This window comes from Lactuca virosa, chromosome 9 (genome assembly GCF_052849685.1).
Source record: "Lactuca virosa cultivar CGN04683 chromosome 9, Lactuca_virosa_CGN04683_v6, whole genome shotgun sequence".
Lineage (NCBI taxonomy): Eukaryota > Viridiplantae > Streptophyta > Magnoliopsida > Asterales > Asteraceae > Lactuca > Lactuca virosa.
In genome coordinates, this window is record NC_136434.1 from 82,745,739 (window position 1) to 82,817,827 (window position 72,089).

Here is a 72,089-nt window from a genome sequence, read left to right on the forward strand (position 1 = left end):
CTAATAACCAAGCCCAAGCCCAAAACCCAAACAAAACAATATAGAGCCTAATTGAAATCACATGTGATTTCGGTCCAAACAACACCAAAACATGGTGTTTTCAGTCCTAGACCGAGAACTCTAAAAGCTTATGAAAAGAAAAGTATAAACCGCAATTTATGACCTAACAATAATTATTGGAAAGGTATAAACAGGTATGGTATAAGGGCCCATATTACCGAAAGTACAGGGTTCATACTTGAATCAAGAAGAGTCACAAGGTTACTAAGAAGCTGGAGAGGATCGATAGTTACCCCGAAATAGTTTTTAGATTCGTATTAGTCTAGCCCCGACTATATCTCCTGAATAGTAATGATCACGAGGGGAAGCGGTTCGGGTTCTGGATCTGAAGGGTCAAGACGAAGCGAGACTGACATCCGCGACTGGATATAAGCAACAATAACAACCGCCATAAGAGAAATGGTTCCAGAGATGTTCGGATCTATCAAGACCAAACTAATCGCCATGTTTAACGAACGGTATGCCATCGTAGCTAGCACCATCGTCGCAATAGCCATTACTGTCGTTGCTACTGCAGCCTCACCAAGGGAGAAGGAGATGCCCTTTAGAGAGTTCAATAACACAAAACCTACAGAGTTTGAAGGTGTCATAGATCCAATTGCTGCAATGAGATGGATCTCTGATGTAGAAGGATGCTTCTAAACTTGTGTCTGTCCAAAAAACTTGAAGTTTAGGTTGCACAAAATCTCCTACGTCATAGGGCAAAAGATTGTTGGAACTTTGTCACAAAGGATTATTCATCGGTGGAGAAGAGCGCAGTGACATGGGAGCATTTTTTTGAGAAGTTCAGAGAGTAGTATGTTTCATTGGTAGAAAGGGAGCGACTAGCCTATGAATACTTGTCGCTTAAGAAAACAATGGAGTCAATGATCAAGATCACCAAGATGTTCACGGAAAGGGCCATTTTCTGCCCAGAATATTTATAATCAGAACAGGTACATATGTCTCGGTATATGAGCATACTCAAGACCAATATCAGAGATTTTGTATCGAGCAATCGATACAAGACCCTAGCAGGGATGCAAGACCATGCCAGGAGGAGGGAGATCGAGTTGGAAACTCAAGCGAAGGAAAAAAGGCAGACTCCAGCTCCATCCCAGACCGCAACCAAAAGATCCAAGCACACAGATTCAAGCTCTGGAGGACAGAAAGGTCTAAGATGTGATAGGTGTGGAAAATCACACGAAGGGATTTTTTGTAACACCCGATTCAAAGTATTTTTCAGTTTAGACCCTTGTTGTGTTAAATTTTTTTTGGCTCTTTGGTCCAAATATCAGGCGTTTGGCATAGAATGCTAGGCGTTCAAACACCAGGCGTTCTATGATGGACGCCAGGCGTTTGAACGCGGAGACCAAACCCTAAGTTTTAGGGTTTTCACCCTAATTAAAGAACATTATGGCCACAAAACCCTTCACCACTCCAGCCTCCATCCTCATTTCGAAAACCCTAAGTGTGTATGAGAGTTTAAAGCCTTGTTTCATCTTTTTGGTATCATTTAGTGTTCTTGATAAGAGAAGGAAGATCTTTGGAGTATTGTGGTTGCTCTCTAGCTTGTGGATCTGGACTCTTAACATATTGGAGCATCATTTTGAGGTATAAAGTTCATATCTTGATGTCTCATTTGTTAGATCTTGAATTAGGGCTAGTTTATGTTCTTTTTGGTCCTAAAGACTTGATCTTTGTGAGTTTGGAATGCTCCAAAGGTTTGGATTGTCCTTTCAAGCATATTAGTGAGTCAAGAATCATAAAAATGCAATTTTGGGTCTTCATAATCTTCCATGCAAGAGTTTTTGGAGCCTTAAAGTTGATTATGAGTTAGGATCTTGGTGTTAGGCTCATTGTAGCCATGCATGGCCATAAAGTTTGCAAGTTTATGGATTTAGACGTTCCATTATGATTGGATATGAAGTTTAGACATGAGTTCTTAAGCCATTAAGACATTGGTTTAGAAGTTGGTAATCAGCAAGAAAACGCCAGGCGTTTACATTGGGACGCCCACGGACGCCAGGTGTCATAGGTTGGAACTCCAGGCTTTCTCAGCAAAAGCCCAATGGATCGATTTTGGGCCTTGGACCATTAGGGGTTTTGAGCTTAGGTTAGTTGGGCTTGTGTATAAAGGGCAAAATGGTCTTTTGCCCTCATCATGATGAGGAATGGGATAGACCATGGGTTTGGGTTAAACCCTAATTATTGATTAGGATTGTTTCTGGTTTTGGTTTAGCATGAGGAGCAGTGTTCGCCGTAGATCGAGTGTTGTTTCAGTTATCATCAGTAGAGGTGAGTCTCCTCACTGTATTTGTGGGATTTTAAATGTTGACTTAAAGATAATTAATGTTTTGGTTGAGTTAAAAATGAAATTTTTACCTCATAATTTTGGGACGTTACAAGTTGGTATCAGAGCCTTGGATTGAGGGATTCAGGCACATTCTCGGGTATGTCTGAACTAAAGCTAAGGAATTGATAATATTTTGAAAGAAAATGAGTTTCTAAAAGGATTTTGTAAAAGGTAATAAATTTCTAAAAGGATTTTATAAATATAAAGGGGGTGTGATGCGTGCAATCGGCCGAGCTCAAGTAAGTGATTCCCAGAATACCCATACATGTTGATATGTTATATGATTTGAATGTTTGCATGCTAGGATAAGGCAATGGATACTTTCAGGAATTACATGATAAATTGGCCTGAAATGTGATGCCTTGTAGCCTAGGAAGCATGGGATGCTAGATTGGGAATATGTAATGGTATTAGTATTTGCTAAGTGTGTGATTTAAAAATTATATACGGTTAGGATCGTATAGCCCTAGTTAGAATGATTTGGCCTTATTTCATGTTCCTTGTCTGGTTGTAGTCCTAGGGTAGAGTCTTTTATTCGGCGGTCTATATGATCCTGTATTGTATATAATTTGCATTCATAAGGCAACTGTTAGTAAGAGTTAGAGTTCCTAGCATGAGTTGTGGTATGTGAGCTTGGATGTTCTTTGGTTATTCTATGACTGGGAGTGTTACTGCACGAATTCTGCTTGCCTTGTGCTTTGTGGAACTCTTAAGTGATGTGAGTTAGCTATTAAGTGAATATGTTAAGTCACATGCGGCAAGGGTTGAATAATCTCAGAGTGATGGATTTGACCCTATTGTGCAGCTCTTGTCTGAGTCCAACCGTTTTAGGGATGAGTCTTTTACTCGAAGGATTATCCGAGCCTTGTTGCATGTGATGGTATTCATGAGGTGGTTAACTAACATTATGGGAGTTCTTCAGCATCTGATGGCAAGGTGAGGTCGGAAACCTAGGAAGGCCTAGGAATTGCTTCAATGGGTTTAGTTGTGTTGTTTAGCGTGTACTTAGAGTACCAATTTGAGAAGGTGATTTTGAGGATTCGGGATGATTCTTGAGGAAAGTATGGATAGGTATGGAAGGTAGTATTGGGACCATACTACCGAAGGCACAGGATCCATACTCGAATTGGGGAAAGTCTTGGAGAATCTAGGAAGCCTGTGGGATGAGGATTCTTGGGTATGTTCTGATCATTTGCATGTTTGTTCTCAGAATGGTGATGAGCACTCAGGAAGGAGGTTCAGGTTCTGGTTCCGGCTCAGGTGCAGGTACTGAGCCGATCGATGAGCGGATGCTGGAGTTCATCTCGTCGGAGATTACCCGCGGTATTTTGGAGAAGACTTCGGTAATTTTCGTTACGGTCATGGATGGGATCATGGAGATTTTGGATGAGCATATTGGCACGTTCTGTGCTGAGGTTATGGCTATTGTTGGAGCTCGCACTCTTTCTATCCATGAGTTCTGTGCTTGTGGAGCTCCCGAGTTCTTTGGGGAGACGGACCCCATTGCTACTAGGAAATGGTTAGCGGATATGGGTAACGCTTTCAGGACGAGTTTCTGCCCCCGAGGGGTCAAAGGTCAGATTTTCCTCCTGTCTTTTGAAGGACAGAGCCTGATATTGGTGTGAGGAGGTAGACTTCGCTTTGGGAGGTGAAGCCTTGGAGACGATGACTTGGGATGAGTTTGTGACCCGATTTAGGGCCGAGTCTGCACCAGCTATTGAGGTGCAGCATTTGGCGAGGGATTTTCAGGACCTTCGCCAGACGACTGATACTGTGGCAGAGATCACTTCCAAGTTCCAGGAGAGAGCTTTGTTGGTTCCGCAGTATGCTGCGGACGAGGAGATGAAGAAGGTAAGGTATCATGACATGCTGAGGGAGGACATCCGGGAGTTTGTGAGTTTGTCATGGGGCGAGACCTTGAATGATATGATTGCTAGAGCCTGACAGCATGAGATTGATTTGGAGCACCTCGGGAAGAGGAAGCCAGAGCAGACTCAGATTTCAGTGGGCCAAATGAAGAGGCCCAAGACTTAGGATTCACGTTCGAGAGGCCATCAGGGTCGGGGCCGTTGTGCCAAGTGCGGGAGGACCCATGGGGGAGGATGTCGGGAGACAGGTCGAGGATGTTTCATTTGTGGTCAGATGGGTCATTTTAGTAGGGATTTCCCCATGGGTCGTTTCCGATATGTTTTCACTTCAACCAGGTGGACCACAAGAAGGCCGACTGTCCGATGTTGAGGGGTTGAGTAGTGAGTACACCTACTCCAGTTACTTTGAGGATTACTGGCGGTCATGAGGGTAGGGCAGGAGCCCCATCAGCGAGGAGTCGAGCATTGCAGCGTCAGTCAGGAGAGGCCAGGGTTTCATCGGATGCTATTGAGAGTATGTTATCTTTTGTTTTCTTCTTGATTATTATCAGTATTTATATTGCTTTGGAATCTTGTTTGGGTATGGGTAAGCATTATCCTTGGTTTAGTTCTCTGTTATTGTCTGGTTTATATCATCAAGATTTGTTATATGCCATGAGTTATTAGTGGGTCGTATCTTGCTGAGTGGGATTCAGTTGGTTCGGTTGTTGTTCCGGATCTTTGATGGGGTCAATTTAGGGGTATCGTTTGGAAGGTTGATGGTCGGATTAGCTGGTTAGTTCTCCAATAAAGTCAGAGTTTAGTCATGTTAGCTTTTGTTCCGGTAGGATCAACAGTCGTCTATGGAAGGACCTTTGGGTCCAATCACTACCGTTGCTAGGGAAGGAGCGGTATCAAGAATATAGTGATGGAAGTCGCATGAGTTTGTTGGCCATTGGAAGTTCCAGGGGAATTTTATAAGCGCAAAGGTTGAAGACGGTTAGAATTCAGAGATCCTTCTGAGGATGGGAAGTCGGAGTGAAGATTTGCTAGCTCAGATCAAGGGTTATGGTATTTGTCACTAGAATAAAGGACTTAAGGATTTGGTGTTGTATCATGGGAAGCGATTTTATTCATCTGGATTTCAAGAGTTGTGCGATCATCGAGATTGGCTAGTAATGGAACGCTAGTATTGGTGAGCTCAGATTGTCGACGGTTCGAGTTATAAGAAGGTAAGATGGATTGGGAATTCATCAAATTTTGTGGGTTAGGAGAGCTTCGATGAATCCAAGTGGGGGAGAATTGTTCAGAATTCCGAGAGTTGAACCAGGTGTGAAACCAGGGTGAGTTTCACATCCCAGTCGGGAGGGAAGACGACTCAAGTGGCCGTCTGAATTGAATTTGTGTAATTTGGGAGTTCAGGAAACTTCCAACAGCTGGTTGGCGTCTTCTTTGTGATGTATAGCAGGCATGTACTATTCACTGGATTGGTAAGATAATGGGCGGTGACCATGGCGAAATTGAAGTGTCGTAAGACTGCGGGGTGGCCGTACTATTCACTGGATTGGTAAATAGTGTCGAAGTGTTGTAAGACTATGAGGTAGCCGTAGCATTCATCAGGATTTTAGACAGTCGTGGAAATGTTATAAGTATGCGATGGGATCGTAGTATTCGCCATATTAAGATAGACCATGGTTAAGGTGGACGTTGGTATAAAGGAGGATCAGTTCGTTCCTTGTGTAAGGCGGACAATATTGTCGGAGAGCATTTCTCTGTAATAGGAGGATGACCATTGGGGTATGAGGCGAGGTTAGGCCGTTGTAGCTCTCGATGGGATGAGACCCGTGGGTGTGGCCCATTCGTTAGTATAGACTGGGTGAGACCCGTGGGCGAGGCCCGTATGATTATGGTAGTGCAGGTGAGACCTGGTAGAGACCGGTTGGGTCAAAGTATTGAATCATGGTTTTAGTGGGATGATTATATGGTCAGTGAGTGGCATAGAGTGATGCATAGGCTAGGGTAGCCTTATCAGTTGGACTCTCAGGAACCTGGTGGCTGGACCAGGTGCGAGATTGGCAGTCTCAGCGGTGGTTCGGGGATTTTTATATCCCGGTTTAATGAATGGTTGTCGTGAATCAAAAGATTTCGGTAGAAATGCAAGTGTAATCCTTGGATCTCAGGTTATGAGTTATCTACCGAGTTGGCTTTTGGTTGAGACTCATGTTGGGAATCGTTAGTATAGATGTGCAAGATCATTATTTCAGCAAGATATGAATTAAGGAATCTGTATGTCAAGGACATCAGCTAAAGGGTCCAGGGTAAAAAGGGATGTTTTCAGTTCTGATGGTACAAAAGGCCCCTGTGTTTGTGCTTTGGAATGGTTCTACTTGTGTGTAGGTCTGGCAAGTTATGGGGTTTCAGAATTATAGCAGCAACGTTTTTGGTTCAACAGTTAGGAATCAACGACTTGTTCAGCACTAGAAGGTTTAACTCCTATATTGCCTCTTGATGCTCATTATGTTCATGGATTCTTTACTTTCAGGATGAGTCTTTTACTCAAAGGATTATCTAATCCCTTTTATCAGGTGAAAAGTTTTCGGCATCAACGAATGGTCGGTGACTCTGTTTTCCAATGGAAACAAGAAGGTAATCAGAAGTTGGATAATCAGTTTGGAATACAAAGTGGAGTTGAATTAGTAGTGGTTCAGTATGGGCGGTCCGTCGAGGAGTCAGACAAGTTTCAATATTTCAGATTTCGGGCAGAGTAGAAATGGTTATTCTTCAAGGGTTAATTTAACTTGGGTAAGGATCCGTTCTTTGTCAGGATTTGGGAGACCTGCTAAGGCTGGGTTCAGATTCATTTTTGGAAGACTGTTGTATGTCGGGGTTGCTTACTCGGACCACATCGGGGTTGTGGTTGGTTTGTTCAAGCTGTATGACGTATCTGGGATGGTAAGGAATGATTACGAGGACGAAATCTAATTTAAGTGGGGAGAGCTGTAACACCCGATTCAAAGTACTTTTCAGTTTAGACCCTTGTTATGTTAAAAAAAACTGGTTCTTTGGTCCAAACGCCAGGCATTTGGCATAGAACGCTAGGCATTCAAATGTCAGGCGTTCTACGATGGACGCCAAGCGTTTGAACACAGAGACCAAACCCTAATTTTTAGCGTTTGCACCCTATTTAAAGAATATTATGGCCTCAAAACCCTTCACCACCCCAGCCTCCGTCCTCATTTCGAAAACCCTAAGTGTGTATGAGAGTTTGAAGCCTTGGTTCATCTTTTTGGTATCATTTAGTGTTCTTGATAAGAGAAGGAAAATCTTTGGAGTATTGTGGTTGCTTTCTAGCTTCTGGATCTGGACTCTTGACATCTTAGAGCATCATTTTAAGGTATAAAGTTCAGATCTTGATGTCTCGTTTGTTAGATCTTGAAATAGGGCTAGTTTATGTTCTTTTTGGTCCCAAAGACTTGATCTTTATGAGTTTGGAATGCTCCAGAGGTTTGGACTGTCCTTTCAAGCATACTAGTGAGTCAAGAATCATAAAAATGCAATCTTGGGTCTTCATAATCTTCCATGCAAGAGTTTTTGGAGCCTTAAAGTTGATTTTGAGTTAGGATCTTGGTGTTAGGCTCATCGTAGCCATCCATAGCCATAAAGTTTGAAACTTTATGGATTTAGACGTTCCATTATGATTGGATCTGAAATTTGGACATGAGATCTTAAGCTATTAAGACATTGGTTTGGAAGTTGGTAATCAGCAAGCAAACGCCATGTGTAGCACTTGGTTTTGGATTTGCTTCGTTGCTCGGGGCGGCGGCTTAATCATCAATTGTCATAAGGCTTAGGGCCTTGGGAAGGGAAGGATTTGGCCTATTTCGGACGTGGGTGTCATAGTATAAGTGATCAAAGTGCTCGATTGTGTCTTCGGAGGCCAAGGGTATAATCGTAATGTGATATCTCGATCTTTTATGGGTTTTGGGGTTTGTTCGGGAGGTTTTAAGGCTTGGGTGTGTTGTTAGGAGCGTAGGGTTTCTCTCCACCTTTTCGTGGATATAAGGTTCGTTGGAAATTGACATAGGATTAAGGAGTTATGGTATTTTAAAGATATTGGCAAAATTGGCCTCTAATGGAAATAGTTGGCGAAGCGGTCCCATGCATGCAAGGAGGGCATGCACGTGCTTGGTTGAGTATGCCCAGCGTAAGCTGGGGGTACGCCCAATGTACGTTTGGAATGTACGTGGGTGTTTGAGCGGTACGCCCAACATACAAACACTACGCCCAACGTAGAGTGCAGGATCCCAAAACCCTAAATTTTAGGGTTGGCTCACTATTTAAACACCTTAAGTCCCAGGTGTGAGCCTTTTTTTCATCCTCCATTGTCACAAACCCTAATCTCGAGTTGTAGCCTCATCCAAGGGTGTTGTGAGCCTTTTTATGTGCATCTTTGGTGGGTTTTAGTGTATCTTCAAGAGTGGAAGCTTTGTGCAAAGTGGTGAATCAAGGGGAAGGCTTGTGGATCTCAACTTTTGCTTCATTTTCAGCTAATAAAAGGTAAAAAGTTCTAACCTTGCTCATTAGAAGTTGAGATCTAAGATTATGTGGGTTTTTGGTCCCATTTTGACCTCATGGGTGAGATCTAGTGGTTGGACACAACTCCAGGGGCTTTGAGTTGCTACTCTTAGCATTTCTAAGGTTATAAGTTCATAAAGTTGCCACCCTTAAGGTTAAAAATCATCCATGCATGTTCTAGATGGATTAAGTTGGGTATTAATGGATTAAGATGGTATTTGGGTCCCTTTGAGTCATGCAAATGCATAAAAGTGTCGACTTTATGCATTAAGAGCTTTATTTTGAGGTTCCCTGAAGTTTGGGTGCAAAGTGCTTAAGTGGTTAAGTCATAAAATGAGTTTTAGAGAAACTGCGGTTATGCCTCGCGTAACTAAAGATACGCCCAACGTAGCTCCTTTTGGTCGCGATCCAGATTCCCTCGAGCACGCCCAACATAAGATCAGCGTACGCCCCTCGTTCGTGGATCTGTGCGATTTGGGCTTCTTTCTGTCTTTGGGCTTGAGGGGTTTTGTTCATGGGTTGGGCTTATGTTTATTTTTGGGCTCGTTTATGTCTAAGGACTTTTGAGAATTGGTCTTGTTATTGGGTTTGCCTTGTTGGATTTAGGATTGTGGTTTTGGGCCTTAGTGGGCCCAATAGGCTTGAGCCTCGAGGCGTTTTGGGCTTTGTTCTTTGGGCCTTTTTGGGCCATCTGAGATCAACTGTTGGATTAAGGGAATTATTGGGCATAGGTTAAGGCCCATATGGGGATTGGGCCTAATTTAGAAAATTGGGCCATTAGTGGGCTTTTAGGAATCTGATAGTTTTGGGCCTTTTGGTTGTTGGTTTGGGCCTTTTGGTTGTTGGTTTGGGCCTTGGTTTTGGTTCAAGTTGGACCAGGGGTAAAATGGTCATTTTACGCCAAGTATCGATTATGGATTCTAGTTCGGAACCCAATTGCTAATTGGGTGATATTTTGGTATTGTTAGCTCAGGAAGTTGTCAGGGCAACAACTAAGGATTTCTTGCAGTAAGCTTTAGCATTCGAGGTGAGTCTCCTCACTGTTCTATGGGTCGAAGGCACCAATGCCGGCCCATTTGGTTTATGTATTATAGGAAGACCCGGGGGTGACCCTTGGCATTTTGTATGAAAGACCAGGAGGTCCTGGCAATTTGTATGCAAGACCAGATTCTGAACTCTGGCAATTGTTAGTTAAGTAGCTGTAGATTATATGCTAGTTGTCTTTGTGATACTTGCATGGAAGACCAGGAGGTGGCTCTTGGCACTTGTCTGTAAGACCTAGGGTTATGGCCCCCGTCTTGGCAAGGAAGACCATGAGGCGGCTCGTGGTATATGGGCCTTAACCTAAGCCCATTGTTGGATCACCAATCGGATCGCCCAGATCCTGTCAATCGTCTAAGTAACTGTCCAGATGAGTTCATCTCACTATATTATGTATTCCAGTATATATCCATGTATGTTAGGATATAGGAACTAGCAATGTAGAGCCCATAGTATAGTTTTATATGTGCCTGTAGAGCCGAATATGTAGTATCTATGTGCGTGATTGTTGATATGCTTATAAGTTATTACGAATTAGTTAGGGGATGATTGCGGAACGACAAAGAGCTCGGGAGCCTATAGGCCCACGTGTTAATGAAATGGCATGTAGGTCGTAAGTACACATTGATACGTGTTAGCAAATAGGCATGTAGGCCGTAAGTACATGTAGACTCGTGTTGAAGACAAAATGGCATGTAGGTCGTAAGTCTAAAATACGTATATTATTTGTATGCATGTATGTGTATTGTGGTATACGTTATATTAGGGGAACTCACTAATAGAAGCGCTTACCCAGTTGTTATAAATGTTTTTCAGGCACTTCATTGGTTTGTGAATAGGGTAAGGTTCGACTGTACTCATGCGCATTCACAATCATGTTTTCCGCATTATACTCTGATGTAATTGAATCTTTAATAAATAAAAATGAAAATTTGGTTTGAAAATTTGGGACGTAATACTCCACATGATGAATGTTTGATGACATGCTAAAAACATATTTGTTACATGTTTTTAGCAAGTTTTGACCTTGTTAGAAACATTGGAAATACTTCCTAAGTTATATCATATTTATGTAGTTGAGGATGAAATCAGCCCCTTATGTGTGTATGTTTGTCTCTTGATCTTTCTATACAAGGAAATATGTAACATTTTTATCCTTACTTTATTCCTTAGAGATGGCAGAAAAGAGAGGTGGAGCTAGTGGGTCTTCGGATATTGTGAACAAAAGTTTTCTTGAAGCATGTATACAAAAACTAACAAATAACGGTCAGGAGGGTAGTGACCTTAAATAATGTATGTTTAATTTAGATTTTGTATGATAGATTATTTTTTAAAATTATTTTATCCAGCACAAGAGGCAACATAAGGGTAATATGGTCATTTTTCATCATTGACCACAGTTAGTCAGAGATATAATCAAACAACATGGTTTTAGTCAGATGTGGACTTAGTTAGAAGTTCTAACTCAGTCAACACTAACTCAGTTAACAACTATCAAATGACCCCTTAGTAGCTCTTTCAACTACAAGGCTCTTTCCTCCTTCGTCACTTGACATCCTCACAAGCCATCGACTTTTGCCTGTGATATCTTCCACTAAGGGTGAGAAAAATAACCATTTAATCAAACCGAACCGAACTAGATCTGAATACTTAATCAATTCGGTTCATTCCTTTATATCCATAAATTTGTTTTTGGTTTTTTCGGTTTCGATTCGGTTCTGTCCGGTTCAGGACAACTCGGAGTGATTAAAATACTTGTTAGAACCAAAACGAAATCTAAAGTGATTGGGAATCAGATATGTAGTTCTATTCCGCTTTCGGTTCCTCCATATCCATAAATTTGGTTTTCTGTTTTCGCGGTTCTGGTTCGGAGCGATTTGGTTCTGAAACCAATTAAGCTCACCCCCACCCTCCACATTTTCTGAAGTAGATTTTTATCACAAGTGTTGCACTTTAAGTTCTAGTGATTAATTAACCAAATGTTTCCCATTCTATTGATTCACATCAACTTTTATTTGTTTAAATTGTATTTCTCTTGTGTTAGCTTAATTAGATCCGTGACAATCAAAAATTAAAAAAAGAAAATCCCCATTTTACTTTTTATTGTTTTACAAGTACCTTTGTGGTGAGACCTTAATCCTCGTGGATTTGACCCCTTTACCAATACGCTATCTAATGTGCAAGATTTAAGGTATTTATTTGTTGGCATTGACAACCACCAACATGGTTCCTTAAGCTCTTCGAGGAACTAGTGAAATCTGAACACATCTAATGGGAGGATATATTACTACCATAAACTCTTAGAAACCCATGATATTCAATAAAAAATTTAATGAAGTTGTATTCTTATTATGACCCTCTTTTATTATGTCGATCATAACTCTTCCAATGTAGATCAAATAGAGCTAACTCAAAGTGCTACAAAAATGGGTTTCAGTTACCTATAAATTTAAGTTTTTTCTCATTTTTCTCACTGATTTCTCTCAATGTATAGGACACCAACAACAGGTGACCTAAACAGTCAAGGATGACTATTCCAAAACTCGAATTGGTAGTGGCATCCTTAGGATTTGAGATGCCTCAATATCATCAGGGACATCTCATTGGCCATGAAGGACGACTACCATGATTTATGAGAAACTAATTTCAAGAAAGCTCCTGTTGGAAGTCCTATTCGGTACCACACTTGATATTTGACCAAAAACTGATTTACCAACATATTGTTAACCTAATAATAAAGCACCCACAACTTTATAGAAATTAAATGTAAAATCAAAATATGTGATGATCTCATGATTAATAACATAAATATTGGATCTAAGGCTAAGATAACTTTCAAGGACTTGGAGATTACATTTTACACTAAATCATTTTCTTCTCCTTTCTCGCAATACATGGATCCTTAGCCTACAGGTGATCTTGTTCCCCCTTCGGACCCTAAATTCTTAATCCTCTCCTCTTTCTCTTTAGAATGCGAATTGGCCAAAAAGTAAACCAATTAAAGTTACATCTCCTTTTTTTTAAACAACCAACCACATATAAAAAAAACTAGTAAGGAGCTAGCACAAAACTAATTACAAATAGTTCATGGGAGTTTGAAGCCAATTAAACCAAACTAGTGAGCACTTACGGTTCCTATTAGTAACATAAAAAGAAAGTTCTTTGATGGATTCAATAATCTCACTTTTTCACAACTTCCCCGTACCAAACACGACATCATTTCGAAATCTCCAGATGTAGCAAATAGTAGTACATATAATCGTATCCACCACCTCTTTCTTCTTCAACTTCAAGGAAAATTTATCAAGAACATTAAATAACCCATGAATCGAGTCAAAATCTATTTGATCAATATCCAACCACAAGAATATCCCATTCCAAGTTCTAGCTGCCACTTCACACCTAACAAAAAGATAATCAAGTCTCTCAACCTAGAGCTCACAAATCAGGCATAACACTAAAGGGACATCCATATTCTTGTCCGTCAAATTACTTCAAGTAGGGATTCTTTCCAACAAAACACGCCAAATCATAATATTTACATTTCTCGAAACATATAGATTCCATCTAGTCCCTATACCCAAGGAAAGAAAAATCGCATCATCAATCCATCTCCTGGTATCTCCAACCGTGAATGACCCATCCTCTCTAATTTCCCACCACCATTGGTCCCTCTTGATCAGTAAAAACCACATTCTAAAGACATTCCACCAAAACCAATAGTTGATAAAGCTCTTCACCCTTGTCAACATTACGACGCCAACACAAATACTAATCTACATTCAGTATTCTATATGCAATCGTACATTCTTTATCCAACACTAGCTCAAACAATCTTGGGAATCTATTTGCCAATATATCACTATTCCATCTTTCCTTCAATAACTTCATGGAGACATCATTGCCAACCTTATTCTTGATACCGGAATTCACCACCACCCCTCGGTTTTGAAGTTGATAGTTTGAAGCTAAAAAACAAGCCCATGGCCCAAAACCAAGGCTTTTGGAACGGTCAAAACCAACCATTAGGCCCACACAACTCCTTTGAACCAAAGCAAATTATCATTGTTAAAAAATCGCCACCGCCATTTATAAAGAAGAGCAATATTGAAAGCCACCAAACTACAAACACCAAAATGGTGATTATTTAGCACCAAAATGGTGTTTGAGTTCCAATCAACCTATAAAATAGTGAGTTTTGAGGCCTTCTCATTTGACCTTCATATTTGGTGTTAAAATTGAACCAACACAAAAATGGTGCTAAATTTAAAGGTTGGTTGGAGTATTCTTGCCCTCCAAAACACAAAAATGGTGTAATAGAGTGGATGGTTGAAGTTGGCCTAATATCAAGACCTCCATTTTTATCAACGAGTAATGAATCCCGTTTATGCCCCCGTTTATGCCGTTTTTTTTTATCAAACAAGTACTACATCCCATTTAACCCATAACATTTTGTGATTATCTTGCTTTGCCACTCCAACAAGCATGAGAAACAAAGACATGCAATAAATCCCAAAAAATCCTAAAACCGATTTGAGCAAGATAGATATATCGCCGGGTAGATCCTTTCCATTTAGAAAGTTTTTTTTTTTTTTTCTAAAACATTACTGGTCCAACTAAAAATTAAATTAGAAGTGAAGTTTCGAAATCCACCACTTGATATTTTATGGTCCAACAAAAAATTGAAATTTCTCTATCATAAAAGTACACGAAGAATATTATTACGGTCTAAGTTAAATAACAATAACTTATATGATGTGACCAATTTGGGATAAGAGAAGAGAAGGATAGGAACGTATAAATATCTTAACCATTATAGATATTTTCTATTAAATAATTTGATCTTAATATGAACAAAAGTTATTGAATTTGTATAATATAAACTTGTTACTGTTAAAGTATAATATAAAGTATAATATAGTTTAATCTTTTTACCGGTTTATATAAAAACTTTAACATTTTCATATCTACTATAATAAATGAAAGTTTTTTACCATATGTCATTTTCTCCTTTATTTGGACACATGATATTTTCTAGAATTTTTAAATTTTCTATTTTTCACTTGTCATTTTATTGTATTTTTTTTTATTAAATTAAAATTTCACATTTAATATGTAAGGTAATATATATGTAATACATTTATTAGAAAGGGTTTATATATGTAATGTATTCAATACATTAAAGTCTCATTAATTTTAATAATTCAAAATTTTTTTCATTTTTCTTATAAATTCAAACTTTTCAAATTGTTAAAATTTCATATTTAATTTTTTTTAAATAAACTCATGTAATACATGGGTCTCACACCTAGTATTTATATTAAATGTTTTTATATCTTAACGTTGGAAACTTGGACCTAAGATCTTTTAAAATTTGAACTTTGAGATTCAAGATTTTGATGTATTTGTTGTATAATTAATCCTTAATATATATCATAGCTTGTAAGAAAGAAACTGGTTCATTAACATCCTCGTATTCCTATTATAAGTTCTTGATATTATAAAGAAAATCAATCATAGGTAATATCTCAATTTAAATATATTTTCTTACTATTTCATATAAATTTCATAAAGAATAACAAGTTTCAATCTCTAAATATTATTAAAAGGAAAACCTTATTACATCATTTTAAACAATCTGGACCCTTGATTGTATTTCAATTCTATGTTTTCTACCATTAGATCAAATTGATGACATCATCTTCTCAAAATTGAATGTATTTAATTCCAATAAAAACTTTCCAATTTTCAAACAAAATTAACTTACATCCTTTGAAATTGAATTTATATAATTCTAATAAAATCTTCCGATATTTTAAATCTTGAATTTTCGGTTATAAAGATTTTAATATGGTCACTTTAAAAACACATTAGTAACAAACAATTTCAATTAAGGTATTAATATCAACCATTAATATAAATCTGTTTATATTAGTAAATCATTAATATAAAATATATTTTTATCAGAAAACCATTAATACCAAAAAATCAGATTCAAATTATCAAATACATATACGATTCATCATTGAATTTGCAGCTCATACTTATTTTCAATCGTTGCTTTTCTTCAAACATTCTCCCGCAACATCATTCTTATTGTTTATAGCTTTCATCATCATTCTCTCCTTCAAACATTCGTTGTTGTGTAGTAGAAGGTCAGTACCTTTTTTCGATTTTTATATTTTTTTCGATTATTTTTTTTGTTCCTATATCAAATGTATGTATTCATATATTTCGATTTTTTTTTGTCACAAAGTACATAAAATCAGTTAACTACTTTTCTAAAACTTTTCAAATAAACAGGAAAAGATATTACGTACATTTAACAAAACAGAAATTAACTATCTTTGGAATTGACACTAATTAGGAAAATGTTATTTTATATATTAGTGATGATTATGATTTTTTTTTAATTATTATGTCATAAGAATCCGGTTAATTTTGGTATGATTTTAAAATATTTTTGTATGATCCTATTACACTTTTAGGTTGATTTAATAGAAAAAATAATATATAATTTATTTATGCGTCCTTTGAAATTAAGTATGGAAACAATTTTGTTGACAACTATAATAGTTTTCATACCTCTTTATAAATCATACATTTTTATAGATAAATACATTGTATACATCCCTTTTATTTCATATTAAAGTACTTTTTAATTCTAATTGTTTTCTCTTTCATTTTACACCCATGACACAAAACAATCGCGATGACATCGTCTTTGATAAGGTTGCTGACATCGATGCATCCAAGGAAACCTGAAACATTCATGTTCAAGTACTATTGCTCTGGAAGCAAACTTAAAAAACAACCCAAACATGTTCAGCAGCTTGGACATGATTTTAATTGACGAGTAGGTACAATTTTTACTTTTTATTATTATGTTGCTTTTAATTTATAACATTTTAAACTTAACCAATTTTTTTTCCACTTACATGGCACTAAAATACAAGGAACAATAAAAAAATCTCATTAGTTCGTTTGAAGCCCTCCTTGTTTGAGGATCTGTAAGGGAAATTAGTAGTTTTGGTAGTACCATAAGTGTAGGAGATTACATGGTGGTTGATCATAAGCATAAGAATAATTTCTACAAAACAACCAAAGTTCGTGTATCAAATGATTTTGCTGTTATTGTGGATCCTTATAATTTTGTGACTTTCCAGGATTTGATAGACATGAATCTCGACACTCGTGTTGCATTTGGTAAGATTTTATTTTACATTATACCTTATCTATAATACAACAACCATTTATTTTTTTTTGTTCCAGATTTTCTTGGTCAGGTTGTGTCGACTAATCCCATAAAAGTGATTATTGAAAATTCAAGGGAGAAACGATTGATGAACCTGGTTGATGAGGATCTAAGTTAAGTGTATGTGTTTAAAACATTTTATTTTCTAAAGTATTTTTCTAAATGATACCATAAAACATGTTCTTTGCATGAAAATGACATGTTCATCTACACTTCAATATACATGTTTATTTTAGCATTACTTAAAACATTTCGAATCCACTAATTATAGAATTCACCCTTTTTCATACAGGAAATAATTCGTTGATCATTATCGGAGGGTCCATTTATGATCTTCTCACTAACAAATTGGTCAAAGTTGTTAGAGCTCTTTCACTCATTTTTTTTATCACATGTCTTCATACTTTTAAGTTTTAAATTTTCATCTTCAAATTCCATTTTTTAGTTACATACGTTCATTGAAATTATTATTTTTGTTTAACATACGAACCTACTTTGTTTTATCTTTATATAGTAACAATAAAAATTATAAATTTACACAATAATATACATATTTCGATTTTTGTCATAGCATTATACTTTACAAAATACGATTCCCTCCAAAATAATTTTCGTCATTAATATCATCCATAATTTCACCCAATTTAAATTTGTATTTTCTTTATATAAAATTTTTAAATGATCCGATTTTTTCCCTCCAAAGTATATCAAACATTTATGTCTTAGATAATGTTGTCCCATTATAATTATTACTTACCAAAATATATCCGTTTCATGAGGAATTTAATTTAGTGAAAGAAGTAAATGTTAATTCAAACAAGATATATATTCCATAATTCTTACACGAGTTTATTAAAAAAATATCAAAATGTAAACATTAAGCATTTTTAAAATGAAATTTCAGAATACATACAAACGATGATGTTGTACAATGAAATATAAAATTGAATAGACTGAAAAAAAAATAACTATTAAGACTGTCAATCTTGAAAATAATATAGTTATGAAAAAAATATAAAGTAAGATAAAAATTATAAGATATTAGGAGATTTGTAAGTACAGTTAGTAAAAACGTTATGGTTATTAAAAAAAATAAGATTGTTAAGATTAGTAAAAAATACAATATATTAACTAAATTATCACAACAGTAATGAAATGTCATTATTTGATATTTCATATAATTGAAAGATATATCAAATTACATTGATGATATAAAATTATTCAAAGTTGCGTCAAGACTAATGCAAAGTTCTTGTGAAACACCAAATAAATAAGAACAAACATAAAAGTTAGCACTTATATTCATAATCAATTTAAAATAAACGAATCATGATTTAGAAAAAAAATTCATTGATGATATACTAAAATTAAATTCATATAACATTTGATATTCCATAAATTATACTCTATGACTTTATTTGAATAATTGAAATAGTTGTCAATATTTAATACAGTGAAAAAAATGGTATATTGGTTGTCAATATAAGCTTAAATTAAGTAACCTTCTTATGGAATGAACGTCTAATTAGAATATTTATGCTTATATAACAATATCATAACCATATGTGACAGAGGAAGGTCATTCAACTAATAAAACAAAAGTATACAACGAGCTCCTTCAATGATTATATATATTTATCGATTTCAATGTATCTTCTATACATTTCAATAATACCAATAACCATATTATTTTTTTTATAAATACTCTGCAATATCTATAGACATTTGTATGTTTTTATGCGTTCCCCGCGTTTAATGCGGGTTATAATCTAATATATGTGAAGTTGGAAAAATAAAAACTCTGTAAATCAATAAAACAATAAAAATATCTTATACTTTCACAATTAAGCGATTAACCTTTACATACATCCATATCTAGGTAGATAAACTTTCATTCAAAAGTTATTAAAATAATATATATAAATATAAAAATAAAAACATAAAATAGCAGCTGGGAAAATTACAAAATGCCAAAACCAATCAGCAGAGGCAGAGCAGCAGTTTGAGGGGGACAAAACGGCGCCGGTTGGTGGTAGGTGTCGGCCCACCCTGTAACTCCAGCTAAGACTCCGTTGGCTAATTGGCCACGTGGGACCCACTTCCGCTCCTAGTGGCTACCGCTTATTGCCTGCATGGTTGACACGTGTCTCTTAGACCGCCGTTATTTCTTCTCTACCTTCGGTCTTTTTCTTATTTATTTACTCACCTGCGTCAAATTTACAGTTATATCCTTGATTTTATTCCAACCAAGAATATTCCTACCAACAAGAGAGGATATTTACAGATAATAAGTTTATATATATAAACAAAAAATACAAAAATCACTAATAACAATTAAAATGCTCGATGTACTTTCTTACCAATTTGTTTTTATTCTTCCTAACAATTTTTACTTTCAATTTGTACAGTTCCAATATAGTAATAATTCAAATTAAATATGCTATTTTATGCTGTTGATTAAGAGTATATTAAAAATTTTGATATTAGCTTCAGGTAAATATTGTTTCTTTTTTCATGGATGTGTTAGGTATCTAAAGTACAATTAATAATATCAAAATAAATGAAAAATAATTATAATACACATCAAACAACTAACACATTTATAAGATCAGCACCAATAAACAAATACGCACCTTTACATTTAATATAAAAATTATCCTCAATAATGGGAGCTAGCTAGGTGTAGTAGATGAATATTTGTTGAATTGTTCCCTTTGAATTATCTTTTTACCTTAAACAGTATCCATAAAAAGTTTATGCTGACAACTTTTTCTTCCAAAAATGTTTTTTAAAAATAACTTTGAAAACGAAATAAGTAAAGGAAATAATTGCCTCAAGTTTTCTGCTAAACTTGCACACCCTTTTCCCATCTCTTGTTTTTCTGCTTATTTTCCATCAGTTTTTTTCTTCACACAACCAAAAAAAAATTAAAAAAAAATCATGTCTTCAGGTTTGTATAATCACAACTATTCTCCAGCAAGAGCTGTTTCTCCTCAGATTAGAACTAACGGAGATGCTGATAGGTTCGTGAATTCATATGCTAAATCCTTCGCCATGTTTCATGGGTTTTTGAGTTTCATTTTTTTTTCAAAAGAAAACTTTGTGTGCTGTTTAATCTGTAATTAGGTTTCTTTATTTTGATGTTGTTTTGGTATTACGATTTACGCAGTCAGTACTTGTCTGAATTATTGGCGGAACATCAGAAGCTTCAGCCGTTTACGCAAGTTCTTCCCGTATGCACCAGACTCCTGAATCAAGGTTTGATTCTTTTAGATTTTAATTTCTAGGGTTTATGATCTTTGAGGTTTTTTATCTTTTTAGGAAGATCCACTTGTATTTGCTTTAAACATGAGTTGAAATTGACTATCTGTTTGAAACATCAAACATGAAACAACCCTGTATCAGGTAAAGAACACTAACAGAAAGAGGATTGACCATTTTTCTCGAATTGTATGCCCACCTAAAAACTTAACTTGTTGACCATTTTGCCCCTCTATACGCCTTTTCTAATGCAATCAATTCCCATTCTATCGTTCCATTGTGGACTTTGTAAGCACGATTCTTCTTAGACAATTTCCAAGATACATGAAGAAATGTGCTCTTTATTTAATTTGAGTCTTTGAAATAGGATCACAACAGTATTCAAGTCTCAAATTTTCCTATAATTACGTCTTTAACCATTGACTTGAACATCATTTATTTCAGAATTAATGAGGGTTTCTAGTATGTTACAAAACCAAGGGTATAATGAGCTTGAAAGAATGCGACATAGAAGCCCAAGCCCCATGGCTTCTTCAGATCTCATGTCACAAATTCCAGGTGGTTGGAATGGTTTTCCACAGGAGGTAATTAATTAATTAATTAATAATTTTACTTTTTCAACTCTAAAACTTCTCATTTCTTAAATAAAAATTTCAAATCATATTATATATCATGTGTTTTGTTATGTCAGAGGTTAAGTGGAATGACAATGGATTGGCAAGGAACTCCAGCAAGCCCTAGTTCATACACAGTGAAGCGAATCTTGAGGTTGGATATTCCGGTTGATACCTTCCCAAATGTAAGCTTAATTTCATGATTCAAAAAAAGATCTTGAATATTTAGATCAAAAGATATAAATGGGGAAAGTGAATGACATGTTTTTGTTCTTTGGATTTTAGTTTAACTTTGTTGGCAGACTTTTGGGACCTCGAGGCAATTCACTAAAACGTATAGAGGCTACAACAGGGTGTCGTGTGTATATAAGAGGAAAAGGGTCAATCAAAGATCCTGATAAGGTTCTTTTCTTTCATATGCTTCTTATATACTTTTTTAAAATTCAAGATTCCTTGAATCTAATATTTGTTCACGATTTAAAGGAAGAGAAACTGAGGGGAAGACCTGGGTATGAGCATTTAAATGAGCCACTTCACATCTTGATTGAGGCTGATTTGCCACCGAGTGTTGTTGATTTAAGGCTAAGGCAAGCTCAGGAAATAATCCAGGAGTTGCTAAAACCAGTGGTATCTTTCTTTTCTTCTACTTTGACTTTTAACTTTTAAGTATTGAGTTGATTTGACCTAACAAGTCAAACATTTTTTTTTTCTGATTGCAGGATGAATCAGAAGATTACATCAAAAGACAACAATTAAGAGAGCTAGCGATGCTAAATTCGAGTTTGAGAGAAGAGAGTCCTGGGCCAAGTGGAAGCATGTCACCATTCAATACAAGTGGCATGAAACGTGCAAAAACCGGACGTTAATTGGGCCCCACCTTTCTATTACAATTTACATACACACCTTCATATATTGCATGATTTTTTGAAAAAAAAAATTTGAAATGTATAGGCTGACATGTGAGTTTTGAGTTTGTTATTCGATTTTATATTCATTTTTTGAAAAAAAAGAAAAATAGAACGATAGATATAGAATGGAGTGTAAAGCGTAGTAGAGTAAGGGATGATTTTTTTTCTTGTTTATCGGGTGATTTGATTCTTTGGATTTATTCATGTGTTAGCACAAACATATGAATACTAGATTGTTGTTTCATATATGTTATACTATATGCTATTTGATTCAAATGACAACAAATCAAAAACTTTGCATTCATTTTGAAAAAGGGAAAATACAAAATCACAACGAGAGTATAAAAATCTTCTCTACCATGTTGTAATGTACAACAAACTACATTGCTCTCAACTCTCACATCATAATCATACTTTTTCTATACACATAGATATACAATTCCTATTTTTCACCTTTCTTTGTGCAAAATTTGAATTTGTTTGTACATCAACGAGGATACACTAAGGGGCTACCACCACTAGTAAGATCACTACTTCCATGAACATTTGATGAGCTATACAAAGAAGACATTGATGATGATTCCACAAAGTAGTTTGAATCCGGATCCAACAACTCATCTTTTGGCATCTTTTCAAGTATTTGCTCCAATTCCCTCACCACATCCACCATACTTGGCCTTTTCTCAGGCTTATCCTTGCAACACCAAAGAGCCAAAAGTACAAACTTCTCAATACATTCAGAAGGGTATGAACCCATTCTGCTGTCTACAATTGAGAACATCGTTCCTGTTTCATGAGCTATTTTCACCTGAAAAAAAGAAACCAACATTTTCTTTTTCTTATATCCATTTGAAAATCTTGATATGAGTTTAAAAAAGAAGTTAATCATACCTCACGAACAATGTTTTTGCCATGTGATATTGGCTTCATGCTAGTCAAGATCTCTAAAAGCACAACTCCAAGGCTATAAACATCACTTTTGTCTGTCAACTTATGGGTTAATAAGTATTCAGGATCAAGGTAACCCTGTTATAAAAATGGTGGAAGTTAGATATCATATCATCAAATCTAACAAAGAGAATTTAGAATAACAAATGCTATTAAAGAATCAGACTTACGGGTGTTCCTCTAACAAGTGTGGATACATAATTAGGCCCAACTCCATTGTCATCCAAGATTGGTGCGAGTCTTGAAAGCCCAAAATCAGCAACTTTTGCAGTCATTTTGGAGTCGAGAAGAATATTGCTTGATTTGATATCACGATGGAATATTGGTGGATTGGCTTCTGTGTGAAGATAAAGAATCCCTTTAGCTGAGTTCAATGCCACGTGTAACCTCATACGGAAGCTCAAAGCTTCTCCAGATTTTGCTGTGAATTTTGTAAATTGTTATCAATTTCATCTTTTTTTTTTATATGTTAAAAGATTGGATCTAAAAAAGTTTCATACCATTAAGCCAATCACGCAATGTTCCCTTAGGCATGTACTCATAAACCAGCATCTGCTTAAGTGGGGCCCACAACACTCATTCAGTAAAAAAAAAAAAAAAAAGTCTTTTTCGATAATGATAAACCAAAAGAATACCTGTTCCTTTTCCTCATCACAATATCCAAGAAGTGAAACTAGATTTCGGTGATGTAATCTTGACAAAATCTCTATTTCTGTTAAAAATTCCTTTTCACCTTGTAATGATCCTTCTTCTGCACGCTTTATAGCAACCATGGTGTTATCCCATAATACTCCTTTATAAACTTTCCCATAACCTCCTCTCCCCACAAGACTCGAATCACTAAAGTTTTGAGTTGCAATCGCCATTTCTCTAAAAGTGAAGCTTTTAACCCCATCGATTTTGATGGAAAGTTTCGCGACTACAAACGATTAACATCAAATTAATCGGGTTAATGATAATTTCCAAGTTTTTATATGAATAACTTACGTAAAGATTTTCTTGATGATGTGTGCTTGTATCTCTCGTGTCGTTTCTTGATCACAACAGTAAGTATTGAAGAAATTGCTAAAGCGCAAACGACTCCTATAACTACTGTTGTTACCAAAACGCCCTTGCTTATACCTTTGCTCGGTGTTTCAACATTCACTACAACAATAAAAACACAATGTGAGATTACAAAAACACGAGAAACTAGTTGCAGATATGTAGTTAATCATCCGACATGAATATGAAAAGCTTACAGTGTGAATAAGGTCCAAGAAGAGTGAAATTGAGAAGCTCATAGGGTCCAAATAAGTGGCTTCCAGGAAATACCCATGTTGTAAAAATGCCTTTGATACGCAAAACATCACTTGTACTGAATGTACTTGAATGATCGATGCCAGCTTTAGGGAAAAGTTTAAGATACATCCTTAAACGAGGTCCTTTTTCCCACATAATCGAGTCGATAGATAGTTGATAGAATTCCAAATCAAGAGCACTAGTGACATATGTTTCGAATTGCTCACGATATGGTGGAAAATAAGAAAAGCTTGGACTTTTTAGGCGATACCCGATTCTAAGAGGTGAAGCACAAAAACAAGGAATTGGGGATTCTGGAACATATTCAAAGTAATTGTCTGTGGGACATGATTGAATTGGACAATCGGTTGCGTCTTTTGAAAAGGAACGCATGTATTCTCCATAATCTTTTGGCCCACAGAATTCGTCTTTGTTTTGTATGCTTGAATTTCGACAAATTGGATTTCCATTTAGCCTGATGAATATATAAATCAAATTCAATCGTTCGATTAGCGTATACAGATATACTCATACAATCGTTTGTAGAAGTATATGAAGATGGCATACCTTAGGCTAGCATTAACAGGTGGATTTAAAACCCCAATAACACTTGAAAACGAATTATTACGGAAATCACTGCATGTTGTGAACACATGATCAAGAAATGAGTAACAAAGATAAAAAAAAAAAAAAAAAAAAAAAAAAAAAAAAAAAAAAGGTGTATTTCTTACAGTAAAAGTTTTGAGGTTGCAGTAAATGATTTATTCTGCCATAGCTTAGGGGAGATGGAACCATCAAGAAAGTTGTTCTCCAAGGACCTGAAATCATACAATATGCAAACTGAATTGTTAATTTTTTAATGAGAATGGAAACAGATTAAAGAAAAAAAATCAAAATCCTCACAGTTTTTGAAGAGAAGGAAGATCTGATAAACTTTCAGGAATAGATCCATTTAACTGGTTATCTGATAGATCACTGCACAAAATAGTAATTCAAGAAAAGAAGCCAGAAATAGGATCATGTAACAAAATGGAAACATCTTTGAATTTGAACTTACATAGTTGTGATTCTGTTTGAAAGCTTATTTGATGGAATGGATCCAGTGAGTCTATTCTTGCTTAGATCTCTGTTATATTGACCAAACATCAGCTACTTATTAGGTAAGATAAGAAGAGGGGGGGGGGGGGGGGTGCTTACATATAGCTAAGATTCTGTATTCTGCTAAGATCAGGCACAACTCCTTGCAAGCTACAGTTTCTAAGGCTTCTGCAACACAAGTTCAAAACTTTCATTTATTTGTTTATTATAAAATCATTATCATTATCTTGTATATGAAAAAAAAGCAGAGGATGTTCTGAATAGAACTTACAATTTCACTATTTTTGATAGATTTCCAAATGAAGCAGGAATTTCGGCTCCATCAAAGTGATTGTTATCAAGTTGACTGAAAGATAGGATCAAAAAATAGATGAGCATTTATGATTTAAATAATTCATTATGATCTAAATATTATCTTACACTATCCGCATATTTGGAAAATTTCCAAATTCTGATGGAAGATAACCGGATAAATTGTTGTTGTCCAGAAGCCTATGAATAAATATGGCATAAAAAGTTTAGATATAAAAATATGGAGAGAAATGACAAGACAGGAAACAGATTGTACTGTGTTTGACTTTGACCGGGACCGACACAAATGTCAATTAGATAAAAGCTGCAATTTTTGTCCCACCCAAAAAGGTGGGACTGAGATTTTCTCTTGATCTCTCATCAGTGCAAAAGACGTGAATACCCTTATCATATGAAAGGAAGAGAGAGAGAGAGAGAGAGAAACATGCATATGATATTACTCACAAGTGCATTAGAGTAGATAAGTTGGAAAGTTCCAAAGGAATTTGACCACTTAACGAGTTGTTGTTGAAATGGCTGAAAACATAAACAAAAAATGTTATTTAATCACATAAACAAACACATACTCTAATAAAATATAATCTTGTGAATTGTAATTCACTCACATGTGTTTAATATTGTTCAAGTTTGAAAACGATTTGGGAATTTGTCCAGATATATGGTTTTGATCTATTTGGAATCTATCTAAATTCCTAAGATATCCAAGCTCATTGGGTAAATTGCCACTTAATCTGTTTCCATTCAGAAGCCTGTGAAGATTGTAATAGATACAAATTAGGTCATAAGATTAACAACAAACACAAATTAATAAAATCTCATGATTAAATTTTACTTACAAGAGTACCAAAGATGAAATATTTCCGATCTCCTTGGGTATACTTCCACTCAAGTCATTCCACATGAAATCTCTTCAATTAACAAAACAAACTCATCATTAAGAAACAAAACTACATAAATTTATTATTTTTCATGTTTCGACTTACAATATACTCAGATGAGAAAATTGACCAAGTTCAGGTGCTAAACTTCCTGAAAGATTCATGTTTAGTAGTTGTCTGTAAACAAAAGAAAATGAAAATAGAATCATATAAGCCGATTTGCAACAACAACTAGATAAAGAAATGTGAAAAATAAGACATGAATACATACATTTCTTGAACATGTAAGTATCTATCAACATTGGATTTATGAACACATATAACTCCTGTCCAATTTGATGTGCATGGATCCCCTTTATTCCAGTTTCTAAGACGATTCAGTGGATCAACTAATCTACCTCTCACAGCAAGCAATGCAGAAACTATATATAAAATAAATCAAAAAGAAAAACAAACATCAACAGTTTAGAAACAAGAAAAATGGATAACCTTTTAGTCAATTAATGATGGTAGAAGACATGAATATGAGACAATAAACAATTTGAGCAGACCTTCAGAGGGATCTGTAACTTTTGCAACTGAAATCGCCATCAAGAATGGAATTATCAGAGCAAAAACACAACCGTATGATTTGAACTTGAATCCCATCATCCTGAAATTATTTTCCAAATCCAAAGACAGCCAAAATTGGATAAAGCAACAGAAAACGATTTCAATACGATGCTAAAAAGCTCCAGAAAGAAAATTGTGTTGCTGGATTTCGTACTTCAATCTTCCACATGATCTGAATTTGAACCCCAGCATCTCGAAATTCTATCTCGAATCGATTACTTCCAGTTTGCTTGAGAGAATCGCAACAGAAGCACAAAAGGGTATCAATCAATCCATCAGACAAATTGCGAAGAAATCCAAGGAAGAATCTGTAGATGGATGTAATATAATACTTAATCTTGGAGGTTAATTCACAGATTTGTTGAGTTCATCAAGTTCATACAGAGAATAAAATCGAAAAGATAAAAACAACTCGTAATGTTTACATGTCAACGACTTCAAGCTTTACTACTCTGTGAAAAAAGAATCAGAACCTAATAATAAAAAAGGGTTGGCAATAATTTGTTTATGATAACCAATCTTTGAATAATCTCCATTGTCCAAGTAGTCAGATATCAAATTGTCAGTGTGTTCACACGCCATAGTTATATCTTTTTTTAATTTGACACATGAAATGCATGAAATTTACCTGTATGCATCGCCATTAAAAGAGTGATAGTAGAATAATCAACATTCACTTCGATAAAGAAAGAAGGCAATTGTAGTAATGGTTGGTGGAATTTTGCCGATAAGTGATAATCCTCCATTAATACACACACAAAAGAGGAAAAGAGACATTGTGTATTTGTGTGTGTGTTTTTCTGCTGCTGACGCAGTCAAGATTGTTTTATTTGTTTGTTGCTTCAGTTTGGGTCGTTGATATTGCGATGATGAAGTAAGGGGATTCGTCATGTTTCATGAAGGCAAGAGTGGATTTGTGTTGACTTATCTTCTCTACATTTACTGAGGTTTTGGTTCTTTGGCCTTTGGGTGTTTGCAAGGATAAATACAAGATCCCATTGTTTTTGTTGTTGACCCATTGTGTATTTACATACTTTAATATTTTTCAAAAAGAAAAAAATGGAATATTCGACCTTATATTTGAAGGAAGAAAAAAACAGTTGAGATATGAGATATGGAAACACATGGAGAGATTGTGGATACTTCTTAAAACTTAAAAGTAAAGTATTTTTCATTTTACGAGGACATTATTTATAGTAATTTAGGTATTGTTATCTATTTCTCGTAAAAGGTGTTTAGTGGTTTTTATTAGTCAAACATCATGATTTTTATTCGAATGATTGAACGTGTTTACTCTACTTTAGATAGTGAAGAACTTAAAAGACAAGTTGAATCATGAATGACAATTTATCATTTTTTATCAAATTAATTACATAAAAGATCTAGCATTATTTTATTTTCTTTCTGGTTAAATCTCTTTTTTTAATCGTCATACTTAACCCACTTTGAACGGCATGGACGACTTGATAAGTCGTTCACTGCATCGTTCATTTCCTTAATCCCCAAAATAAAAGATCCACTCAAGCTAAACGATTATCGCCCAATCAGTCTCATCGGGTCCATTTATAAAATTATAGCCAAAATTCTTTCTTTACGTATCAAGAAAGTAATGGGGCATTGTATCAGTGAAGTGCAATCAGCATATGTGGAGGGCAGAAGTGTACCGGATGGACCATTAGTTGTTAATGAGTTGTGCTCTTGGGCAAAAAAAAAGAAAAAAGAAAATTCTACTCTTCAAGGTGGACTTTGACAAGGCATTTGATTCCATTAATTGAGAATTTTTGGACAGCAATCTATCGCAAATGGGCTTTGGTGAAAAATGGCGTTTATGGATGATGGGTTGTCTACAATCGACTCATGCATCAATTCTAATCAACGGGAATCCAACTGATGAATTCAAGACCTCGAAAGGCGTCCGACAGGGGGATCCCCTCTCCCCTTTCCTCTTTATCGTTGCTATGGAAGGACTTAGTGTGGCAATGGAGGCCGCATGTGAAGCGGGGGTCTTTCAAGGCCTGCAATTACCACATGGAGGACCTTTAATTTCACATCTTCTATATGCTGATGACGCTTTGTTTGTGGGGGAATGGTAAAAAAATAACATCAAAAACTTATCACGAATCCTCCGTTGCTTTCAAGCGACTTCGGGACTTAAAGTCAATTTTAACAAATCCAAAGTCTTTGGAGTTGGTTCAGATATACAAGAAGTTACCCGTTGGTCTCGCCTCCTTGGGTGCGAACCCGCCCTGTTACCTTTCACATATCTTGGTGTCCCCGTGGGAGCCAACATGAAGCTCACAAAACATTGGACTCCCATAATTGAAAGATTCAAGAAAAAATTATCAGCTTGGAAATCGAAGACATTGTCGTTTGGTGGATGACTGACACTAGTCAAATCAGTACTAGGTAACTTACCGAACTACTATATGTCTCTATTTGCTGCACCCAATGGCGTTTTGGATAAATTGGAAAAAATCAGAAAGAGATTTCTCTGGGGCGGGTCAGAGGACAAAAAGACAATACATTGGATATCATGGGAGAAGGTTATTGCGGACAAAGATAAGGGAAGACTAGGAGTTGGATCCTTAAAATCCATAAACATCTCACTCCTGGTGAAATGGCTGTGGCGCCTAAGGTCGGAATCATCCACATTATGGGTAAAAGTCATTAAAGGGGTTCACAAACTGCATAATAAAGGGGATGATTATTACTCTATGAAGTCAATGACCGGGGTATGGAACAATATAGCAGGAATCAAACGTGAACTAGAAAAGAGGGGCATTCCACACGACAATATTATCAAAAAGCATCAGGGAGGAAACGACGTTTCATGGAGGTGCGAAATTACTGGGGATGGAAAATACAAGGTTAGTGCTCTTCGCCACATCCTGGAAGATAATGGACAGGTAGTTATTGACAGCTTCATTTGGATCAAAGAGATACCTCTAAAGGTCTCGTGTTTTATCTGGAGGGCGAAACGGGGTCGTATATCCACAGCGACAACACTATCGAGTAGGGGCATAAACTTGCCAATCACCACCTGCTGTCAATGTAACTCAATGGAAGAAACAACTGATCACATCCTAGTGCAATGTGTTTTTGCTAAAACTGTCACAGAATGGATTTTCAATTGGTGTAATGTTTCATTAATAAGCTTCCAAACGGTGCACGACGTTCTCGATTATGCTTCCAATTGGGGAACCTGTCCCAAGAAGAAGAAAAGGTTGCTGAGCATTTGTTACGTGACCTTATGGAGTATCTGGAAAGCAAGAAACGAACGAATATTTGCTAATAAACGGTTATGTGCTACGAAAGTAGCGGACATTGTCAAATCAACGACATTTCTTTGGGTTAAACATAGAGGTGGTAAAAGAGGCCTAAACTGGACGGATTGGAATATCCTCCCGTTCAAATCATTGTAACTTTCATTTAGTTTTTGTGCTCTTGTTTTGTACTTTTACTCCTAGCTCCTTGCTAGGTGTGCTTCGCTTTTTTCTTATATATTTCTCGTTTGCCGGTTCAAAAAAAAACTCACCTTTTCATATTATTAGCTTATTAGGTAATTTATGGTATTTATAAGTTTTTAAAAGAAAAACAAAATCTCTCATATCCGTCAGAGTTTTTTCCGAATGACGATAGGCTTTAAGAAAACGTTTTTTCTAACATAAAATCGTATATTATTAAGGGTGTGTTCGGCTTTTGAGAGCTTTTAAATTTTAGCTTTTAACAAAAAAATCAAAATAAAAAAATAAAAATAAAAGTTATGTTTACAAGTACAAAACATGCAACATACTAACATAGTGTAGCTAGTATACTCAGTCCTAAAAGATAATCATCATATATCGATCTAAGAGCATCCACACTCCATTCAAATCATAGAGTTAAATGGAATATATATTTTTCAAATCGATTCTTAAAAAGTGAATAAAATTACACTAGAAATTCATTAAACCGTTCAGGAAAGATCTCTCTCTCTCTCTCTCACTCTCTCTCTCTCTCATAATCAAATTTAATCTATTCAACCCTTATTGCACTCCCATTGTAGATGTCATAATTTTCCGATGAACATAAACAATATATACAACATAGGCTAACAACATAAGTTATCAATTTCCAATTGGTGATTACGAGATATCACAAATGTCACACTTCATCAAAAAGTCCACCTAATATAAAATGTCATGATAAAAATGTCGTGGACGTGTTCTTACCTGTTGCATTGATGTTTATGGCAAAAATACTTGATTTGAAATGTTTAATAATCTTAAAGGGTTCTAATAAAAATATTATGCAAAACATTTTTTATTTTTTTTAAGTACGTGCTAACCATAATGATAAATTTGCCGTATAAGATTTGGAAAAAATAAAAAAGCGTGTGGAATGTAGGTGATTCTTAAATGTGAGAACATTTTTTTTTTTGAAAACATGGTGATTTTAAGTTTGACATTATAATCGTGGAGAAGAGGGAAAGTAAATTATTTGATTTTGGGTTGCATGTTTATCTCTATAGGATGATAGAATTATGTTTTTCACATTTTCTACAAAAATTATAAGAGCATCCACAATACATAGTTTAATATGAGAGTTGAATGAGATGACATGCTTAGTTGGCATTCAATTGATATGGAGTTCAATGACCATTGAACTCTTCAATGGAAAAAAGAAAACTTTTTTAACTATTAAATATATATTCCATTAAACTCTATTGAGTTCAATGCATTGTAGAAAAATAAACGTAGAGTTGTATAGTAAGTAAAATGATGACGTGTAAATCCATTAAACTCTAATAAGTTTATTATATTGTGGATATCGTAAGTGCTAAAGGAAAAGAAGCTCTAAATTTATCCATATTTGGTAGGTTATAAATGTTTCTTTTAAAGGTAGCAAGGGATAATAATAGAGATGTACATTCATGGTTTTGGATAGGACTTGAGTCGGTCTAGAAAAAATAGTCTTTTTAGGATCGGTCTCAAAATAGTTTTTTTTCTTCGAATCGGTTTTGAACGATTTTGAGCGGATCTTTTTTCGTTCCAATTATTTTTAGGACCGGTTTTTCAATCCGGCATTTTTGGGACCGGTCTCGGTCTTTTTCAGTCTCTCTCACGATCTTTGCTTGAGCCATTTTCAGTCTGGTCTCATGGTGTTTCGTTTCAATTTCAATTTTTTCTGTTAACAAATATATGATTAATACGAAAACGATATACTAAAATTTAATAAAAATAATAAACTAAATTTTAATAAAATAGAGGAAGAACTTGGTAAATATGTGATTAAAATTTAAAAACATGTAATTAAACAAATTTATATGTACATAAACTTTCGCTTTCGGGTTTTTAGACTGGTCTTGTGTCGGTTTCGAAATGGTCTGGTTTTTTTTCAAACCAGTCTCGAAACAGTCTGTTCTTTTTCAGACCGGTCCCGAACAGTCTCAAACCAGTCCGATCTATTTTTGGTCCAATCTCATTTTAGACATATTCATTTGAGTAAATTACACGAATCGTCCCTGGTCGAAGTGCCAAATTGCACGTTCAGTCCCTATTTTTGAAAATTAACTCGGACCGTCCCTCATGTATTTAAATACTACCCGTCCAGTCCCTATTGTCGTTAGACGTTAGTTTTCTCCGTTTGGGTGCCCCACGTGCCTTGCACGCAGGGGTATTTTCGTCATTTCATCTTGTGTGCCCCTATTAGAGTCGTTGCCCCTCCCCTGATTTCATTTATCTTCGCCGGTCTTCTTCCCCATTACTTTTTCCCCCTTTCGTTCTTCGATTACCCTTCTCCAACCAACAAAAATGGCAATTAGATGCAATTTTGGAGCTGAAGCTGTGATTCGTACCTCATGGAGCAAGAACAACCCTGGAAAACGTTAATATGCTTGTTCTAACCCAGTTAATTTCGATTGTTGATAAATCTAACCTAATCTCCTAATTTCTTCTATTTTCTATAAATTTTAGCATTGTTAAATGTTTCTACACTTATTTTGCAGGCTCGTGGTTGCAAGTTCATTGGTTGGGTGGTGGAGGATCTGAAATGTGCTTGTATGAACATTAGGATGAAGCTTGAACAACAAAATCTAAAACTGAAGTTGTATCTAGCTATTAGTTGGTTTCTGTTTGTGTCAATTCTAGTGTACAAAGTGTAGGATTACCTTTTAGTTGTACAAACTCAAGCTGGATGTATCAGTTTGCATGTTAATGAAAATTGGGTGTTTTTTTGGTAATTGCCAAACATGTATTCATACCAAAGTATTCATACCAAAACAACAATTTATATCATACCATTAAGTATTCATACCAAAACAACAATTTATATCATACCATTAAGTCATCAAACCATTAAAAACATGGATTCATACATTAACAACCTAATTAATCATTAAGTCATGCAAAACATTACAAACATTCATCAAGTCAACATAGTTTGAAGTACATCACCATCATAGTTAAAGAAGTAGCAGAACATTAGTTCACAGCACCAAAAGACATGAAAGAACATTGTTTCAAGTACATCAAAAGCATTAGCCAACCAAAAGACAAGAAAGTAATACACAAACACTAAACCATCAGACTTTTTCCCTTGTTCACAGCACCTGAGTTCTGTCCCACACCAGTATTATGTCCCACATCACTACCACTGGCCTGTGATCCTCCCACTGTCTGCCCCTTACAGCTCCTACCATTATGCCCAACATTTCCACACTTTGAACATCTAACTGTTCTGGTCCCTGTAGCATCATCATCTTCAGTAGCAGATCTTCTTCTTTTCTTTTTTGGCCTACCAATAGGCACATGATGTTTTGGTGGTAGTAACTTTGTTGGACAAGGACTTTTTGCCCACATCATCCTCCCATTAATTGGTTCAATTTTAAAGGCATACATCTCTTGCCATGTCTTCAACCAGTATATTGGGTGAACCCATGTTTCAGGTATCCCAACATTCTCATTATTTCTCCTCATATCCCATATAGATGCAATTGTGTGCTTGCATGGTATGCCAGTGACCTCCCACTTGTTACATGAGCATGTATGTTGTGTTATGTCAACTACACATTGGTCCACACCTTCACCACTTGTAACATGATACTTCCCATTTCCACAAAACACAGCCCTATACTCTGCAGCTTCACCTTTGATCTTCTCTAGAGTCTTGGTAGCTGTAGGAGTTAGTAGGCCAGAACATTTGTCAATTGTCTTTTGGATAATAACAAGCTTCTTCATTATGTACTCTCTAATGAATTCCAAGCAACTTATAATTGGTTTGTCACGACCCTTGACAAGTTTGCTATTCAATGTCTCACAAAGGTTGTTTAACAATGCATCACAATGTGCTCTTCCTGTAGAATAAAAATGTTGCATCATACTTTTCAGTAATCTTTTAAGATGCATACTCAACAATGTTTAAGAATTCTAACATGTATAACTGACCTGTGAAGTGATACCTGGACCAATGTTGGGGTGGAATGGCTTTAAGCCATTCATATGCATCATTGTTCAATTTCTTCAGTTCCTCCATTGCATGATTGAATTGTTGTACAATTGATGTTGTTGCACATTTCCAGAGACAATCTTTAAACTCATTGCCCCTCCACTTCCGCTTCATATTCTCATGGATATTTCGAAGGCAAAATCTATTTTCTGCACATGGAAACAATTTTGCAATTGCAGGCAAAACACCCTACAACATAAACACAATCAATTTTATATAATTAGTACAAATAATATAAAGGTTAAGTAGTTAAACTGTGTATACTATTACCTTCTGGCTATCAGTTATAAATGTGAAGTTTGAATTGGTAGTCAAATCCAAATCATCACCAATATTTTTTAGAAACCATGTCCATGAGTTGTAGTTCTCAGACTCTACAACACCATATGCCACTGGGTAAGTGCAGTTATTTCCATCTAATCCCTATAATAGTAAGAACAAATTAGGTTAACATCTATAAGTCATATGTAAGATTAATTAGTTAATCTATGTATAAAATTACTTACCACTGCAGTTAGAATCATACCAGGGTAGGGACCCTTCATGAATGCATCATCCAGTCCAAGAAAGTCCCTTTTCCCTGCTGCAAATCCTTGTTTCAGTGGACCAAGACACACACACATATATATATATATATATATATATATATATATATATATATATATATATATATATATATATATATACGTCTAAAAATCCTAGTATCTGATGCAGGGTTGGAAGAATTATCCACTTGAAGCTTGACTGTTGTGTTTGGGTTTCGACTTTGAACCTCCAGTAGATAGTCCCTCAATATAGAATATTGACCCCCAAAATCACCCCTAATAGTTTCTAGGGCTTTTGCTTTTGCCCTAAACACTTTCATGTCCGACATATGAATTTGGTATTTCCTCTCTAGCTGCTCCTTTAAAGCCCTGATTGGTATTTCTGGGTTAGACTCCAACTGCTCAAGAATTTGTTTGGAAAGAAACTTGTAATTACAAGCTTTGATTTTTCTTGTTTGGAGACATTTATGCTCCTTTTCATACGTTTTCACAGTCCAATCATCATCCTTTTTCCATTTACTTACTAAAAGTTTCCAAGGGCACTTATTGCTTTCATCTACTTTCACTGCACTTTTCTTTTTACTTGGTCCTCATTTTTCACCCGTTTGACTGGGTCCACCATTTATGTTCCTTTGACTTGGCCCGCCTTTCCCACTAGTTTTAATTGGTCCACATTTTCCAGAAGTTTCAAGTATCCCCATATCTGGTATTGTTCCTTTACATACTACCCTGACCTTGTTTTTATCATTCTTGACAATATCCAATTCTCTTCTTGTCTCTATTGCATACAAGTAAATTCTGTCTTTTGCTTCCTAAGAACTTGAGAATGTTTGAAGTATGTAGAAAGGGTCACTCACTTGAGCTGCATCATTTATCTGTGCCCTTTCAGCAGCCCGAATTTTATTTCTTCTTTTACTCATTTGCCCTTCATCAGATGATGACTCAGATTGCAGAACATCAGTGTTGATCACCTCCATCTCCTCATCAGACATTGCTACATTCTCTGTTGTAATAGGGGCATCACCAACCCACTCCAAATTATCATCAATGTTGAGGTAGAAATCATGCATGTCCACCTCATGATCATCCAACAAGTTATCCTCATCCATAATGAAATCACTATCATCACTATCACTTGAATCTCCACTACCCTCACTATCACTAGATCCACCTAGGGCTTCACTAAAGGGTTCCATAATAGGGGGTTCCATGTTTGGTTCTTTTAAAGATTCAACTTCAATAGGGGATTCTATTCTAGGGGGTGAAACATGTACAACATCAATATGACTAGGGGATTCCATGTTAGGTTCCATTGTAGGGATTTGCATACTTGGTTCTAAAACAGGGGGTTCAACTGTGGTTGTGTCAATCCATTCGAGACACAGCCTTCTAGAACAAGAAGGGGGTTCAACAATCTCTTCAATCCTGAGTTTTGAAGGGTTAGGTGACATAGCATATGTATGTAAGTTGGTACGCCAAAATTCTGTATACACTTCTATAAGCTTGTGTGCAGCAACGTAGGACCTTAAGTGGTTGACATCTTGATCACTACCCAATGCAAACAACCCAAAATCTAAATCCTCTAACGGTCGTTTAAAGTGATAATACATAACCTTACCTTCTTCAACGCAACCCAACTCCTCCATCATATCATCAATTTCGTGAACAGAGAACAAGTCACTGTCGATCAAGTCCACAAATTTGTGTTGTCCCTTGATGTATTTTCTCCTAGGAAATTTGGTAAACTCTCCTCCATAGTGCAAGCGTATACTAAAAACAGTTGGATTCCCACCTTCACAAGAAAAAAACAACAATATTTTCAAAATCGGAGACAAAATGATCAAGAACAGAACATAAAATGGTTGGCTTTCCTTACCGTAACTTGCTTCCAAATCGATTTCATCCATCTGTGGTCGTATTCGCCACCCACTCATCTTCACTCTTAACGGAAAACTAGGGTTTTTGTGAGAGGAGAAAGGTTTTGATCGGGGACTGGGTATGCAACGTTTGGGTGAACTGGATATGGCGCCATACGCAGTTGATAATATACACGCGACATGAAATGACGAAAATACCCCTGCGTGCAAGGCACGTGGGGCACCCAAAACGGAGAAAACTAACGTCTAACGACAATAGGGACTGGGCGGGTAGTATTTAAATACATGAGGGACGGTCCGAGTTAATTTTCAAAAATAGGGACTGAACGTGCAATTTGGCACTTCGACCAGGGACGATTCGAGTAATTTACTCTATTCATTTTTCGGACCGGTCCGAAAGTGTTCGTTCCTAGATGATAGAGTAATTTAAGTAGAAATGCTTTTTTGGGCTCTTAGCTCTTTTCCTATGTTCTAGAAAGAAAAAAAAAACAACCACAAGTCCAATGGGCTAATTAATGACAAGTGTAATTTCCTAGTTTGTGCCTTTGTGTGTCGCTCTAAATTTTAGCGGTGTCCTTATATTCTCAACAAATGTATTTTAAGAATGGTCTCTAATAAATGAAAATAATTTTGACACATGTCTCCCTCTCATTAACTTTGACACATGTCATTTTTTGGTATTTTTGATTAAATGTTTTTTTCATTTGTCATTTCCTTATTTTTTTTATCTTTTCTTAATTAACACATCATATTTACACATTAATTAATAACTGCCTTAATTGAAAATAATCAATAAATTACAATATTAATACTCATATATTATTTAATATGTTTCTTTTTAAATTCAAATTTTAAATTTGAAATTTCAAATTTAAATAAAATTTTGTTTAAACTTTCATATTTAATTTTTTGTTTTATCAAACCCGTATAACATACGGGTCTCACACCTAGTTTTTAATATGAAAAATGGGGTGGCGACGAGCCGAGGAATCTCAGTGGTGTCATCGGACCCTCATGTTTTAGAATTTACATACAAAAAGAAAATTGAGTTATTAATTAGCAGAAATCCTCCATTATTGCTTTAACATAACTCATGTAGTTGAAACCAATAGACAATTGTCATGGATCTTGGAATCGAATTCATTGATTAAAGTAAATAAATAAAGAATAATATATCAACGAGTCTGCTCTCTTATGAAACTCACTAAGTTGCTTATTTATCACTTTCCCGCTCATGCATTGAATGTTATTTGCACCTCAAATATGACCAAATATTCAAGCCCTGCGCGCGCTTATTCCTTAAAAAGGGTCTTGCGAATCTGCATCAAAACAAAAATATAAACATACATCTTGTCAAACAAGCTGTACGTCTCCTTAATTTCCACAACAAAATAGTAAGATTTTCATAAATTAGTAATGAGAATCGATCTATCTATCAAAATACCTCAGGAAGCTTCTTCCTGAAAGTAAGATCTAGTCGCGCATCAAGGGTGTTCTCGAAAACAATCTTCCCATCTATTGAAGCTAACACAACGCCTCCACAGCTTTTAAAACAATAACAAAACTTGTATAAGTTATAGTGCCCATAACATAACATAACTCACATGCATGTTTATATTAATATGTATAGTTGAGGGACTAATATGTTATACTTGGAGGTGAGTGATAATTATTACCAGGAAGGACGATGAGGGTCTGAACTATTTGGAGGTGGTGGGAGATATACAGTTTTGTCGAGGTCAATTCTTGGAGCCTGAACTTTTACTTTGGAGGCATACTCTTTTTTGGCATCCTCTAAAGTCGACTCAACAAGCGAAAGATCCACTTCCCTACACCTCAACAACACTGCTGGCTCACTCAGCCTTAGTAGACTCTGCATATATGCATCCTCAAATTAATTACGTTATGTATATTGAGAAGTATTTTAATGATTAATTAAACTAGTAAAAGATTCTTGAATTAAGGTACCTGAACAATCAAGCTTTGGATAAGCTTTTTGTATGTTTTTTTGTTATGAGAAACATTAAGAAGCTCCTTGGCAGCAGCATTTTTCATCCCAGTTACCAAATCATCTTGTGCTTGAAGAACTTTGATACGGGATGCATTCAACTGCATTGAGTATTCACTGCAATAACCATTAATTAATTACTCACACTCACTTCTCATGTACATACCAATTTATACTTTGTAGTTATATTAAATGAGATCTATATATATTTAAAAGGAGGCAAACGTACTCACATTTTCTTTTTAACCTCCACTTGTTTTGTCTTGCGTTCGTAGTCCTGTCTGATTTTCTTCTTCTCGGTGTCAACTATTTGCATTTTCTCAATGTTGAATTCCTATAAAGTATACCATAGGCATGCATAATGATAAAAATATTACTATATATCAAAAAAGCATGTTTATGGAAATTATGATGAACTATGCTCCAAAAAGAAAGTAATTAACTTGCATGCACGTCAAGCATCGTTGACACTTAAGTGTTGAAAGGGAAAATAACACATTTATGTCAACCTGTGATGTAAGATTTTCATGAACAACGAAATAAAAAATCACACAAGATTTGTCCAGAATTGCAAGATTAACCAGAAAAAGTGTTGCGTTATTTGTCCAATACCCGTCATGATATCGTCAAACATTAAAAATATTGATATATGGATTTAGATCGAATGATCTCCTTGATAACAGGAGACTATAAATAGATACAATAAATACAACAAAGGAATGAAGAAATAGAAAATTACAGGAACAGCCCCTACACATATTAACTATGACAAGTTGTATAGCTGTTATACAAATTAAGGATTAACCATATATCATCGATATGTAGGGTTCCATGGGGAATATTCAAACATTCTCTTGAAAATTGAAAAAGAACCCACGTATTAAAACCATCATTTCTATGTATCAATTTAAGAAAGGATAAAGAAACGATCGAACCTCCTCAGAGGAAACAGAGATCTCGTTGGCTTTCTCTTCGGCTTCTTGCCGAATGAATGCAACCATCTGTTGTATCTGTTTGGATACATCTGCGTCATTCATCTTTAATTCTCTTTCGAAATCGAAAACAAAACAAAACAATCAATCCCGCTTGTTAATATGAACAAATCTCTCTGGCGATTGGAATCTATGAGATGCAAGGGAAGTTGGAGAGGAAGATCATCATCAATCAACATAGGCTTTTATTTTTATCAAAAGTGTTACATGAATAGTCCTTACACTTGTAGTTAGGTTTCATATACTCCCCTATTGAATATAAATGTCTATTCGAGTCCCCATTCTCATTATTTTTTATCAATTTAGTGTCAGCAAACGTAAGATAACTTGTCTGTTTCTCACATGGCACAAGAACAAAAGAAAATATGCCATTTAAACCTCCGCTCATATATATATTTTATTTAAAAATTATATATTTCTCAAAAACTCCAAATGTTTTGGTTATTTTATCTTTGTTTCAATTCACGTGTATATATATTTCTTACTTAATAATAAAAATTAGTTGTTCAGTTGCAAGTTCTTTATTAGAAGCTCCGAAAAGCTTATCATAATTTATATTGGTAATTTTTATTTCCATGGAATGATATATATAATTTGATGGTAAGTTAAGGGACGATTTTGTATTTAGTTTATAGTAGGAATGATATATGTAATTTGATGGTAAGTTTAGGGACGATTTTGTATTTAGTTTTCGTTTGTTTCCTAAAATTATGGGCTATATAATAGTGGTAAGAGTTGGACTTGGTATTGGTATGGGATTCCCTAAGCATGTTTTTATATTATTCATCCATTTGTTTTGACTTTGGCTTTATGTATGAGAGTTTTATGTTACACGTTTTCTTCGAATTAATTTGGGTACATGTATGAGGTTTTTTTAAGTATTAGTAACGATGGTGGTTATATATCTGCCGTTAAAAAAAAGTAAAGATGGTAGTTATCCAAAAAAAAAAAAAAAAAATTTAACGGCAGTTGGCATTAAAAGAAAACAAAACTATACAGGGGCTAGAGGTACATGGCAAAAAAGAGATAACAAAACGAGGAAAACAAACACAAAAATAAAGAAAACCAAAGACAAGACAAGTAAAGTCTACTATAACATTCTAGAACTGGATCACAACACCATTCAATCCATCTCAAATTTTCCCTTTTCGTTTCTTAGCGTTGATCCAAATGATTGAGAGAGATTGTACCTCGACAGCCGGTGCATAATGAGATTTGGAGTTTGGATTTGAAGCATGGGCCTTGAAGTTTCTATATATCCAAATCACCCAGATAAAAACTAACATAATAGCTTCATGGATAATTGAAAGCCTTTGATGGACCCTAATTTTTTTATTGCACTATAACAAATCCCTAATTGAATTGAGCGGATAATCCAATAGCCGCCACCATTTGCACACCTGCTGCCAAACTTCATGTGACACCGGGCAATCCACAAAGATATGACCCTCTGTTTCTGGGGCCCCATTACAGATCCTGCATAAATTAGAAGAACTGATTCCGAATTTGGAAAGGTTTACCATGGAGGGAAGTTTCCCATGACAGATTCGCCAAGCTAGGATATTCAGCTTTCCTAGGATAAGCGGATTCCGGAACCATCTGCCATCACTTAAAGGGAGAGATGAGTTATCTGTAACGCCCCGATTATCAAAGTATTAATTTATGGTTTTAATTTTCATGATTTCAAGGTCTACTCGACGAGTTGGTTGCCCTGACTCGTCGAGTAGCAGTGGGTTGGTCCACGTGTTTAAGTGACCTACTCGCCGAGTCCAAGAAGGGACTCGACGAGTAGGAGCTAGAGGATGAAACCCTAATATTCGGGGTTTTGCACCCTATTTAAAGGATCATAAGCCTCCTTCAGCCCCCTTACAGCCTCTTGAGAGTTCAGCAAACCCTAATCTGTGTGTGTGCTTCATCCTTGTGTGTTTCAAGCTTTTGGAGGTAGATCTTTGTAAGAAGAACTTGGAGAGCAAGTGGCTAGGAGCAAAGAACGTGTGGGGATCTGATATCTACCTCAGTTGGCATCTCTTGGAAGGTATCAAGTCGTTACCTTGATCTCATTTCCTTTTAGATCTCATTTGATTAAAGATTAAGGCTTTTCTAGCATAATAAGAAGCTATTCTTGGGTATGAGCTAAGATCTGAGGTTGTAACTTCAGATCTGAACTATCTTTGGGCTCTAAGTACGTAAAGCTATCAGCTTTGGCAAGTATGAACCCCTCCTTAAGTGTAAAACTCTATTTCAAGCTTGGATTTGTCATTTAGAGTCTTTAGAGCCTTGCATGCACGTAAAGTTTGCAACTTTACGTGATGAACATGCCTTGGAGAATTGGATCTGCAATATGGAACCTTATCATGGCTTAAAAATCATATGGATGGATGAAGGACTGAAGGGACTCGACGAGTTGTATGGTCAACTCGGCGAGTCCGATGAAGATTGTCGTGAACTCGGCGAGTCAGTTAGGGTTTTCCCGGCTTTTGGCACGCATGAACTCGGCGAGTCGCAGGGAAACTCGACGGGTTGGCTAAGGAGTTTACGGCCGCAAACATTAGGAACTCGACGAGTCACTCATGTAACTCGGCGAGTTGGCGAGTTATGCAAGGAACTCGACGAGTGGCTGGTTGTACTCGACGAGTTGAGGTCGACATGGACTGTGGTGTGACATCCCCATTTTCACGGCCAGAAAAGACCGATTTTGTTTATGCTTTATAAAAATCAGAGTACCTCTTTTAATAAAAATGTTGTGGAATTTGTTCCCATAAAAACATTATAAATACGTTATCAAAGCATTTCTGAAGAAGTGTATTTTCATTCATTTTAAAACATTGGGATGTCATCGTCAATACAGAAACATAAGCATAAACAGAACTTACATTCATTATCACTAGCGATTTATATCTCCTTAATCTCTTAGTGTAATGTAACTTCATATCGACACCTGTGATTCAAATAAACTGAGTGGGTCAGGTTGGGAAACCTGGTGAGTACATAGGGTTTTTAACCCACAATAATATAATTATTATGTTTAAACATCAAACAATCAACCTAGTTACCCATCCCCATTATCTTCTTTACTCTTAAGGATCTACCCTAAGAATCAACTATTCCTCGTTCATTTACTCCTAAGGATCATCCTAAGGAATTGGCACGAAGTCCATCGTTACCAAGGTTTATAGATTACAACTGGTGAACACGTAGTCCAAAACATCTGGTAAACACTTAGTTCAAAAATAACTAGCGAACACACTTAGTTCAAAAATACCTAGTGAACACACTCGGTTCAAAATACGTAGTGAACACACTTAGTTCAAAAATACCTAGTGAACACACTTAGTTCAAAAATATCTAGTGAGCACCTAGTTCAAAAACACCTACAGGTTACGAGCCTGCTAGCGTTCCACTGGACTGTCTAGTATAGTTTGTGGTCGTCATCTATACTCCACTATATGACTGGATCACTGCCAACATTGATGTCTTTCATCGTGTTATCAAACAGCAACTATTTCATCTACCCATGTTTTACCCAACACATTTTGTAGATATAAAATACATATACAGTTTAAATCATTTAAAACATGTGTAAAAATCTTTCACTCAGCATAGACAGCAAGTATTCTGTGACAACCCGAAACTTTTTCCGTTATCTTTACTCAATTTCCGTTAATCAAATTTGGGTTTTTATTTAATTCCGTCAAAATTTGATAGTTTAGGAAGGACTTTACTTTTAAATAAATCAATTCAGATTTATTTCCGTTCACGTTAGTATTATTTTTGGTCTAACGGAATATTCTAAACTCAGTTCGATCGAGTTCCGTATTCGAAAACGAGGTTTTCTAAGTCAAAACATAGCATTCGGGCCAAACAAACCTTCAAGAGGAGTTTACGGCCGCAAACTTAGTTTACGACCATAAACTCTGTTTACGACCGTAAACACCGTTCACGGCCGTAAACCCTCCACCCCACCCCTAGACCGTAAACTCACCCCTGTCACATCCCGATCCTTGTCGGAATCGATCGAGGCGTGATATATTGTTCAAAGTCTCATGACAACTATGTTATAATATGATTAGATTCAATTAAGTACTAAGTATGCAAACAATATCCACAACATACAAATACAAATCCAAATACGAACAACATTTATTACATCAAATTTAAATAGCCTTGTGGATTTCTAAGGCACAACCTATTTTTCATCAACTTCATTCTTCAAATCTGCATCATGGGTAAAAACAGGTCAACTACGAGAGTTGGTGAGTAATCTAATTTTAGTAGAGAAAATTGTGAAGTTGAAACCTTTATAATTGGAAATTTGTTTTCTTTTGAAGTCGGCAAACAATTGTATTTGAGATAACGGTTTATAAATCAAAAATTGATTAACAAATGATAACAACAACAATAAGTCCTCACCCTATATATATATATGTATATATATATATATATATATATATATATATATATATATATATATATATTTATATATATATATATATCTATATATATATATATATAAATATATATAGGATGAAGCATCTAATCATCATACACACTCAACCACATGCGATCAATCACCTTAGCGTCCCAAGGCGGGGTGGTCAACCCAATAGCGCTATTATTGTCCATAACGTACCTCAAGAATACGGGCATAGTCATGGAGATTAGACTAAAAATGGTAATGCACTACAAGTATATGTAGCATAAACAAACAATAGTTATACAATTAATGACTCACGTATAAATGTCCCAACAATGTCTCAATTGTGATAAAACAATAAAATGAAGTTGGAACATATTAGAACCACATGATACACCCCAAAAGTATTGAAAATTATAAAGTATGAGGTAGATTACTCACCTTAGTCCCAAAACGAAATGCGTGTGTCGTACTTTGCATAATTAATTTATATTTTCAATTTAGGCCAGATTTTAATAATTTCTTATTAAAATAATAACTTGCCCAATTATAATTATTTACAGATTTTAACAATTATTTATATGAAATAATCATTAAAATGCATTTTTACATGCTTAAATACTTAGGAAAATGGTTTTAAATAGTACACAGTATTGAAAAATTATGAAATTATTAGGAAATCATTATTCCATACAATATTAATTACTGTAAAATTTTTATATTTTTCTGAACTGTTTTAGTATTTATTTAATACTTTAATGATTAAACAACAACAAAATTCGGGAAAAATAATAAATGATTCCCAAAAATTCTGTAAAATTAACCATAGTTTTATAACATGATATAGAGCCCAGTGTATAAGTTTCGGATATTTGTGACTATGGGAAGTATTTTTTATATATTTCATTATTAATTAATCAATAAAATCATAAATAATAGTAAACAGTAATATAAATGCATGAAACTTCATAAATTATGTTTAATCAATATATTGGTCATCCCAGAATTTTCTCAGAATTTATTGAATGCAAAAAGTATTTTATGTGAATTATTGTCCTACTTTATTGCAATAATTATAGTAATTCAATAAAAATAAGTTATTTTCTGAAAATTTCCAGAACTTCTTATTTTATTGATGGGATTCTGAGAAAAATCAGGTTTATGCATAAAATGAGTTTTAGATATTTTGGTGGATTTAATTTGTTTCTTGTATGAATATGAAACTTTTAACAACATACATTGATGAATGCTTCAAGAGGTATGAAGATTTGAGTATAATAGATTGTTCTTGGCTGGAATATGAGTATTTCTTGGATGAATTTCGAGATTGAGAGTGAGAGAAAGAATAGAGAAGGTTTAAGTGGTGAAGAGAATAATGTGTTGGGAGAAAAAGGAAAGGAAAGTGGATGGGAGGTGTGAGTGAGAGACCATGGGAATAATCTTTTTGCTTTTGGTGGTCTTCATAATTTCCCACTAACACAAACATCTTTTACATAATTAATATAAGAGTTTTATAAAATTTAATGTAAAGTTTATAAAAATAGAGTTTTATAAAATTTAATGTAAAGTTTATAAAAATGGAGTTTTATAAAAGATGAGTTATTATTTGATTATAACAATCTACTTTGATTTGAAGTTTAATTATAGCATTCAAGTTTGATTCTTTTAAATTTAATTAGAGCATTATACTTTGATTTGATTTTAATATGGTATCATAATTTAATTTGATTATAGTTATAACGTTGTACTATACTATGTTGCTATTAACGTCAATTTATATCGTAGTGTATGAGTTTCGATCCTATTAGCGTCAAGTAATCTTGAGTAGGGTTTGAATGAGATTGCGAGAGGTTTCGTTTGTGATCTTTTTGAGTGTCCGGCTTCGCAACGCAAGGTCCATAGACCCCGTTAAGCCATGATTTAGTGTCCTACACAATCCCGATGATTGGGCAATAGTGTTTTATCACTTTGGTTCGTTGTTTAGCACTGTTAAGGCTAAGGAATATCAAACACATGAACTTTCCAAATGATGTTTTCTCATTAAAATAGCGAATTGTACAGTGATTACATAACGTAAACCCTAACATACAAGGGTTAATGGAGTTGACCGGTTTAACTTGTTGACTTTGTTTGACTTTGACTTGACCGAAATTTGATGGTTGTCACAACCCCTATATAAGGGATGAGTGGCCTTCATTTCTCACTTTACACACTCCAGAAGCTTTCTCTCTCTACTCTCTCTCTCTCTCTCTCTACAAACTTCGATTTTGCTCAAAGATCCTCAAGAATGTAAGTGATTCTTCACCTTGATTGTGTTTCTATCTCACTCCTAGTGGTAAATCCATGCTCCTATCTCATGAATCTCATCTTTTTCTAGATTTTCTCTCTCACCAAGAACACACACTAGTGTTTTTGGACTCTAACCACCCTTTCAAGCTTCCATTGCGTAAGTACTCTACCCTTAGCTTGTTGGATACAAGAATCACTTGTTAAACATCTAGAAATCGTGACCAGAAGGGTGTTTACGGTCAAGGCAATCTCCCTTGACCGTAAACTCTATTTTAATGGTGCAAAGTTGCCACAACACCCTCCTAAGCCTAGAACACTTCCAGAAGGCTAGAAAGGACCTTGGAACACCAAAAATTACACTTTTCGCCAAGAGTTTACGACCGTAAACCCATGGACCGTAAACCCATGGACCGTAAACCCCTTTTACCACCGCAAACTCCCCATTTTCAAATCACATGTGATTCTAACACTTAGTTTTAAGTGTTTCCTAGTCCCTAAGGTGGTTTCCTTCCATAGCGAATAGTGTTATGCCCTCACCTAATGTATATATGTACTTCTTCATGCTAAATAGGATTCGTTTGTGTCTGAGGCTTTAATTGACACTCAACAATTCCTAGCAACTTACACTCGAATCCCACGTCAAACGGTGAGTTCATACCCCTACGTTTTTACGAGTTTTTCATTTTACAGGGGGGGGGGATACAAGCAAAAGTACAAGGAAATTTGTGCTCAAGTATATTATTTTATTTAAAATAATTATATGTTCAGTATGCTTTTAACACAGAAAACAGTTTTACCAAACGATTAAGAAATCAACTCGTAGAAACAGTTTTTCAAAACTAAAGCAAGGAACTTGTGAATCTTGTCATAAAATACGATATTTTGCAAAGGATTTATACAAAACATAAATAGGATTTTTAGTATTATTACTTGTAAATTTGTTAGGCTAAGTTTTGAGACACATCCTTGGTAACACTCCACCGGATTCGCGAGTGTAGGACTACCCTTGTAACCAGAATCTCTTGGAGGGAGAGCGTGACTATTGTGTATAGATCTATATGGGACTGACTATCCCGCACCTTCGCTGCTAGCTACAGCGGGACCGTTAGGTTCAGGGGTGACAAAGTCATAAAAAGATACTGGCCCCCGATACGTGTCATATCCAGTCTAAGTACGGTTATGACACTCACAACCTAGATAGAGAGAATTTACTTTTGTAATAATGAAACAAGTGAACTAACCTCAAAGTAATAATCGATTTGATTACTAGAGGGCATTAATAATACCCTTAGGATCTAGTTCACTACCTATTTTATTAGTTTTATTTATGTAATAAGGCTAATACACCTCACCGAGAACAAACAGATTTTTTTTTAAGGAAACTACATCTAACGATACAAGTATGGTAGATACTTGTACACCTCATTCTAGAACAGTTAACCAACTATCAACTTTTAAGAAAAATATAGGATTTTCCTGGGATAACTCAACCTTACATAAACAGGCTGTTAAATAAGTAACGAATGGATAATCAAACATCTTTCATAAGAAAATATAGGATTTTCTTGGGAAACACTTTTCAAAGGATCAAAGAAACATCTCTTTTACCAGAACTAAACACTTATGAACTCACCAGCTTTATGCTGATATTTTAAAACTGCTTGTATTCTCAGGGCATCAATAGACAGGTACTCTTACCAACTTTTGGAGAAGACGGAGTATTTTGGAGTCACGTCTTTTACTTTTGTTATATACTGTTATGTATAAACCATGCTTTCAAACAATGTAAATATTCTTATTATAATGTAATGGTTGTGTTTACTTCGCTTACTATGATACAACTGTTGTGATACTGCGCATGACGTCCTCCACCCCATAACGTTTCCGCCGTTCCGGTTTTGGGGTGTGACAGATTGGTATCAAAGCTATTGTTTATAGTAAACTAAGTATACCGAACCTTACATGGTATACAACTATAAACACCAAGGCGCTGAAGCGCTCTAAACTAAAAGTATACTTTTAAAATATAAGTATTTTTACAAAAGTATACAAGTATACCTACGTACCAGAAACAATATCATGAGTAGAACAAAACAAAAGTATTTTGGATGTTGAACTCTGCGGTTAAACCCGGGCAGTTATGTAATCATGTCTAGGGTCAATATAGCCTGATCAACTATATTTATTCGAGACTTGACCAACATGTGCTTGGGAGTGACTTTAGTGTTGCAACAGGCCTAAAACTTACCCAATATCCATTCAACAAGATATCAAAAGAACAAAACATGCAACTTAAAATACTGTAGGAGTATTTTAGCCAGAGCCGAATACTTTGTAGAAATTCGTTCCTAGTGTTGCTACCTATTCGTTTCTTAGCAATAATTTACTTGCATTAGTAACCTTTCTTTGCTTATCCCTTGGTAGAACACTTTATTATCAGGACGAGATATATTTTGTTTCATATATCTTGAGGACTTACCATCCTCTTCTTCCTGATTGTTTCTAGAACAAGATGCCTCCCCGAAAAAGACCCATCAGAAGAAATGACGACACTCCACCACCATCACCGCCCCCTCAGTTCGATCCTGTTATGTTCCAGGCAGCTGTTACTGCTGCTGTGGCTGCCGCGATGTCACAGATCAATCCTGGCGGATCTGGTGGGCAAGGAAGTGGTACTCATCCCCAAAATCATGAAGGTGGTCAGGGACACCAGAAGGAGTGCTCCTATAAGGACTTCATGAATGCGAAACCCACATCTTTCGACGGCAAAGGAGGTGTCATTGCCCTGACTCAATGGTTTGAAAAGATCGAGTCCATTTTTGAAATCTGTTCCAGTTCTGAAGCCAACAAAGTAAAATTCGCCGCTTGCACTTTCGCCAACAGGGCACTGACCTGGTGGAATGGTCGGGTCAAATCCCTAACCCTGCCAGTGGCAAATGCTATGGGTTGGGAAAGTTTAAAGGAACTCATGCTAGCTGAGTATTGCCCAAGAGGCGAAATGCAGAAACTAGAGCACGAACTCTGGAACCTAAGGATGAAGGAATCTGACATTGTTGCCTACACTTCTAGGTTTGAAGACCTAGCACTTCTTTGTCCGGGAATGGTCACCCCAGAAAGCAAGAAGATAGAGAGATACATTTGGGTACTGACACAACCCACCAAAGGAAATGTCTTGGCTGCTAGGCCAAACACCTTTGACAGCGCGAAGTGCCTGGCACAAACTCTCATAAATCATGGAGTTGATCTTGATAAAGTGGAAACTGATCCTGAGACAGCAAAAGGGAGTGGTGAGAAAAGAAAGTTCTGGAAGCAGCGGAAGGGCCAGTCTTCACAGGAGCCCTCAAAGAAACAGCAAATGGTGACAGTCCATGTTGCTACTACTCATGCCGCTGCTCTTGCCACTCAAGCACCTACCAGTAAATATGCTAGTACCCTTCCTCGATGCGACAAGTGTAACTATCATCATAATCCTGACCCATGCCGAGAAATGTCATGCACCAGCTGTGGCAAAAAGGGGCACACAGCTCGATTTTGCAAAATACCAGTCCAACCAACCAATCAGGCATCTGGAGCAGGCGTCGGTCAAGCCTGTTATGGTTGTGGAGAAGTCGGGCATTTTAAGAGAAACTGCCCCAAGGCAACAACAGCAGGTGGCACAGGGAGAGTGCTAACGATGGGTCAAGAAGAGGCAGTTGCAGATCCCACAGTTGTTTCGGGTACGTTCCTCCTCGACAACTCTTATACATGCATTCTTTTCGATTCTGGTGCGAAGAGAAGTTTTGTTAGTCACGCATTCAAACATCTTCTCAAACATAAACCTCAACCACTAACTGAAGCATTTACCGTCGAGATGGCTAACGGTGAGAAAGAGAGCACTAATAATATATACGTAGGTTGTACCCTTACCTTGAATGATCATTCATTTCCTATCGACCTTATGCCAGTTTCCATAAAAAGCTTTGATGTCATCATCGGCATGGACTGGTTGAGCCCCAATCATGCTGATATCCTTTGTTACGAAAAAGCTATCCGTCTCAATCTTTCCTCCGGTGAAACCCTCATGATTTACGGTGATAAACTCAGTTCAAACCTCCGTATCGTTTCGTGCATCAAAGCCCAGAAACTCCTACGAAAGGAGTGTTATGCATTCCTAGCCCATGTCATTAACGAGAAGCAGGAAGTTAAAGACCTCGAGATCATCCCCGAAGTCTGCAACTTTCCCGATGTTTTTTCCGAAGATCTCCCGGGAATCCCTCCCGAACGCCAAGTCGAGTTTCGCATCGACTTAGTCCCCGGAGCTACCCCCGTAGCTAAATCCCCATACCGACTAGCGCCGGCAGAAATGCAGGAGTTATCTAGTCAGCTCAATGAGCTGCTCAGCAAAGGATTCATCAGACCGAGTTCCTCACCCTGGGGAGCCCCGATCTTATTCGTGAAAAAGAAGGATGGATCCTTTCGGATGTGCATCGATTATCGAGATCTGAACAAGCTCACTGTCAAAAACCGTTACTCTCTTCCTCGAATTGACGATCTCTTCGATCAACTTCAAGGAGCCAGTTACTTTTCCAAAATAGATCTAAGATCAGGGTACCATCAGTTGCGAGTTCACGAGAATGATGTGCCCAAGACAGCATTCCGAACTCGTTATGGACACTACGAATTTGTAGTAATGTCCTTTGGTCTAACCAACGCACCGGCAGTATTCATGGACCTGATGAATCGAGTGTGCCGCTCTTTCCTGGACAAGTTCGTGATCGTGTTCATCGACGATATACTTGTCTATTCTCGGAGTGAGAATGATCATAAACAGCACTTGAGGCAGGTGCTGGAAACATTAAGGGCGGAGAAGCTATATGCAAAATTTTCAAAGTGTGAGTTCTGGATCAGGAAGGTGAATTTCCTCGGTCACGTGATTCATCACTTCTATGGTGTTTTAATCCCTTTTCTAGTGATGAATCCATGTTTCATCTCATAAATTTCATCTTTTTCTAGATTTTCTCTCTCACCAAGAACACACACTAGTTCTTGGTGACTAAAAACCTCATTCCAAGCCTCTTACAGTAAGTAACTACTCCCTATGCTTGTTATCTACTAAGAATCACTTGTTTTCACCTAGAAATCGACCCGAAATCATGAACACGAAATGGGTTTACGGCTGTAATCCCTTTAATGGCCGTAAACTCCATTTTTGGTCGATTATTGGCCTTTAAACTCTTCCTTGAACTGGGCACAAGGCTTAGAACACCTCCAAGAGGCTAGAAAGGACCTTAAAAATCGCACCTTTCACCAAGTGTTTACGGCCGTAAACTCATGGGCCGTAAACCCACAGGCCGTAAACCCATGGACCGCAAACACTTGAGCCACAAACTCGTGGGCCATAAACCCTGTTGGGCCGCAAACCCTGACCGTACACTCCTGATTACGGCCGCAAACTCCCCATCTTCAATCGCGTATGATTCTAACACTTAGTTTCAAGTGTTTCCTAGTCCCTAAGGTGTTTTCCTTCCATAACAAATAGTGTTATGTCCTCATTTAATACATATATGTGTTACCATATGTTAATAGGATCCGCTTGCGTGCGAAACATCAGTTGACACTCAGCATCCACACCGATCTTACGCTCGGGTCTTACGTCAAACGGTGAGTTCATACCCATACATTTTCCGTATTTTTAATGTTTTCAGGGGGGAAATACAAGCTAAACATAAATGTTTTCAAAACTCATGCAATTATCATACTTTAACCCTTTTGTACTGTGTTGAGCATAAGGGACGTTTTCACTAAAATTGCATAGTTTTCCGGACTCGATATTTCACTACGTTATACATGCAAACTATAATCGGTATAGTTTGGGATTTTCTAAACATAACAAGTACAGAAACTTTCACTACTAAGCATATGCACTAAGACAGTTTACAGTTTACATCACTACTTTATCATGGTATTCATAACTGTAATTATCACTACATACGGTATACATACAGATTTTCACTATGGTAGAACGCTACTACACTACATGTAAACTAGATTGTACGATACTGTGAGGCGCTACTTCAATACTGTACCCTTAGGTGTACAGGGATAAATCCTATCATAATATAACCAGAGTCTCCTGGAGGGAGGGCGTGAGATTTGTGAGTAGATCTATTCGGGACCGACAATCTCACACCCGAACTGCTAGCTACAGTTGGGCAGGCATGCCTAGGGTGACAAATGTCATTTAACTCGACGCCTGAAGAACGTTGGAAAGGTCTCTAGTCATATCAAGTATGGTTATACGACTCACAATATGTATAAATCACTCGTGGTTTACAAACTGTCATTCTTCAACAGTTTTATTTTACTAAATAGAACTAATACACACTACAACTGGAGAATTTCCAGGGTTTTCAAACAGAATCGATCATACAATGGTTTCACGTACAAAATACTTATGCATCATGATTAGCATTAGCTAGTCACATGAAGCATTATTTTCGCATATCACTATAGTTTTCAGTAACGAACATTCATGGTTTTATACAGAATTGAAAACACTACATTTTCACTAAAGAAAATATCGGATTTTCTTGAAACTATACGAACACCTTTTCGAGCTCATCAACAAATTTTCATTACAAAATACCGCTTATGAACTCACCAGCTTTATGCTGATATTTTTAAACGGCTTGTATTCTCAGGAAATCAGTAGACAGGTACTTGCTGGATTTTTGAGGAACTGGAGCAATAAGAGTTTTATGTTTATACTTTACAAAGCTATTTGATGTAATTCAAACAAGTTTCAGACAAAGTTTCAAACTGATGTAAACATTTTTATTTAAGTATTCACTGTAATGGTTGTGTTGCTATGATTGTTATTATTCATTGGTTGTGATGCTACATATGACGTCCTCCACCCCAGAACGCTTCCGCCATTCTGGTTTTGGGGTGTGACAGATTGGTATCAGGGCCCTTGTTTATAGCGAACTAGTATACCGAACCTTACGTGGTATACAACTATAAACACTAAGGGGCCTAAGTGCTCTACACTAAAAGTATACTTTCAAAAATATAAGTATTTTTATAAAATGTATACGAGCATGCATACATAACAGGATTCGTGACATTAGCAGATTAAAACAAAAAGTATTTGGATGTTGGAACGCTGCGGTTAAACCTGGGCAGTTATGTAATCATGTCTAGGGTGAATATAGCCTGATCAACTATATTCAGTCGAGACATGACCAACATGTGCTTGGGAATGAATGTGGTGTTACAGCAGGCCTAAAACTTACCAAAATCATCCCACATAAAATACTATAGGAGTATTTTAGCTAGAGCCAAACTCAGTATACAGATTCACTCCAAGTGTTGCTACCTCTTCTTCCTTAAGCGATAACTTACTTGCATTAGTAACCTTTTTGTGGTTATTTCTTAGTAGAACACTTTTGTTATCAGGATGAGATATATCTTGTTTCATATATCTTGAGGACTTACCATCCTCTTCTTCCTGATTGTTTCTAGCAAAAGATGCCTCCCCGATGAAGACCCATCAGAAGGAACGACAACACACCACCACCACCACCTCCTCAGTTCGACCTTGTCATGTTTCAGGCAGCAGTTACAGCCGCCGTGACTGCAGCAATGGCACAAGTGAATGCTGGTGGGGCTGGAGGTAGAACCGACCCACAGAGACAAGATGGAAGTCAGGGACATCAAAAGGAGTGTTCCTACAAGGACTTCATGACAGCAAAAACCAAGTCCTTCGACGGAAATGGAGGTGTCATCGCTCTGACTCGATGGTTCGAGAAGATCGAATCCATCTTCAAAATTTGCGCCTGTTTCGAAACAAACAAGGTGAAGTTCGCCGCCTGCACTTTCACCGACAGAGCTTTGACCTGGTGGAATGGTCGAGTCAAAACCCTAACCCTGCCGGTGGCAAATGCCATGGGTTGGGAAAGACTGAAGGAACTCATGCTTGCGGAATACTGCCCGAGCGAAGTGCAAAAGTTGGAGCACGAACTCTGGAATTTGAAAATGAAGGGTTTCGACATCGCTGCCTACACCGCTAGATTCTGTGATCTGGCTCTTCTCTGTCCGGGAATGGTCACCCCGGAAAGCAAGAAAATCGAGAGGTACATTTGGGGACTGACGCAACCAACCAAAGGGAATGTCTTGGCTGCTAGACCGACTACATTTGAAAGCGCCAAGGATCTAGCACAGACTCTGATCGACCATGGAATCGATCTGGATGAGGTGGCAGCTGACCCCGAGCCACAAAAGGAAAGTGGTGGGAAGAAGAAGAAATCATGGAACAAGCGGAAGGGTCAGTCTTCGCAAGAGCCCTCCAAGAAACAACAAACAGTGGCAGTTCATGTTGTTACTGCTCCTGCTGCTGCTCCAGCTACTGTCCCAGCCACCCAATCTCCTACCGGTGTTTATGTTGGAAAACTACCTCTGTGCAACAAGTGTAACTTCCATCATCACGTACCCTGCCGTGAGTTGAGTTGCAACAGCTGTGGAAGGAAGGGACACACAGCTCGATACTGCAAGGTGCCAACCCAACCAACCAACCAGGCTGCGGGAGCGGGTGCTGGTCAAGCTTGTTATGGATGTGGAGAGGTTGGGCACTTCAGGAGAAACTGCCCCAAGGCAACAACTGGTGGCAATACAGGAAGAGTTCTGGCGATGGGCGAGGAGGAAGCGGTCGCTGATCCTACCGTTGTTACGGGTACGTTCCTCCTTGACAACTCTCATGCATGCATTCTTTTCGATTCTGGTGCGGAGAGGAGTTTTGTTAGTCATGCATTCAAATACCTAATCAAATGTAAATCCCAACCTTTAACCGAAACGTTCACGGTCGAGATGGCTAACGGAGAGAAAGAAAGCGCGAACGACATATTCCTAGGCTGTACTCTTACTTTAGGCAATCATTCCTTTCCCATCGATCTTATGCCTGTATCTATTAAGAGTTTCGATGTCATTATTGGTATGGATTGGTTAAGCCCCAATCGTGCTGAAATCCTTTGCTTCGAAAAAGCCATTCGCCTTAATCTTCCCTCTGGCGAAACCCTCATGATTTACGGTGATAAGCTCAGTTCAAACTTCCGTATCATTTCGTGCATCAAAGCTCAGAAGTACCTGCGGAAGGAATGCCATGCGTTTCTAGCTCATGTTGTTGATGAGACACAAAAGGGTAAAGACCTCGAGAGCATCCCCGAAGTCTGCAACTTTCTTGATGTCTTCCCTGAAGATCTCCCAGGAATCCCTCCCGAGCGTCAAGTCAAGTTTCGTATTGACTTGATCCCCGGAGCTACTCCAGTAGCTAAGTCTCCTTACCGTTTAGCGCCAGCAGAAATGCAAGAGTTATCCAGCCAGCTCAATGAGCTGATCAGCAAAGGATTCATAAGGCCGAGTTCCTCACCTTGGGGGAGCTCCGATCTTATTCGTGAAAAAGAAAGATGGATCCTTTCGGATGTGCATTGACTACTGAGAACTGAACAAGCTGACTATCAAGAACCGATATCCTTTACCCAGAATCGACGATCTCTTCGACCAACTTCAGGGAGCCAGTTATTTCTCAAAGATAGATCTGAGATCAGGATACCATCAGTTGCGAGTTCACGAGAATGATGTGCCCAAGACAGCATTCCGAACTCGCTATGGACACTATGAATTTATAGTAATGCCCTTTGGTCTGACCAACGCACCGGCAGTATTCATGGACCTGATGAATCGAGTGTGCCGCTCTTTCCTGGACAAGTTCGTGATCGTGTTCATCGACGATATACTTGTCTATTCTCGGAGTGAGAATGATCATAAACAGCACTTGAGGCAGGTGCTGGAAACATTAAGGGCGGAGAAGCTATATGCAAAATTTTCAAAGTGTGAGTTCTGGATCAGGAAGGTGAATTTCCTCGGTCATGTGGTTAGCAAGGAAGTCATACACGTGGACCCTTCAAAGATCAAAGCGATAGAGAATTGGCCTGCACCAAAGACACCCACAGAAATCCGTCAATTCTTGGGTCTCGCGGGCTATTATCGCCGGTTTATCCAGAATTTCTCCAAAATCGCGAAGCCTTTAACTACCCTGACACAAAAAGGTGTAACCTTTAGTTGGGGAGTCAAGCAAGACACTGCGTTTCAAACATTGAAGCAGGCCCTATGCAGCGCACCTATCTTGTCCCTGCTCGAAGGGACGGAAGACTTCGTGGTCTATTGTGATGCATCCAATCAGGGCCTAAGTTGTGTGCTCATGCAGCGAGGAAAGGTCATCGCCTATGCCTCGAGGCAGTTGAAAACACACGAGGTCAATTACACAACTCACAATTTGGAGTTGGGAGCAGTGGTCTTTGCGTTAAAGATCTGGAGACACTATCTCTACGGAACCAAGTGCACTATCTTCACCGACCATAAGAGCTTGCAGCATATTTTTGATCAAAAGGAGTTAAACACGAGACATCGGCGATGGGTAGAGCTACTCAGTGACTACGAGTGCGAAATTCGCTCTCATCCCGGCAAGGCCAATGTGGTAGCAGATGCCCTCGGTCGAAAGGAGTATTCAGGGCGTAAGGTGAAGGCACTAACAATGACTATCCATTCCCATTTGTCCGCGCAACTCAGAGAGGCTCAGATGGAAGCTTTGAAATCAGAGAATGTGGCGAATGAATCATTGCGAGGAATGGATAAGAACTTGGAGCTCAAGGGAAACGGAGTGTATTACTTCATGAACCGGATCTGGACCCCAAAGTACGGTGGTTATAGAGAAGTTGTCATGAACGAAGCTCATAAGTCTAGGTACTCCGTTCACCCAGGTTCGGATAAGATGTATCTGGATCTCAAACAACTCTACTGGTGGTCGAACATGAAAGCGGAAATTGCAACCTTCGTGGGCAAGTGTTTGACTTGCGCCTAGGTAAAGGTGGAATATCAAAAGCCCTCAGGTTTACTTCATCAGCCAGAGATACCTGAGTGGAAGTGGGAAAGAATAACGATGGATTTTATCACCAAGTTACCCAGATCTCCGAGTGGGCACGACGCCATCTGGGTAATTGTCGATCGGTTGACGAAGTCTGCTCACTTCCTGCCAATCAAAGAAAACTTCAAGATGGAGAGAATCACACGAATATATCTTCGGGAAATAGTTCGCCTCCATGGGGTACATGTATCCATTATCTCCGATCGAGATAGCAGGTTTACCTCAAGATTTTGGCAATCACTACAAAAGGCTCTCGGAACTCAGCTGGATATGAGCACGGCTTATCATCCATAGACAGATGGACAGAGTGAGAGAACAATTCAAACATTGGAAGAGATGTTGAGAGCCTGCGTCATCGACTTCGGCACGTCATGGGACACTCATCTTCCTTTGGTTGAATTTTCCTACAACAACAACTACCATACCAGTATCAAGGCTGCGCCGTTTGAAGCCATCTATTGTCGTAAGTGCAGATCCCCTCTGTGCTGGGCTGAGGTAGGTGACACGCAGCTAGCCAGGGGTCAAGTCCCCGACAGTACTCTCACTGGTCCTGAGATCATCCGAGAGACAACTGAAAAGATTGTACAAGTCCGGGAACGACTGAAAGCCTCCCGAGATAGACAAAAGAGCTACGCCGATAAGAGACGAAAACCCTTGGAATTCCTGGTTGGTGACCGCGTCCTTCTGAAGGTCTCACCCTGGAAAGGCATGATACGCTTTGGAAAGCGTGGAAAGCTAAACCCAAGGTACATTGGACCGTTTGAGATCCTTGCTAGGATCGGTCCCGTAGCATACAAACTCCATTTACCTCGGGAGCTCAGAAACATCCATCCTGTCTTCCACGTATCGAACCTAAAGAAGTGTCTGTCCGATGAGACACTTGTGATTCCTCTCGACGAGATTGAAATCAACGAGAACCTCAACTTCGTGGAAGAACCTAAAGAAGTGTCTGTCCGATGCCAGGGGAACTCAGCAACATCCATCCAGTCTTCCACGTATCGAACCTAAAGAAGTGCCTGTCCGATGAGACACTTGTAATTCCTCTTGACGAGATTGAAATCAACGAACGAAACAAAGTCGCATCCCGATAGTGAAGGTTCGCTGGAGTGCCAAGCGGGGACCTGAATTCACTTGGGAACGCGAGGATCAGATGAAACAGAAGTATCCGCATCTCTTTCCTAATTCATGATTTGTATTATATGTTCGAATTTCAGGACGAAATCCCCTCTAACGGGGGGATGATGTGACAACCCGAAACTTCTTTCGTCCAAAACGTTAAAAATAAATCAATTCGGAATTTATTTCTGCTCTTGTCAGCTATACCTCGAGTCTAATTAAATACTTCGAACTCAGTACAATCGAAGTTTGGGTCCGAGAATGAGTTTTTCCAAGTCAAAGCGTAGCATCCGGGCCAAACACCCCTTCGAGAGGAGTTTACGGCCGCAAACTCGAGTTTACGGCCGTAAACCCCCCCCCCCCACTCCACCCCTTGGCCGAAAACTCACCCCTATATAAAGGATGAGTGACCTTCATTTCAAGCTTTAAGCACTCAAAGGACTTTCTCTCTCTACTCTCTCTCTACAATTTTCGAGTTATGCTCAAGGATCTTTAAAATGTAAGTGATTCTTCACTTCTATGGTGTTTCAATCCCTTTTCCAGTGATGAATCCATGTTTCATCTCATTAATTTCATCTTTTTCTAGATCTTCTCTCTCACCAAGAACACCAAGAACACACACTAGTTCTTGGTGACTAAAAACCTCATTCCAAGCCTCTTACAGTAAGTAATTACTCCTTATGCTTGTTATCTACTAAGAATCACTTGTTTTCACCTAGAAATCGACCCGAAATCATGAACACGAAATGGGTTTATGGCCGTAATCCCTTCAATGGCCATAAACTCCATTTTTGGTCGATTATTGGCCTTTAAACTCTTCCTTGAACTGGGCACAAGGCTTAGAACACCTCCAAGAGGCTAGAAAGGACCTTGAAAATCGCACCTTTCACCAAGTGTTTACGGCCGTAAACTCATGGGCCGTAAACCCACAGGCCGTAAACCCATGGGCCGTAAACCCATGGACCGCAAACACTTGAGCCGCAAACTCGTGGGTCGTAAACCCTGTTGGGCCGCAAACCCTGACCGTACACTCCTGATTACGGCCGCAAACTCCCCATCTTCAATCGCGTGTGATTCTAACACTTAGTTTCAAGTGTTTCCTAGTCCCTAAGGTGGTTTCCTTCCATAACAAATAGTGTTATGTCCTCATTTAATACATATATGTGTTACCATATGTTAATAGGATCCGCTTGCGTGCGAAACATCAGTTGACATTCAGCATCCACACCGATCTTACGCTCGGGTCTTACGTCAAACGGTGAGTTCATACCCCTACATTTTCCGTATTTTTAATGTTTTTAGGGGGGAATACAGGCTAAACATAAATGTTTTCAAAACCCACGTAATTCTCATACTTTAACCCTTGTGTACTGTGTTTAGCATAAGGGACGTTTTCACTAAAATTGCATAGTTTTCCGGACTCGATATTTCACTACGTTATACATGCAAACTATAGTCGGTATAGTTTGGGATTTTCTAAACATAACAAGTACAGAAACTTTCACTACTAAACATATGCACTAAGGCATTTTACAGTTTACATCACTACTTTATCATGGTATTCATAACTGTAATTATCACTACATACGGTATACATACAGATTTTCACTATGGTAGAACGCTACTACATTACATGTAAACTAGATTGTACGATACTGTGAGGCGCTACTTCAATACTGTACCCTTAGGTGTACATGGATAAATCCTATCATAGTATAACCAGAGTCTCCTGGAGGGAGAGCGTGAGATTTGTGAGTAGATCTATTCGGGACTGACAATCCCACACCCGAACTTCTAGCTACAGTTGGGCAGGCATGCCTAGGGTGACAAATGTCATTTAACTCGACGCCTGAAGAACGTTGGAAAGGTCTCTAGTCATATCAAGTATGGTTATACGACTCACAATATGTATAAATCACTCGTGGTTTACAAACTGTCATTCTTCAACAGTTTTATTTTACTAAATAGAACTAATACACACTACAACTGGAGAATTTCCAGGGTTTTCAAACAGAATCGATCATACAATGGTTTCACGTACGAAATACTTATCCATCATGATTAGCATTAGCTAGTCACATGAAGCATTATTTTCGCATATCACTATAGTTTTCAGTAACGAACATTCATGGTTTTATACATAATTGAAAACACTACATTTTCACTAAAGAAAATATCAGATTTTCTTGAAACTATACGAACGCCTTTTCGAGCTCATCAACAAATTTTCATTACAAAATACCGCTTATGAACTCACCAGCTTTATGCTGATATTTTTACACTGCTTGTATTCTCAGAAAATCAGTAGACAGGTACTTGCTGGATTTTTGAGGAACGAGAGCAATAAGAGTTTTATGTTTATACTTTACAAAGCTATTTGATGTAATTCAAACAAGTTTCAGACAAAGTTTCAAAATGATGTAAACATTTTTATTTAAGTATTCACTGTAATGGTTGTGTTGCTATGATTGCTATTATTCATTGGTTGTGATGCTACACATGACGTCCTCCACCCCAGAACGTTTCCGCCATTCTGGTTTTGGGGTGTGACAGAATGTTATTTTTGTTGGTTAAATTCTTGGCTAAGTAATGGGTCTTCAATTTAACAAGCAACAATTAGTTTAAATGTTTGTTTTCATTTCATTTAGACTAGGAAAATATTTTCTCCATAGTAGTAATGAAAGCAATAGATTACTCTTTGGACTTGGTGATTCTTAAAACCTAATGCTAATTGATTTTCATAAAATTACATGCTTCATTAGTTTTGTGACTTTGATTTAGGAAATGTGCTATGAGCTTCTCTAGTCATTTTAATACAAAAGAAGAGTTGAGGCAAGTTATGCTTATAAATTGCCATAGCCAAGTTAGATTATAAACACAAGTATTGCACCTTGGTATTCTCATGATTAATTAACCAAATGTTCAAGTAATGAAAGTCCAAAGTCAACCATCTTTATCTTATTGATTTTACATCAAACTTTGCTTTTGTTGAATTGTGTTTTTAAATCTTAGTGTAATTCTAGTTTTCTTTTAAACATATCAAAAGATCAAAATCCTCTAATTTTATTTTATTTTAGTTTTACAAGTATTTGTACAATAAGATTATCATAGAGTTATAAAATTGAACCAATCTCCGTGGATACGATCCCTTTACTACTATACACTATTTTAGTGTAAAAGATTTAGGGTTTTCAATTTTGTTGGCCTCGACAACCACCACCGTGCGGTATGTGATTGTATTCATGCAATAGTTAACTGGCACCAATGGAGGGTCGTGTGGCAGTTGGTGGATGGGTGGGTAGTGAGAGGCCGGGATGCCAGTTATGAGATATTTAGCATTCCTCTAGGAGTGAGGATTTAGCGCTCGATATGTATATGTATATTGTAGGGTGTTGTGGCGATACTTGAGACAAATATGGGTAGGTGTGGAAGGTAGTATGGGCTCGTACTACTGAAAGCACAGGACCCATACGCGTATCAAGGAAGTCACAACCCCTAGGGTTTGGTTAGGAGTAGGTTCCCCGTCGTGTATGCGAATTATCTGATATCTTCCTGGTATATGTTCAGCATGGTGATGGCGAATCAATTTGAGGCGGGATCCGGATCAGGACCGAGAGCGAGTGGCCAGGATAGGCTGGTATTGTCCGTCGATCAGATACGGGAGATGATTTCCGTGGAGGTTTCTCAGATTTTGCAAGAAGAATTGTTCGGTGTCGTGGACCGGGCCATACGTCCGCACAATAGTTGTCCACCCACATTATAACCTAGCCATATATATATATATATATATATATATATATATATATATATATATATATATATATATATATATATATATATATATATAGGGGAGGGTTCACTTGAGATTAAAAAAAATAGAGATCTTGAGATTCAACCTCAGCCACATATTTCTCATTTGCCGCTATAATGCTCCAGCGTACCGGCAGCAACAGCGTATGCCTAATCATAAATGATTATATGGCAGAGATGTATAATCATATAAGATTATACATATTTATACGTATATGCTTAATCATAAATGATTATACATATATGTCTGTTCACAGATTGAGTAATCATAAATGATTATGACAGTTGGTGACGGAAGAGGTGGTGGTGACAGAGGTGGCGGTGGTATAAGTAACGGAGGTGACTGTGGTGGGGGCTGAGTGGTGTCAAAGGTGGTGGTAGTGGTGGTGGCGGTGGCGGTTATGGTGGTGGGGATGGTGGTGGAGGAGAAAGGAACGGGCGGCACTGTATAATCATTTATGATTATACCAGACTTGCCGTGCCGGTACGCCGGAGGGTTAGAGCGGCAGATTTGAAATACGTGACTGAGGTTGAATCTCAAGATCTCTATTTTATTTTTAATCTGAACGGAACCTATCTCTCTCTTTATATATATATATATATATATATATATATATATATATATATATATATATATATATATATATATATATATATATATATATATGTGTGTGTGTGTGTTTTATTCTAATGAATTTATTATACACAAGTCAAGATATGAAAATTTTACTTTTAACATATTATATTTGATAACAATTGGCATGTCTTAATTTTTTCCGTTATGTGGACTATAAGAACTAACAAGTGCTTTGTAGCGATGGGAAAAAGTCCAGTAAGGGTTCATATTTTTATAAGATCAAGGAACCTCACGATTTTGAATTGATTCGCATGTGAATCCGTTAGACTGGTAGGTGTGGGCAACGCCCACGCCGGCGTTATTAGGAAAAGACAAAAAAAAGACGCTATAACGTGTTATGGTGTTAACGGGGAGTAACGTGTAAGCTAATAACGCCTGATAACAGGTAAGAGGAGCGGTGTTCACATGTTATAACACCCAATAATGCCACTTGTGGCGTTGCCCATACCCACCTCTCAAGAGAAAAAAAAATAATAACAAAAATGTACAGTAGCAATCTTGTGATTATTTGAAGCGATTGACATGAGAATCCTTTATATAGCAGGGAAAAAAAAGTACAAACATTCGGTGGTATTAATTGTATTACTTTGGCATTTTTGGTATATATGAAAGAGATAAAATTGGGTCGTTATTGAACCTGTGTATATATTGATATTGATACTGTTTGTAGTAAAACTTTTTGTTATATTGTTGTCAATTTGTAGCTTTTAAACCCACATAAGTGGTATTTCTATTTAAAAAAATCACAACAATTAATAAAATTTAAACTTAAAAAAATGGTAAATGTATCATTTTAGCATTCTATGTTAACCCGTACCAAAGCTCATATAAAACGTCAATTGCTTAACAGTAACAATATTTGTGGTGCGTCAAAATTTGAATCTTGGACTTTCTACGTGAAATTTCACTACTCAAACATTAAGCTTTTCTCACGGGCTATCTTAAGTATCTAATTTTTTGAAAAAATATGGAAGTGGCCTTGGTAGATGTTAGTAATACTTAGTTGCTAACAAATATCAATATTTCTATTAAATATTACACAATAAAACTCCTTACACGACACAAAATCTACCCACTTTGCTACCCATTTGTTTTGGTTGTGGGGTTGCAAGAAAGAAAGCAACAAGAAACATGATGAAAGTTACACTTATTAGACTATCAAGTGTTGCATCTTCTTCAAAAGATCATGATCAAAACGTCGTATTCCACATTAATTCAATATATTTATATCTTTCAACCTATGGAATTAACACATGCCATGTTCATAAAATCCAAACAACTTGATTTTAACGTCTACATCTAATAAATTGTTATATTGAAATGAACCAATAATCAAACCTTGTTACTAAAAAAATGTGGAATGCAAAAACTCTGCAAATTAAAATTAAAATTCCAATAGTTGTTCTCATTAAAATTTGATCAGGACAAGGGAACTTATATCCACCTTGACATTTTATTTAAGAATTATTGATTAACATCGACATTGTCAATAGGAGTGAAAATTCTTGACACGGCCGAACCCGACACGAAGCTACATGAGTTTGGGTTGTGTTTTTCTGACCCACCAACCCGTTTATTATATGGGTCGTGTTCAGGTTCGCAAATAATTTCGCGGGTTGACCTGTGAACCCGTTTTTTTATTTGATTAAAAAAAATAAACGATGCATTTATTAAATAAAAGAGAGAGTAGAGACTAATAAGTAAATATGCGATATTTAGACTCTTTTCCCGTGACCTACGAACCCGATTCTATCCCACAAATCTCAATTTGACCAACGAATTCGCGAACCCATATAATAAAAAGGTTACACGAGTTTACTTTTTTATGGCTAATCCATGTTAGTGTTGAATAGGACGACACATATATTCATATGGCTCGTGTGCGAGTTGAGCTTTAACGACCCACCAACACGTCAAACCAAAAATGACACAAATGCCACTTTTTCAATGAATGAACATATTCTAAAACCTTTATTTTGAATCATTCTTCTTGCTTCAGTCCGAAAGAGGTATCTCAAAGGAAATAACTTTATTAGACATCGAAAAAGATTTTAGGTATTTAATAACAATATTTTGGAAGTGAAGACTTTGTTGAGAAACTTGCATGGCATAAAATGCGACATAAAAAACCGTAAGTAAAGTCATTTAACATTCCCACGATTCTTATTTTTATTTGAATATCATGGTAGATTGTTGGTGATTTTAATGTCATCATATATTTTGTGTAATTGAAACTAATATTTACGCTATGAGGCTTATAATTTGTACTCTATATTATATGTTTGGTGAGTGCGGAGTATACACATATATAAGATCGAATGATAAGTCGGTACGCCAAAATGACCGGGATCAGCGGGGTCGCGCCCCCTCGCGGGGTTATAGGGGGGAGCCATTGGCTAATTCAGAGAGATAATCAAACATAATCAAACAAAGACTAACCATCCATCATCCCAAATAAGAAAATAAAAGTGGCAACGAAGCTGGGCTAAGCAATAATGGATGTCGTAAAATTTGGTAGAAGACAATATCTTGAAGGGGACATTCTCATCGGAATATCCAACTAACCTTGGTAAAAATAAACAATGAATCAAGAAGAATATGTGTCAACACACATAATCTAATAGAGTATTTCCAAAGACCAATATCCCCTTCTAAAAATATATCAAAAAGTGGAATCACTTAAAGAATACAAATGTAAATAATCCCCCAACGCATATGAATGGTCCCGAAACACCCCTCATATGAGCTTGTTTAAATTAGTCTATTAAAATTTCATTTAAATAGTAATGAATATTGTGAAGTTATATTTACAGATCTCGTCAATTGTGGAAACCATTGATTATGTCATTAATTTCATGATTTACTTAACTAATTCAGAATACGGAAACCCTAATCACCAAGTATAATACGTCTCTCCTATTTGAATCATATTACAACCTTCTCAACTCTTTCTCTTCTAAACAATCTCAGAATTGTCTAGCAATTTGGGTTACATTTCTATTCCTAAATTAATGAGTGTCTATTTGGATTATCCTACACTAGATTTCTTATAAGTCGGACATAGGGTAGAAATACCAGTTCGGAAAGCGACCGATCCATTGAGAATCCAGATTTCCACCACAACCCTTATTTGATCTACATAGACGATATTTATAATGTAACAAGTTGTTTTATTATGATATACTTGAACATAAAGATGTATTAATTGCATAACTTATCATGAGTTACATGAAATTCGTGCGCTTCCAATAGATTACGTTGTACACAAGAGCCTTGGGGCAGGGGATGGCTATGCTAGATAGCATGCCTCGGGCAAGAGAAAAATGTAGCTAAATAACACACACACACACACACATATATATATATATATATATATATATATATATATATATATATATATATATATATATATAATCGAAATGAAAGTCCAAAAATAGATGGTGGCAATGGAAAGGAAGAAAATGTAGTGATCAATGACTTATACCACGAGAAATTAGAAAGAATATGCAGTTCACTACCAACAACTATTAAACTAGATATTGAGAGCTAAATGCAATAAAACATCCAACTATTTTGGAAATGAGACATACATCTCGACAAGTTCAACATCCAAGTATTTGCAAGCCAAGCAACGAACACGATGGATGCATGAATGTAGATAGTCAAACAAAGACTAACCATCCATCATCCCAAATAAGAAAAATAAAAGCGGCAACGAAAATTTGCAAAACAATAGTGGATGTTGTAAAATTTAGTAGAAGACAATATCTGAAGGGGACATTCTCATGTAACTAACCTTGGTAAAAATAAATAATGAATCAAGTAGAATGTGTGTCGACTACACATTATCTAATAGAGTATTTGCAAAGGACCAATATCCCCTTCTACACATATATCAAAAAGTGGAATCATTTAAAGAATATGGATGGAAATAATTCCATGACGTATATAAATGGTCCCGAAATACCACGAAGTAATATTTATAGAGTGTTTTTATTAAACATAAGTAAGTTGTTAAAAGATAGACAACTGCATCATATTAATATAAGAGGGTAAGTATTAAAACAAAGTCTTGTTTTAAAAATCCATGTTAGTTCATCGATTCTTCAAAATGCACTATTATATTGCTACTGACTTGAGCACACATCAAAATATTGTAATAAGCTTGGAAAGTCCATTAAGTAATGTCAAGGTCAGGCATATTCGACTATATGCATAAGAACACAATTCATACACATTATAACATAATCCCTTTTTTCTTCAAAATCTCCAAAAAAGATCAAAACTTTAAGTTTTAGTTTTAGGGAAAACATTTCATATATAACTATTGCATTGTTATTATTTTCAAACTACAAAGAATATATAAAAAAATGATAAATAGTGTATATATAAGTGAAATGGGATGATATGGATGTTGAGGTATGGAGGCTAACCTAAACGGTGAAGGCAAAGTTGTTGTAACAACTTCGACCTAGGGCACAACAAAGAGTGTAGTCTTGGTCAAAGGTTCCGAAGCGTAGAGTTTTAGTGTTAAAGCTTCGACCTGGAGTTGTCCGGAGAGTCTCTATTGTGATTTAGAGTTGTCCGCAGAGTCTTTATTGTGGAGTTCCGAGAAGTTCCATTCCCGAGTGGCAACAAAACAGCTTTAGTCAGAGCTTCAATATTGATTTTACTACCTTGGGGAACAAGTTTGATTTTATGTCTATCTGTCATAGGCCTATTAGCCTAACCTAAAATTTTAGGTCAATGTAACTACTCACTATAAATACATCTCATTTATTTTGATTGTGTATAACTTTCAAGGAGAATATGGAAATCCAGGAGGATAAGGAAATCCCAAAGCAAGAAGGATATTACTTGCTAGAACTGTAAAGAGAATGACACCTAAAAAATCAATTCCTAAAACCTTCGATCGAGAAAGGGGAGAAGGAAGTTAATATGGAAGAAAATTTTGATGATGTCCTTATTTGTTTGCGTAAACGTGAAGCCTTGTTTCACATGACTCATTATAAAAACGTGATGCCTAATTTCAAGCATTACAACGGTGAAGTACGAATTGTTGATAACAAAAGCCTAAATATCACTGGACTTGGCAATGTTGTCCAAAAGACAACCATAGGTTTGTATGAGATGTTGAAAAACGTCAAGTACATTCCAAATCTAAAGAGGAAGTTGATATTAATGGGTCAATTGGATGTCAAAGGATACCATATTGACTCCGGAAATCACCAATGGAAAGTAACCAAGGGGAATCTTGTAGTTGCTCGAGGTTAAAAGCGAAGAACATTGTATATGGTCGAAACATTGATAGATAGAGTAAATATAACAGTTGAAGATACTACAAGATTTGATGGTAGTGTCGAGTTTATGGGGTTTCAACCCTTTTTACCATCGCTACATATATAATACATGCTATTTATGTATTTTTATTAATTTAATTTGCTATCTCATACAACTAACTATTATTATATTAGATATTTTTGTTTCGTTTTTGTAAATTTTCATGTAATTCCAAATATTTTCGTAAAATATGTTTTCTCTAACTTATTCATTTTTTTCTCATATAAGGACCACATAAAATTTAAATAACTTGAACTTGTTTTTACCAATTACTACAAGTGATCATAAGTTTAGATTCTCATTTGTAGTCTACTGGAGTTTTGGTAGGCTATATTTTTAAAAAATTGAATTCAATGCTTTCACATAACATACCGGACTTTTTATTTCGCTCATTGAATTAATCTAGAAACACAAACATTAAAAAAAGAAATGCACAAAATGTTACAAAACAAATAATTCTCTTTATAATAAAATTATCATTATCAAACGTAATAAAGCAAATATCTTTTTACACATGTACTTTTTATTATAATATAATTTAAATGTAACTATAAGTAGATCCGATTTGAAGATGGATTTGGATTTGGATTTAAACAAATAAAATAAAAATTGATACAGTGGAATGGAAGGTGGATGGATGAAATAGTCACATGGCTGCTCGTAAACTTCACTCATCTACTCCGTCAACCAGATCTCTCTCTCTCTCTCTCTCTCTCTCTCTCTCTCTGACGTAAATCTTGCACGAGCCAAGCAACCTCATCGACTCTCTCTTTCTATCCGTTTTCCAGAGTTTATCACATGAATTCCTAGTTTTTATTGGTGTATCATGATGAATCGGAGTTCATCCAAGGACTCTATGGTCGGTGCCGGAGGTCGGAATCATAATCATAGCAACAATCATAATGCTATGACCAACGGAGTATTGTCTCACCGGCGAGGAATGTCTTTCACAAAAAACAACGCATCTGAGAATTTCAACAGCAGTAACAACATGGATCTCTTCTCTCGTAGTCGCACTAGTCTCCCAGCTGCCTCTTCCGACGAATCGGACTGTACGTTTACCTTTTTTTTTTGTTTTCTAAGTTCTAGTACTTAGACTTGATTCATATGCTTCATGTCTTCTATACGATTTCCTGTCGGAGTTGTATAAGCAGGATATGGTTTTGTGATGAGAAAGCGCAATTTGAAAACGATAGCTGGAGTATTTTGGGGATGAATCGTGGAAAACGATGTCGTTTATGTTAGGATTTTGCTTGACTAGTTTGGATTTGCAATAAACTTTTAACTTTTTGCCCCTATAATATGCTTCTTCTTTGGATTTATGCTAACGTTTCGATTGTTCCCACTTCTTTAATCACTACGATTATTTGTTTTACATAACAATTTCTTCTTCTTAATTGAAATTTTCTACAGTGCAAGCGAGATTAGCGACACTTTCAGTTGGATCAGCAAAACCTGCGAAAAGCATATTAGATGATCTTCTGAATTCCAATGAAGGGGGAAAGAATGACTACGATTGGTAAGATTTCTAGTAACTCCATGATCTCGCTTTTAGTTCAGATCTAGCTTCATTCTTTTCCAGAATCACATGTATTTAATGACAGATCTGTCAAATCATATTATCTTGTTGGTAGATTACTTACATCTTCCATCTGATTCCAGCTGTGTACTAATAGATACCCTCCTGTTCTATACACTAGTATACTACTTAACTACCCATTTCCAATTATTGTGTCTGCTGATTGATTTCCCATGAATTCTTATTGATACTTGATATCATCTCTTACACTTACACTTAAGAACCTAATAAAACTGCTTCTATATCTTTTCTTACTCAATTTCTGAAACTATCAGATTCGAATTACAAATATGAAGCATTACCTTTTGTGTTAACAGGCTTCTAACTCCCCCAGGAACTCCTCTCTTTCCTTCTTTGGATGGAAAAGAGTCTCAACAACCTGCACGTGTCACTGCAAGAAGCAAATCTTCAGTAAGATCAAGTTCCATAAACAAAACTTCAAGGGTTAGTTTTCTTTCCTAATTCTACTACCATTATCTCTTACAATCCTAGTTTCTAGAACATTCCAGGATAACCATTCATCATTCATCATCATCATTATAATCAATGTCCCTGAATTACAGCTATCTGTATCTCAATCTGAGAGCAATCATCCTTCAAGACCTGCAAGAAGCAGTTCAGTGACTCGATCCTCCATCTCCACCACACAATATACAAACTATTCTAGCAGAAACACCAACATTTTAAACACAAGCTCTGCTTCTGTTTCTTCTTATATAAGACCTTCTACCCCTACTAAAACTGCAAGACCTTCTACCCCATCTACCCGAACAACCCCTTCAAGAACTTCAACTCCTTCTAGAACCCGCCCCACCCCCACCCCTACCCCTACCCCTACCCCCACCCCAATAAGACAAAACACAAGACCTTCAACACCTACTTCAAGACCACAAACACCTGGAAACTTGACACCTTCTCCTACAATTCGACCACCTTCCAGGTCATCAACCCCTACACGTAGAACCCTAACACCTTCTCTCACCCCATCCACCTCATCTTTGACTTCTACCTCACGTGGGTTGACTTCAAATGGACGAAGTAGTACAGTGGGGTCCACTTCAAGACCGAGTTCTCCTAGTCCACGTGTACGCCCGCCACCTCAGCCTATGAATATAATGGATTTCCCTCATGAAACACCGCCGAATCTTAGAACGACTTTACCAGATCGACCTCTGTCTGCTGGTAGGTCAAGACCAGGTGGGTCCACTACTGTGAAGGGTAATTTAGACAATTCAAACACCGGAAGTGGGACCATCACGAGAAGACATTCGTCCCCTAATGTGATTAGGGGACGGCTTCCGGAACCTTCCGGAAGCGGAAGGTTGCGTCCTAATTCTAATGGGAATGTTGTTGAGAGTTTGGATCCAAGAAGAACTTCTCATTTGCCACAATCAGTAACAAGAAAACCTGTAAAGTCGTCTTCAAATTCGGAAAATGGAACAGGATTTGGGAGGAATATCTCAAAGAAATCACTGGATATGGCAATTAAACATATGGTATGAATATTGAATATTGAATAACTCAATAAATACACTTTATAAATAGATGTTAATTAATATTGGTATATTTTAAAATGTGTACAGGATATAAGAAATGGAGGTGTACGACCACTTTCAGGGTCAACGCTTTTCCCACAAAGCATTCGGTCAAGCAACTCCAGGGCCCACCCTACAGTTACACGTGCAAGTTCTGTAGATGGCGGTGGATCTGAAAATGGGAATTATAGTAATAATGGGTATTTATGGAACAGAGGTGGTGGTGGTGGTGGGCCCATGGAAGATCAAAGCCCACATTCTTCTAAACTATCATCGGAAGTTGACATGTATGAGAGTTCAAGGTACGATGCTATTTTACTCAAAGAAGACCTTAAAAACACAAGCTGGTTGCACACTGCGGATGACAAAACTACTGATGAAGCTCTTTTGTTTGATCATGGGTTCGAGTCTCTCCCTGAGCCTTTTAGTCCTTTGTGATCATTTATTTCCTTTCTTATTCATATTTTCTTTTTTAAAAAT

General features: G+C 36.8%; 5 protein-coding genes across 8 annotated transcripts in view; 3 read left to right on the plus strand and 2 right to left on the minus strand.

The window, feature by feature from the left end:
- The first annotated feature begins 19,938 nt into the window (after window positions 1–19,938).
- Window positions 19,939–22,142, plus strand: LOC145140917 (KH domain-containing protein At3g08620-like). Its single transcript, XM_079074300.1, has 7 exons — window positions 19,939–20,136; window positions 20,283–20,371; window positions 20,819–20,958; window positions 21,066–21,173; window positions 21,274–21,390; window positions 21,472–21,615; window positions 21,708–22,142. Exons 1-7 carry the CDS (start codon window positions 20,054–20,056, stop codon window positions 21,852–21,854), a joined length of 828 nt encoding a protein of 275 aa, XP_078930426.1. The 5' UTR covers window positions 19,939–20,053; the 3' UTR covers window positions 21,855–22,142.
- Window positions 22,143–22,172: 30 nt separating this feature from the next.
- Window positions 22,173–27,793, minus strand: LOC145140916 (Leucine-rich repeat protein kinase family protein). Of its 3 annotated transcripts, none has more exons than XM_079074299.1 (22): window positions 27,654–27,793; window positions 27,180–27,254; window positions 26,965–27,065; window positions 26,685–26,835; window positions 26,519–26,590; window positions 26,372–26,443; window positions 26,141–26,284; window positions 25,980–26,051; window positions 25,644–25,715; window positions 25,495–25,569; window positions 25,323–25,391; window positions 25,183–25,251; window positions 25,029–25,100; window positions 24,857–24,943; window positions 24,693–24,761; window positions 24,086–24,600; window positions 23,832–23,990; window positions 23,480–23,763; window positions 23,345–23,396; window positions 23,015–23,265; window positions 22,788–22,922; window positions 22,173–22,704 (listed from the first exon to the last, which is right to left on the minus strand). In XM_079074299.1, the coding sequence occupies exons 2-22, from the start codon at window positions 27,215–27,217 to the stop codon at window positions 22,384–22,386; spliced, it is 2,880 nt and encodes a 959-aa protein (XP_078930425.1). In that variant the 5' UTR covers window positions 27,218–27,254; window positions 27,654–27,793; the 3' UTR covers window positions 22,173–22,383. The 3 variants fall into 3 exon arrangements, with proteins under 3 accessions (XP_078930425.1, XP_078930423.1, XP_078930424.1); XM_079074297.1 differs by having other exon boundaries at window positions 27,180–27,333; XM_079074298.1 differs by lacking the exon at window positions 27,654–27,793 and adding an exon at window positions 27,451–27,468 and having other exon boundaries at window positions 27,180–27,333.
- A 1,658-nt stretch (window positions 27,794–29,451) lies between these two features.
- Window positions 29,452–30,447, plus strand: LOC145139442 (uncharacterized). Its single transcript, XM_079073263.1, has one exon. The coding sequence runs from the start codon at window positions 29,452–29,454 to the stop codon at window positions 30,445–30,447; it is 996 nt and encodes a 331-aa protein (XP_078929389.1).
- Window positions 30,448–37,976: 7,529 nt separating this feature from the next.
- On the minus strand, window positions 37,977–40,101 carry LOC145137827 (V-type proton ATPase subunit E1-like). The gene is made up of 6 exons (XM_079071963.1): window positions 39,876–40,101; window positions 39,174–39,274; window positions 38,901–39,057; window positions 38,609–38,805; window positions 38,377–38,476; window positions 37,977–38,251 (listed from the first exon to the last, which is right to left on the minus strand). The coding sequence occupies exons 1-6, from the start codon at window positions 39,975–39,977 to the stop codon at window positions 38,225–38,227; spliced, it is 684 nt and encodes a 227-aa protein (XP_078928089.1). The 5' UTR covers window positions 39,978–40,101; the 3' UTR covers window positions 37,977–38,224.
- Window positions 40,102–69,088: 28,987 nt separating this feature from the next.
- LOC145137566 (uncharacterized) overlaps window positions 69,089–72,089 on the plus strand; it is a 3,161-nt gene continuing 160 nt past the window's right edge. The window contains exons 1-5 of one of the 2 annotated variants that reach the window (XM_079071695.1): window positions 69,089–69,547; window positions 69,909–70,014; window positions 70,392–70,518; window positions 70,638–71,570; window positions 71,658–72,089. The exon at window positions 71,658–72,089 is cut by the window's right edge and continues 160 nt beyond it. In XM_079071695.1, coding sequence (XP_078927821.1) covers window positions 69,322–69,547; window positions 69,909–70,014; window positions 70,392–70,518; window positions 70,638–71,570; window positions 71,658–72,047 — 1,782 coding nt within the window. In that variant the 5' untranslated portion in view covers window positions 69,089–69,321 and the 3' untranslated portion in view covers window positions 72,048–72,089. The remainder of the gene's footprint in view (window positions 69,548–69,908; window positions 70,015–70,391; window positions 70,519–70,637; window positions 71,571–71,657) is intronic. The other variant, XM_079071696.1, reaches the window with a different exon arrangement.

What these genes read in the sequence shown, in the direction of transcription:
- LOC145137827 (XM_079071963.1), bottom strand. Translation starts at nt 39,977, where the DNA reads ATGAATGACGCAGATGTATCCAAACAGATACAACAGATGGTTGCATTC. An exon ending in TCTCTGTTTCCTCTGAGGAG is followed by an intron (nt 39,275 to 39,875) that starts GTTCGATCGTTT and finishes TATACTTTATAG; the next exon opens with GAATTCAACATTGAGAAAAT. An exon ending in GACCCTCATCGTCCTTCCTG is followed by an intron (nt 38,477 to 38,608) that starts GTAATAATTATC and finishes TTGTTTTAAAAG; the next exon opens with CTGTGGAGGCGTTGTGTTAG.
- LOC145140917 (XM_079074300.1), top strand. Translation starts at nt 20,054, where the DNA reads ATGTCTTCAGGTTTGTATAATCACAACTATTCTCCAGCAAGAGCTGTT. An exon ending in ACTAACGGAGATGCTGATAG is followed by an intron (nt 20,137 to 20,282) that starts GTTCGTGAATTC and finishes CGATTTACGCAG; the next exon opens with TCAGTACTTGTCTGAATTAT. An exon ending in CAATCAAAGATCCTGATAAG is followed by an intron (nt 21,391 to 21,471) that starts GTTCTTTTCTTT and finishes CACGATTTAAAG; the next exon opens with GAAGAGAAACTGAGGGGAAG.
- LOC145139442 (XM_079073263.1), top strand. Translation starts at nt 29,452, where the DNA reads ATGTCTCTATTTGCTGCACCCAATGGCGTTTTGGATAAATTGGAAAAA.
- LOC145140916 (XM_079074299.1), bottom strand. Translation starts at nt 27,217, where the DNA reads ATGCTGGGGTTCAAATTCAGATCATGTGGAAGATTGAA. An exon ending in TTTCCAAATATGCGGATAGT is followed by an intron (nt 25,570 to 25,643) that starts GTAAGATAATAT and finishes CCTATCTTTCAG; the next exon opens with TCAACTTGATAACAATCACT. An exon ending in TCAAACAGAATCACAACTAT is followed by an intron (nt 25,101 to 25,182) that starts GTAAGTTCAAAT and finishes TATTTTGTGCAG; the next exon opens with TGATCTATCAGATAACCAGT.